Raw genomic sequence first — 72,089 nt, forward strand, 5'->3', positions numbered from 1 at the left:
TAGTGACTCACGTTAGCTGTAGATCTAAAGAAAACTAAAAAAATTAACAGAGAAATTCCCACAAACGGCGCCAAACTATTTTACCAAAAAGTATTCACCTGGATGATCATTGGTTCCTTCATTTAGCATTGGGTGTTGTCTTTTGGGTAATGCACATTGGATTCAATAGAATGAAGACCTGCATTAATGATTTGGACAGTAGGAAAAGAGCTATAATTAACAGCAAGGGCAAGACTAATTTTAAAGTCAGAAATGGACTGAAATGATGCAACACAACCAGGACAGGTTATAATGGGTGAGGAGTTAGACCCGATATTACCCGTTGCTGAAGTAATAACCCGATCCAATAAGGTTATTAATTCAGAGAAGGTGATAGAACTTGAAAAGTATTATTGGCAACTAGCTTTGACTACTTTTGTGTGCTTGACAGTTGATAGATCACTGCTTTACTATCTTGCATATTACACGTATTGTGGTAAGTAAAGTTCTTTGTAGAATATAACAGTTGCTTGTAGTAGTAAAAATAGAGTGCTTCTTCCTGTGTAATTAATTGGGCTATTTTTGTCGCTTTGCAGAAGGCCGCTCTATAGTTTCAGTTCAGTATCAATACTACCTAAGGTTTTGAGATTTGGCATTGATTGTTATGACGATTCATGCATTGTTATCGCATAGTGTTTATGTAATGGTAGAATGCCTGTCAATGTGTCACGGCAGTAAATGACTTGAAAGAAGTTTTTCTCAGTACATGATTCAGAGGTTCCATGTTTTAATTCCAGCGGAGAAAAGTCAATCGGACTATGAATGTTCAGGTTTGGGGTTGATGGAGTAACGAAGCTTGATATTTTTAATTGTGGTAGAGTTCTCAATTTTGATGTCGTGTCGTCGCCTTGTAAAATGTGTTAAGGTTCGCCAGTGTTATTGGTTTCTTCAACTCGCCTTCATGACGGGGTGTTAGGAATTGGTATAGGGGAAGAAATCGTTAGAGATCGCGGTGTACAGTAATTCAGGATCAAAGCAGTGTTTCTAGTATTGATGTCTTGAGAAGGATGATCGTCATAAAGGCTTAAAGCTGGTAACTATCTATTGGTTCAAGTGCTACAAAGACGGATTTTGAGTTAAGGCAACAACTGGGCAGCGAAGTATGAGGAAGGACATGTGGAAGGTGCCTTGCGGTGGTTAGGTGTAACGACCCGGCCGGTCGTTTTGAGAGTAATAATCCTGATCCCCTATTAACTGCTTTACCCATATTTATTTCTGCTATTGTGACTTGACGGTATGATTGGTTTTGAGTTTCGGAGTGTTTTGGGACACTTAGTCCCTAAATGAGAGCTTAAGCCTTAGGATTTGGACCATAGTCGGAACTGTGTGAAGACGACTTCGGAATGGAATTCCGTCTATTCCGTTAGCTCCGTTAGGTAATTTTGGGTTTAGGGGCGTGTCCAGATTGTGTTTTGGAGGTCCGTAGCTCATTTAGGCTTGAAATGGCGAAAATCGAATTTTTGGAGTTTTGGGCCAGTAGTGGAATTTTTGATATCAGGGTCGGAATCCAATTCCGGAAGTTGAAATAGGTCTGTAATATCGAATATGACTTGCATACAAAATTTGGGATCAATCGGACGTGGTTTGATAGGTTTCGGCATAAGTTGTAGAATTTTGAAGTTTCAAGTTCTTTAAGTTTGAATTGCAAGGTGATTCGTGATTTTAACATTTTTTTATGTGATTTGAGAGCTCAACAAAGTTCGTATGGTATTTTAGGACTTGTTGGTATGTTTGGTTGAGGTCCCGGGGGCCTCGGGTGAGTTTCGGATGCATAATAGACCACTTTTGGACTTTAGAAGATAGCAGATTTCTGGTGTTCTGTTGCAGGCATTTTCTTCATCGTGTTCACGAGGGAGTCCTTGTGTTCCCGTGAGGTATCTGGGAAGGGCAGCTGAATTACTTTTGCATCCGTGATGTCGCTCTCGTGTTCGCGAAGGTGTGGAACCTCAAAGCTACGCGTTCGCGACATGGTCCTCGCGTTCGCGAAGAAGAATTGGAGGCAGGCGAGATTTCGTGCTTCGCGTTCACGATGGAGACCCCACGTTCGCGAAGGGTCAAGCTGAGTGGTCTTCACGTTTGCGACATGTGCATCGCACTCGCGATGGAGGATTTTTGGGCCGAAGTAAATTGTATTTCGCGAATGCGAGGTTGTGGCCGTGTTCGCGAAGTAGGATGCGTCTGGGCAGTATTAAAGTTTCCAAAAATGGAGGTTATGCCATTTTTATCAAAAACTTGAGTTGGGAGCTCGGATTTTGGAAGAGAGATTGAGAGATTTTCAGAAATATCGATTTGATAATGATTCTTAACTCCTTTATGGTTATATTCCACTAATCTATGCTTGAATTCAACGTTTAATTTCGGATTTGGGGGTGAAAATTTGAGAAAAGTTCTTAGGCCAAATTTTGGGGTTTTGATCGAGATTTTGGTATCGAATTTGAACAATTTTGGTACGAGTAAACTCGGGAGTGAATGGGTGTTCGTATTTTGCAACGTTTACTCGATTTTGAGACGTGGGTCCCACAGGCGATTTTTGAGTTAATTTCAGAATTTTTGTTAAAATGTTGATTTCATTAATTAGATGAGTCTATTATGGTTGTATTTATGATATGTAATTTCTTTTGGCTAGATTTGGACCATTCGGAGCCGAATATTCATGGGAAAGGCATTATGACCGATTGATTGAGCTTGGTTCGAGGTAAGTGGCTTGCCTAACCTTGTGTTGGGGACTTTTCCCTTAGGATATCTTGATATTATTTGGTATGTGGGCACCGTGTACGTGAGGTGATTCCAAAAAACATCATGTTTATCCTTTTTAAATCATAAATTATTTCTCTTATTAAATTGCACTAATATATTTAATTGTTTAGTTTAGACTAGAAAGGCATGCTTACGTGTTTTAACTGCTTATTTGACATTCTGTGCGCCATGCTTAGTTAAATCCCTATTTTCCTAAATTTGTGGTTAGTGTAAACTGTATAATTCGAGGACATACCTGTCATGTTATCTTGCATTGCATATTTAAATTGGGACTACAGACGTATTCTGGGAGATCCCGCAGCACTGCATATTTACTTTAGTACTACAGACATATTTCGGGAGATCCCCCAGCACTGCATATTTACTTTGGGATGACGGACGTATTACGGGAGATCCCCCAGCACTGCATATTTACTTTGGGACTACAGACGTATTTCGGGAGATCCCCGTTGTACTGCATATTCATTTGAAACTACGGGACGGTATCTCGGGAGATTCCCCATTGTGTTTACTTTGTTCTGAGTCGAGGGCTCCCTTAACTGTTAAATTTTTGAGAATTTCTTTAACTGTGTTATCGTAAATTTTATTTATATCTTTTACTGTTTAATTTATTATATTTACTCCGGTAGGGCCTTGACCTGACCTCGTCACTACTCAACCGAGGTTAGACTTGGAACTTACTGGGTACCATTGTGGTGTACTCGTGCCCTTTCCTGCACATGTTTTCATATCCAGATCTAGGTACGAACTATCAGCCTTGGGGTTAGTGTGTGCTGCTGATTCTAGAAGACTTCAAGGTACTTCTGCTTGCGTCCGCATGTCTTTGGAGTCCCCTTCTACTCCCTTGCCTAGAGACTTTCTTTATTATCTTCAGACTTTTATATAGAGCTACATAGATTATAGCAGCTTATGACTTAGTGATATTCCGGGTCTTGGGAAATTATTTTGTATATGCCGAGTAGTACTACTTTTGGCTATTCACAATATGCTGTTTATTTTAAAGATGTTGTGTTTTCTTGACATTTTTCGTAATATTAGGCTTACCTAGTCGTAAAGACTAGGTGCCATCATGACACCTTACGGAGGGTTAATTTGGGTCGTGACAAGTTGGTATCAGAACACTAGGTTCATAAGAGTCGCGAGTCACAAGCTGGTTTATTAGAGTCTCGCGGATCGGTGCGGAGACATTCGTACTTATCTTCGGGAGGCTACATAACTGTTAAGAACAATCATATTCTTTTGATTTCCTTGTCGAGCGAGTTATTGACATCAAAATTCTAAAACTCTATTTTATTCTTTCTCACGGCTGGTGAGGACCCGTACTGGGAGGACCCATGATCAGGCACCCGAGCCCCCTGCTAGAGCCGCCAGAGGCCGGGGTCGGGGTATAGGACGACCACGCGGTGCAGCCCGAGCACCTGCGAGAGCTGCATCAAAGGAGCCCCCAGCAGCTCCAGCTGGAGGGCCAGCACCAGAGATCCCTATTGCTACTCTAGCCCTCCAGGAGACTTTAGCTCAGTTCTTGAGCATGTTCAGCACTCTGGCTCAGGCTGGACTATTTTTGATAGCTCCCGCTACATATAAGGCCGAGGGACAGGCACAGACTCCCGCAGCCCGCACTCCTGAGTAGAGGGTCCAGGTTGATCAGGCCCCAAAGTATATTCCTATGCCCTCAGTGGGTCCGGTTCAGCATGAGACTAGGGTAGCTGCTTCTGAGGCAGAGCAGCTCAGACTTGAGAGGTACAAGAAGTACCACCCACCTACTTTCTGCGGACTAGCTTCAGATGATGCTCTGGGTTTTCTTGAGGAGTGTCATCGTATTCTCCGCACTATGGGCATGGTGGAGACGAGTGGGGTTTCTTTCATCGGTTTCCATCTCAAGGGAGCGGCATATCAGTGGTGGCGTGCCTATGAGGTGAGTAATCCAGACGAGGTAGCCTCACTCACTTGGACTCAGTTTTCAGAGATGTTTTTGCGTGAGTATGTTCCTTAGAGCCTCAGAGATGCTTGGCGAGCAGAGTTTAAGCAGCTGCGTCAGGGTGCTATGACTGTGTCGGAATATGCAGTCCGTTTCAGTGAGTTAGCTCACCATGCACCGGCTCTGGTTGCTACAGTCAGATAGAGGGTTCGTCGCTTCATAGAGGGACTCCACCCCAGTATTCGGACCAGTATGGCCAGAGAGTTGGAGATGGGCATCACTTATCAGCAGGCAGTGAGCATTGCCAGGAGAGTGGAGGGCATGTTCACCTGGGATAGGGAGGATAGATAGGCCAAGATATCTCGAGAGACTGGTCATTATTCAGGAGCTTGTGCGCCAACAGCACGCTATGGTAGGGGTTTTGTGAGTCTCCTTGTTGATTCACCTCTTCCAGCAGCCAACGGTGTTCCAGCTCCTCCTAAACCTCAGGAACCCTTTTATGCACCGCCAGTATCCAGTATGCCTCCTACTTGAGGTGCTATTACCGGCCAGTCCAGCAGGCCAGGTCCGAGTCAATCTTAGCTACCGCGTCCTCCGAGAGGTTCTTTTGAGTGTGGTGACACTCGTCACATGGTTAGAGATTTCCCCAGAGCCAGGAGGGGTGCACCTCCATAGACTTATCAGCCTCCATGTGCTCCACGGGGTCCTCCGGCCATTCTTCCAGCACTAGCTGCCACCCCACCTCTTCAGCCAGCTCGAGGTGGAGGTCGGGGAGGTCGAGGTCTCCCTAGAGGAGAATCCAGGCCAGGTACTATGCCCTTCCAGCTCGTTCAGAGGCCGTTGCTTCATATTCAGTCATCACAGGTATCGTCCATGTCTGTCATAGGGATGCATCAGTATTATTTGACCCAGGCTCTACGTATTCATATGTGTCTTCTTATTTTGCTCCACATTTGGGGATATCTCGTGATTCTTTGAGTTCCCTTGTTTATGTATCTACTCCCGTGGGAGATTCTCTCGTTGTGGACCATGTATATCAGTCGTGTTTGATTGCTCTTAGTGGTTTTGAGACCAGAGCTGATTTGTTATTACTCAGTATGATAGATTTTGATGTTATCTTGGGCATGGACTGGTTGTCGCCTCATTATGCTATTCTTGATTTTCATGCTAAGACCATGATGTTGGCTATGCCAGGCTTGCCGAGATTAGAATGGAGAGGTACCTTAGAGTATACTCCCGGCAGGGTCATTTCATTTCTTAAGGCTCAGCGAATGGTTGAGAAGGGGTGTGATGCGTATTTGGCCTATCTGAGAGATGTCAGTATTGATGCCCCTACAGTCGAGTCAGTTCCAGTAGTGAGGGACTTTCTAGATGTTTCCAGCTGATCTTCCGAGCATGCCGCCTGACAGAGATACTAATTTTGGCATTGATTTGTTGCCAGGCACTCAGCCCATTTCTATTCCTCCCTACCATATGGCTCCTCCTGAGTTGAAGGAGTTGAAGGAGCAGTTGAAGGAGTTGCTTGATAAGGGTTTCATCAGGCCCAGTGTATCACCTTGGGGTGCTCCGGTCTTATTTGTGAAGAAGAAGGATGGCTCTATGCGTATGTGTATTGATTATTGGCAGTTGAACAAGGTTACAGTGAAGAACAGGTATCCTTTACCTCGCATCGATGATTTATTTGATCGGTTACAGGGTGCCAGGGTGTTTACCAAGATTGACTTGAGTTCTGGCTATCACCAGTGGAAGATTCTGGAACCGGATATCCCGAAGACTGCTTTCAGGACCAGATATGGTCACTATGAGTTTCTTATCATGTCATTTGGGCTGACCAATGCCCCAGCAGCCTTTATGCATTTGATGCACAGTGTATTCCAGCCTTATCTTGATTCCTTCATCATTGTGTTTATTGATGACATCCTGGTATATTCCCAGTCTCGAGAAGATCATGAGCATCACCTGAGGACCATGCTTCAGACTTTGAGGGAGAAGAGGTTGTATACAAAATTTTCTAAGTGTTCATTCTGGCTTGATTCAGTGGCATTCTTGGGCCACATAGTGTCTTGTGATGGGATCAAGGTAGATCCGAAGAAGGTGGAGGCAGTGCAGAGTCGGCCTAGACTGTCATCAGCTATGGAGATTCGCAGTTTCCTTGATTTTGTGGGGTATTACCGTCACTTTGTGGAGGGATTTGCATCCATTGCAGCACCTATGACCAGGCTGACCCAGAACGGTGCTCCGTTCAGGTGGACCGAGGAGTGTGAGCAAAGCTTTAAGAAGCTCAAGATAGCTTTGACTACAGCCCCAGTATTAGTGTTGCCTACAGGTTCAGGGTCCTACACTGTCTATTGTGATGCCTCGAGGATTGGCCTTGGAGCGGTATTGATGCTGGACGGTAGGGTGATTTCCTACACGTCTAGACTATTGAAGGTTCATGAGAAGAATTATCCGGTCCATGATCTCGAGTTAGCAGCTATTGTTCATGCCCTGAAGATCTGGCGTCATTATTTGTACGGTGTTCCCTGTGAGATTTACACTGATCACCGGAGTTTGCAGCACTTGTTCAGGCAGAAGGACCTTAATTTGCATCAGCGGAGGTGGTTGGAGCTACTTAAAGACTATGATATCACTATATTATACCACCCGGGGAAAGCCAATGTAGTGGCTGATGCCTTGAGTCGTCGGGCAGAGAGTTTGGGGAGTTTGGCATATCTTCCGGTAGCTGAGAGGCCCTTAGCCTTGGATGTTCAGGCCTTAGCCAGTGAGTTCATGAGATTGGATATTTCAGAGCCTAGCCGGGTAATAGCTTGTGTGGTTGCTCGGTCTTCTCTTTATGACTGTATCAGGGAGCGCCAGTATTATGACCCTCATCTTCTAGTTCTTCAGGACAGGGTTCGGCGAGGTGATGCCAGAGATGTGACTATTGGTGATGACGGTGTGATGAGTTTGTAGGGCCAGATCTGTGTGCCCAATGTAGATGGGCTTCAGGAGTTGATTCTCGAGGAGGCCCATAGCTCGCGGTACTCCATTCATCCCAGTGCCGCGAAGATGTACCAGGATTTGAGACAGCACTACTGGTGGAGGAGGATGAAGAAGGATATAGTTGGGTTTGTGGCCAAGTGTCTCAATTGTCAGTAGGTCAAATATGAACACTAGAGGCCGGGTGAATTACTTCAGAGGTTAGAGATCCCAAAGTGGAATGGGTAGCGGATCACCATGGACTTTATAGTTGGACTTTCACGGACTTTGAGAAGGTTCGATGCTATTTGGTTAACCGTGGATCAGCTGACCAAGATCTCGAGTTAGCTCAACTGTCAGTAGGTCAAATATGAGCACTAGAGGCCGGGTGAATTACTTCAGAGTTTAGAGATCCCAGAATGGAATGGGTAGCGGATCACCATAGACTTTGTAGTTGGACTTCCACGGACTTTGAGAAGGTTCGATGCTATTTGGGTAATCGTGGATCAACTGACCAAGATCTCGACAGGGTTGACGGTAGGGTGATTGCCAACGCGTCTAGACTGTTGAAGGTTCATGAGAAGAATTATCCGGTCCATGATCTCGAGTTAGCAGCTATTGTTCGTGCCCTAAAGATCTGGCGTCATTATTTGTACGGTGTTCCATGTGAGATTTACATTGATCATCGGAGTTTGCAGCACTTGTTCAGGCAGAAGGACCTTAATTTGCGTCAGCGGAGGTGGTTGGAGCTACTTAAAGACTATGATATCACTATATTATATCACCCGGGGAAAGCCAATGTAGTGGCTGACGCCTTGAGTCGCCGGGCAGAGAGATTGGGGAGTTTGGCATATCTTCCGGCAGCTGAAAGGCCCCTAGCCTTGGATGTTCAGGCCTTAGCCAGTGAGTTCGTGAGATTGGATATTTCAGAGCCTAGCCGGGTAATAGCTTGTGTGGTTGCTCGGCCTTCTCTTTATGACTGTATCAGGGAGCGCCAGTATTATGACCCTCATCTTCTAGTTCTTCAGGACAGGGTTCGGCGAGGTGATGCCAGAGATATGACTATTAGTGATGACGGTGTGATGAGTTTGTAGGGCCGGATCTGTGTGCCCAATGTAGATGGGCTTCAGGAGTTGATTCTCGAGGAGGCCCATAGCTCGCGGTACTCCATTCATCCCGGTGCCGCGAAGATGTACCAGGATTAGAGACAGCACTACTGGTGGAGGAAGATGAAGAAGGATATAGTTGGGTTTGTGGCCAAGTGTCTCAACTGTCAGTAGGTCAAATATGAGCACTAGAGGCCGGGTGAATTACTTCAGAGGTTAGAGATCCCAGAGTGGAATGGGTAGCGGATCACGATGGACTTTGTAGTTGGACTTCCACGGACTTTGAGAAGGTTCAATGCTATTTGGGTTATCGCGGATCAGCTGACCAAGTCAACTCATTTTATTCCAGTGTTGACCATTTATTCTTCTGAGAGGTTGGTTGAGATTTATATCATAGAGATTGTCCTCCCTCATGGTATTCCAGTATCCATCATTTCAGACAGAGGTACATAGTTCATATCACGGTTTTGGAGAGTCGTATAGCGGGAGTTGGGTACTAGGGTGGAGTTAAGCACAGCCTTTCACCCTCAGACGGACAGGCAGTCCGAGCGCGCGATTCAGATTCTTGAGAATATGCTCTGTGCCTGTGTGATGGAGTTTGGAGGGTCATGGGACCAATACTTGCCACTTGCAGAGTTTTCCTACAATAACAGTTACCAGTCCAGCATTCAGATGGCACCGTATGAGGCTTTGTATGGTAGGCGGTGTCGGTCCCCAGTGGGATGGTTTGAATCGGGCGATGCCTGATTGTTGGGTACAGACTTGGTCCAGGATGCCCTGGATAAGGTAAAGGTGATTCAGGAGAGACTTCGCACAGCCCAGTCCAGGCAGAAGAGTTATGCGGACCGAAAGGTTCGTGATTTGGCATTTATGGTTGGTGAGCGAGTCTTGCTTCCGGTATCGCCTATGAAGGGCGTCATGAGGTTCAGGAAGAAGGGCAAGCTGAGCTCGAGGTTCATTGGTCCTTTTGAGATACTGCGGCGAGTTGGGGAGGTTGCTTTTGAGCTTGCCTTGCCTCCCAGCCTAGCAGGAGTTCACCCGATATTCCACGTGTCTATGCTCCGGAAGTATCACGGTGATCCGACTCATGTATTGGATTTCAACTCAGTCCAGTTGGATAAGGATCTATCTTATGTTGAGGAGCCAGTAGTCATTTTGGACAGACAGGTCAGAAAGCTCAGGTCAAAGAATATTGCTTCAGTAAAGGTCCAGTGGAGAGGTCAGCCGGTCGAGGAGGCGACTTGGGAGACCGAGCAGGATAAGCACAGTCAGTACCCTCATTTTTTCACACTTTCAGGTATGTCTTTATACTCGTTCGAGGACGACCGATTGTTTTAAGAGGGGCAGGTTGTAACGACCCGGCCGGTCATTTTGAGAGTAATAGCCCCGATCCCCTATTAACTGCTTTGCTCATATCTATTTTTGCTATTGTGACTTGCATGTATGATTGGTTTTGAGTTTCGGAGTGTTTTGGGACACTTAGTCCCTAAATGAGAGCTTAAGCCTTAGGATTTGAACCGTAGCCGGAACTATGTAAAGACAACTCCGAAATGAAATTACGTCGGTTCCGTTAGCTCCGTTAGGTAATTTTGGGTTTAGGGGCGTGTTAGGATTGTGTTTTGGAGGTCCGTAACTCATTTAGGCTTGAAATGGCGAAAATTAAATTTTTGGAGTTTTGGGCCGGTAGTGGAATTTTTTATATCGGGGTCGGAATCTGATTCTGAAAGTTGGAATAGGTCCGTAATATTGAATATGACTTACGTGCAAAATTTGGGGTCAATCGGACGTGGTTTGATAGGTTTCGGCATTGGTTATAGAATTTTGAAGTTTCAAGTTCTTTAAGTTTGAATTGGAAGGTGAATCGTGATTTTAACATTTTTTTTATGTGATTTGAGAGCTCGACTAAGTTCGTATGGTTTTTTAGGACTTGTTGGTATGTTTGGTTGAGGTCCCAGGGGCCTCGGGTGAGTTTAGGATGCCTAACGGACCACTTTTGGACTTTGGAAGATAGCAAATTTCTGGTTTTCTGTTGCAGGCATTTTCTTCATCGCGTTCGCGAGGAAGTCCTCGCGTTCGCGTAAGGTATCTGGGAAGGGCAGCTGAATTACTTTTTGCATCCGCGATGTTGCTCTCGCGTTCGCGACATGGTTCTCGCGTTCGCGAAGAAGAACTGGAGGCAGGCGAGATTTTGTGCTTCCCGTTCACGATGGAGAACCCGCGTTCGCGAAGGTCAAGCTGAGTGGACTTCTCGTTCGCGATGGAAGATTTTTGGGCCGAAGTAAATTGTACTTCACGAACGCGAGGGTGTGGCCGCGTTCGCGAAGAAGGACGCATCTGGGCAGTATTAAAGTTCCAAAAAAGGGTTTATGCCATTTTTATCAAAAACTTGAGTTGGGAGCTCGGATTTTGGACGAGGGATTGAGGGACTTTCAGAGATATCAAATTGGGTAATGATTCATAACTCCTTTATGGTTATATTCCACTAATCTATGCTTGAATCCATCATTTAATTTCGAATTTTGGGTGAAAATTTGAGAAAAGTTCTTAGGCCGAATTTTGGGGTTTTGATCGAGATTTTGGTATCGGATTTGAACAATTTTGGTACGAGTAAACTCGAGAGTGAATGTGTGTTCGTATTTTGCGACTTTTACTCAATTTTGAGACGTGAGCCCCACGGGCAATTTTTGAGTTAAATTCGGAATTTTTGTTAAAATGTTGATTTCATTAATTAGATGAGTCTATTATGGTTGTATTTATGATATGTAATTGCTTTTGGTTAGATTTGGGCAATTCGGAGCCGAATATTCGTGGGAAAGGCATTGTGACCGATTGATTGAGATTGGTTCGAGGTAAGTGGCTTGCTTAACCTTGTGTTGGGGACTTTTTCCTTAGGATATCTTGATATTATTTGGTATGTGGGCACCGTGTATGTGAGGTGACGAGTACATACACGGGCTGTTATTGCAAAAAAAATCATGTTTATCCTTTTTAAATCATAAATTATTTCTCTTATTAAATCACACTAATATGTTTAATTGTTTAGATTAGACTAGAAAGGCATGCTTACGTGTTTTAACTTCCTATTTGGCATTCTGTGCGCCATGCTTAGTTTAATTCCTATTTTCCTTATCTATGATTAGTGTAAATTGTATAATTCGAGGCCATACCTGTCATTTTATCGTGCATTGCATATTTAAATTGGGACTACGGACGTATTCCGAGAGATCCCCCAGCACTGCATATTTACTTTGGGACTACAGACGTATTCTGGGAGATCCCCCAGTACTGCATATTTACTTTGGGACTACGGACGTATTCCAGGAGATCCCCATTGTACTGCATATTTATTTGGAACTACGGGACGGTATCCCGGGAGATTCCCCATTGTGTTTACTTTGTTCTGAGCCGAGGGCTCCCTTAACTGTTAAATTTTTGAGAATTTCTTTAAATGTGTTATCGTAAATTTTACTTATATCTTTTACTGTTTAATTTATTATATTTACTCCGGTAGGGCCTTGACCTGACCTCGTCACTTCTCGACCGAGGTTAGACTTGGAACTTACTGGGTACCATTGTGGTGTATTCGTGCCCTTTCCTGCACATGTTTTCATGTGCAGATCCAGGTACGAACTATCAGCCTTGGGGTTAGTGTGTGCTGCTGATTCTAGAAGACTTCAAGGTACTTTTGCTTGCGTCCGCAGATCTTCGGAGTCCCCTTCTACTCCCTCGCCTAGAGACTTTCTTTATTATCTTCAGACTTTTATATAGAGCTACATAGATTATAGCAGCTTGTGACTTAATGATATTCCAGGTCTTGGGAAATTATTATGTATATGCCGAGATGTAATACTTTTGGCTATTCACAATATGCTGTTTATTTTTAAGATGTTTTGTTTTCTTGACATTTTTCGTAATATTAGGCTTACCTAGTCGTAAAGACTAGGTACCATCACGACACCTTACGGAGGGTTAATTTGGGTCGTGACATTAGGTTTCGAAAAGGCCAAGTGTAAGAAAATAGGAGCAGAGTAGTTGCTTAAAGGAGATGGTTGACCAAAGTTGGAGAGTGGCAAGGTAGCACATTGGTTACGTGGTAGGATGATTGCACGTCTTGAGGAATGTTTGGAGTGATTTGGGATGTAAAATGGACAGTGACTAGGTTTACGAACTTAAATTGTAATATTAGCTGCTATATTGAGGAAGATAGGATACAAAAGGAGGGAGTTGCTTGATATGAAGAAGGATACAACATGATTTTCGATTGGAATGTATTGTCGCACCTCTAGTTGACGTCAATGAGGAGTGAACGGACTTGTGCAGCTGGTGAATGAGCTCGGACTCAGGATGATCTACTGATTTCATAGTAATTGCACCCAGTGCAGCGACGTTGGAATATGTCAGCATGTAATTTCCACAGGTGGGTTATCTCCTGTAAGCAGGTTAGCGGTCGTGTGGTGTTGACGAAGCTTCTGCGAAGAATTCTACTGGCTACCCGGTGAGGGATTTAATATGTAAATGTGGCTAGTGGTTCGGAGTGTTTATTAAAGGTTAATAGAAGGATTTCGAGAAAATTTGGCGAGATGCGTGTGCAGGATCATGTCAACGATGAAGAAAGAATCTCGGTGGATTCCAAAAATTTTGTAATTGTAGCTTCAAGCTAAGTGGGATAGCCCACCGTCTATGATTGGATTGCATAGTGTCAACTTGTGCGGTTTCTGGTTATCGGTGTATTGGTGGGTCATTAAAACTAAGGAAAGAAAACATCAGTGGTAATTTGAGCAAAGTATTTGGGGAATGTGTGCCATATTTGGCCTTATCAATTCATATTCGGGTTTTTGGAAGACTCAGAGTTTATGCTTCGTGTAGATGTAATGCACAGGAAAGTGAAACAGTCGGATGTTTCCTTGATATAGTGTCTGTGTGCTAGCAGGGCCTCGGAAATGATCATGTTTGGGAACAAGTCAGAGCAAGTGAGTCTCAATAACAGTCCTAGTGGATTCAAAAATTTAAAGTATGGTGTCTAAGGCTCTCGAGTCTATAGTATGGTTGAGTATCGAGCTTTTATAGCAGATTATGAAACGGGGCTTGGAGTACTCTGTGTTATCTTCAGGTTGTGGTGTATTATTAGAGAAACAGAAGAAAATAACTTCGGATTCATAAAAGAAGTATCAGAATAGGTGTACCAGTTGAAGATGTAAAAAGTGTGCACAAGAAGGGATATGAGATAATTAGTGGGTTTTGAAATAGCGTGGTCTCGTGAAATAAGGTCACTTGGGGTGAGTGCGGATTTGAGTTTGTGATGTAATGAATGGAGCTATTATTATTTCTAAGGCAAGTTGAGAGAAAATTGAGAAAAGACGGATCGGCTAACAATGGTTGAATCGACACGATGGTGGCAATGATCAGTTCCTTCAGCGCATTGAATTATGCATGTAATTTGTGGCGGTACGTACGAGGCTTGACGGCCGCCGTAATTGATTTTATTTGGAGAAATTCAAGTATTATGGCATGTTATGTGTAGAGGGATCCCAGAAGAGTTATGGTGGTTTAGACCACTACCTGAGGCCGGTATTTTCTACGGATATGGGAATTAGTCACGTGGATTGAGTAATCCTTTCCAGAGTTCGTTTTCCTTATGTATCGCAATCGAGTCCGTAGCTTATTAGCTAATTGTGGCATCATATGAGGCTTTTTGATCGTGTCCGAGGTGGTTTATTGCCTGAGTAGCTTATACTTGGTGAGACGAGATTATTGGATTCGGGATCAGTGTGATCGGATTATATGGAGTGTAATAAAGAGCAAATACCATTATTTGGTTATAATGAGGCAATGGTTCTTGTCAGAAGGAGAAACTCAATAATTGTTGACTCGGCAGTTGGTTATGAATTTCTACACATTTCTTCCATCGTGGAAGCATTTCAAGAGTTAGAACAGGACTTATATGTATCATGAGGTGTATTGTGAACATCAAATTCGTGGAATTTTGGCTATTGTTATCGGAGGATGTTATTATAGTCATGTGAATGATGCGGTGCATGGTCTAAATTCAACAAAGGTATGAAATCCTGTATTGGTGCATCGTGTAGTGATTGATACGACATTCATAGGTTGGAAACATGCATTGTGGAGAATTTTGGATGTTAGAATTGGGCTCTAAGGCGTATTTGCCTAAATAAAGGGGAAATTTGTTAGATTGGCTCGAGTTAATATGCTCCACTGGGTGTGGTAGCATGGGTAGGTGCACGAGGTGTTAAACAGTAATTTCGGATAACTCCAGAACACTTCTTAGCATGTTCGAGGACGAACGTATATTTAAGTGGGAGAGAATGTAACGACCCAACCGGTCGTTTTGACTTTTAGAACCTCGTTCTCTTAAATAAAACTTCGTGTATGTGCTTTAATGATTTATGACTTGTGAGGATGGTTGGTTCGGGATTTGGAAGTGTTTGGGTTGAAATCGGAACACTTGGTTCCTTAAGTTGGCTTTAAAATGCCAAGTTTGACTTTGGTCAACATTTTGAGCAAACGGACTCGGATCAGTGTTTTGACAGTTTCGGTAGGTCTGTATCGTAATTTGGGACTTGGGCATATGCCCGGAATCAAATTCCGAGGTCCCTAGCCCAAGATATGAAATTTCGATGAAACAATTAAAAACATTTAAGTTCAAATAGTGACCGGATGTCGAATTATGTACAAATGACCCCAGAATAGAATTTTGATGATTCCAACAGATCCGTATGGTGATTTTGGACTTAGGAGCGTGATCGGAATTATTTTTGGAAGTTCATAGTGAAATTAGGCTTGAAATGGCTAAAACAAGAATTTAAGTTTAGAAGTTTGATCGGGGAGTTGACTTTTTGATAGCGGAGTCGGAATACAGTTCCAAATATTTTCATAGCTCTGTTATATCATTTATGACTTGTGTGCAAAATTTGAGGTCAATCGGAGTTGATTTGATAGGTTTCGACATCGAATGTAGAAGTTGGAAATTTTAAGTTTCATTAAGCCTGAATTGGAGCATAATTCATGGTTTTAGAATCGTTTTATGTGATTTGAGGTTTCAAATAAGTTCGTATGATGTTATAGGACTTGTTGGTATATTTGGTTGAGGTACCGAGGTCCTCGGGTGGATTTCGGGTGGTTAACGGATCGAATTTGGAATTTGAAGAAGAGTTAAGGCAGCTGATATCTGGTGTTTCTTGGCAGCAGTTGCAGGTCTCGCAAATGCTAGAGATTGTTCGCAAATGCGAAACTCGCATTTGCGAGAAGGGCTTCGCAATTGCGAAGAAGCTCGACCTAGGCAGTGTTCGCATTTGTGACACATTTGATGCATTTGCGATCCCAGCAGAGTTCGCATTTGCGACTCTTTGGTCGCATTTGTGACCCCAGCAGCTGAAGGCCAAGCTTCGCATTTGCGAACCTGGTGTCGCAAATGCGACATGAGAGGCATGTGCCCAGCTCATTTAATGCGCGACTTAGGCCATTTATCTCACTTTTCTTTCTTCTCTTGGGCGATTCTTGGAGCTTTTGGAAGAGGGTTTTCACCTAGCACTTTGAGGTAAGTAATTCCTACATAACATGAGTTACATACATAGATTATTGGTAGATTATAACATGTAAATTAGTGAAAACCATGGATTTAGGTGAAAACCTAGGTGTTTGACAAAAATGAGATTTAACCATGAAATTTGTTATGGAACTTAGTAAAAATCATATATTTATGTTCCTAAGATTATGGGTAACGTTTTCATCTGAATATTTTTGGAATCCGGGCACGTGGGCCCGGGGTGAATTTTAGGAATTTTACCATTTTGGAAAGGGTAATTTATTTAATAGATGAATTTCGAATTATTGAACATATATTAATTATTTTATATAACTTTTGGATAGTTTCGGCTTTTTCGGCATTGAATCGAGAATTTTACGAGACGCGATAATCGGAAAGTGGACTTTGAGACGAGGTAAGTCTCTTGTCTAATCTTGTGAGGGGGAAATTACCCCATAGGGATTAAATTAACTAATTATTGCTAATTGCGGGGGCTACGTATGCACGAGGTGACGAGAGTCCGTACGTAGCTACTATAAATGCTAAAGTCCGGGTAGTTTAGGACTCAAGCATGAATTACTTGTGTAAATTGTATTCCTTGATTAATTAATATTAATTGATATATATGAATATATTGTGAATTGTTAGATAAACAAATTAAAGGATGAAAATCTCATATGCTTGATTTTCTGTTTAAATTAATTAATTGTTAAAAGAAATTGTTCTCCTCCCGAATTTATCTTATAATAAATGTACTCTCCTTCCGGAGGTACATAAGAAAATGTCCTCCTTTCTTGTGGAGCGGGCCGAATGCCTCGGCAGGATAGATGTATCTATGGATCGTGCCGCACGTCCCTCGGCAGCATACACGACACTCTAGATCGGGTCGTACGTCCTCGGCAGAAATTGTGCTTAATAATAATAATCACACGATACTTTAATAGTTATTTCAGCTTGCGAAACTAATTGATAAATTGGAGAATCCTTGAAATTTAATGAATTATTATTCCTGCTTGTTAAGGAATTAATTGTTATTCCTGTAAATGAGATTAATTGATAAATTGAAAATTATTTGAATTTAAGGAATTTAATTAATATATTGAGAATTGTTGTATTTGAAGGAATTTGATTATTTTCGCTGCTTAAATAAATTTTTGTAAATTTTGTAAATCATGCTGATTTAAATATCCTAGTTATATTTCAATTATTATTATTAAACCATAGTGAGTGTCAAAGTCGGCCATCTCGTCTCTACCACTTCGAGATTAGGCTTGATACTTACTGGGTACACGTTGTTTACGTACTCATACTACACTTGCTGCACTTTTTGTGCAGGACCTGAGGCAAGTACTAGTGGGGGACCTATCGTCTTACACCCACGTTATCCAGGGGCATAGTGGTGAGCTGCACTTTCTGAGTCGTTCTGCAGCTACTAGTGTCTCTCCTTGTATTTTACATTCTATCTATTTTTATTTCAGACAGTATTTGAGGTTTTGTATAATCTACTAGATGCTCGTACACTTGTGACACCGGGTCTTGAGACACACAATGGTAGAATTTGGGTTTTATTATTTTTTTTGGTTTTAAATTTTGTCAATATATGCTTACGTTATTAAGTTGGCTTGCCTAGCTGTAGTGTTGGGCGCCATCACGACTTATAGGTAAAATTGGGCCGTGACAACATGGTATCAGAGCACTAAGTTCACGTAGGTCTCAAAAGTTATGAGCAGGCCTAATAGAGTCTTGTAGATCGGTACAGAGACGTCTGTACTTATCTTCGAGAGGCTATAGGGTGTTAGGAAACTACCTTTCTTCATATTCCATCGTGCAATTAATGTAGTAATAAATATCATTCTCTTATTCTCTCACAGATGGTGAGAACGCGCTCTAATGAGGTTCCAGACCAGGTGAAGAGCTACTCCCCCAGTTGCTTGAGGCAGAGGCAGAGGCAGAGGGAGGGCTCCAGCCCGTGGTAGAGGGCGAGGACGTCCCAGGACTGTTCCATTTATGCCCCTAGTGGGTCCAGCACAGAATCCCATTATTGAGGAACAGGATGAGGTGCCTATGGCAGAGCCAGCTCTGGTGGATTTCACATCTGCATCGGGATTTCAGGATGTCTTGGGTTGTATGCTGTGATTCATGGACAATATAACTTAGGCCAGTTTATTTCCGGCAGACCCAGCCACATCTCAGGCGGGCAGGGGAGCACAGACCCCTACCGCACAGGCTCATGGATAGGCAGCTGCTGTATATCAGACCCAGGGTGCGCTACCCGTGGGTGGAACCCAGCCAGTGGTAGCAGCTACACCTGAGCCTAGACTACATCCTCCTGTCTTTGGGGGTGAGCTACATGAGGATCCACAGGACTTCATTGATCGTTGCAGGGACAGACTACACAATATGAGGATATTGGAGTCTCATGGAGTAGACTTTGATACTTTTCAGCTGGAGGGCAGAGCCCATAGATGACGGTAGTCTTATGTTCTTGGCAGACCAGTAGATTCTCCTCCCATGACTTGGGACAGGTTCACCTGTATCTTCCTGGACAGGTATATTCCACCCTCCCAGAGGGAAGAGTTGCGATTTCAGTTTGAACAGTTCCAGCAGGGTCAGATATCAGTGACCGATTATGAGGCGAGGTTCTCTGAATTATCTCGCCATGCACTTATGATACTCTCTACTGAGGCGAAGAAAGTGCGGAGGTTTGTAGCTGGTTTACATATTGGTATTCAGGCCATTATGGCTCGAGAGGTTGAGATGGGTACTTCTTATGAGCAAGTTATGGAGATAGCCCGCAGGATTGAGGGTGTACGTCAGCGGAGCCAAGAGCATAATATGAAAGATAAACGGTTCAGGTACTCTAGAGAGTTTCGAGGTGCTCCGTCTGGGGGAAGAGGTCAGTTCGTGAGAGGGCACTCTAGCAGGCCCCCATATCCAGCACCACCACCTCCTCGAGGTGCTCCAGTGTGACCTTATCTCAGTGCTATACCAGAGAGTTCTTACCGCCCACTAGCTATTCAGGGTCCTCCCAGTGGGTATTCAGTTCCCCGGGGCCAGACACTTAGTCAGCAGCCCATCACACCGAAGAGTTGTTACGAGTGCGGGGATCCTAGTCACATGCGGAGGTTTTGCCTTAGGCTTCAGGGTAGACCAGTACAGCAGGGTCAGCAGCCTATGCTTACCGGACCAGTTTCTCCAACAGTAGTCCGACCACCAAGAGGTGGAGGATAGGTGGGAAGGGGTCGTCCTAGAGGTGGAGGTCAGCCAGGCGGAGGCCAGCCAGTTGGCGCTCCAAGTCGGTTCTATGCTTTTCCGGCTAGACCAGATGCAGAGGCCTCAGATGCTGTGATTATAGGTATTATTTCTATTTGCGGTAAGTATGCCTCAGTATTATTTGATCCAGGATCCACGTATTCATATGTGTCATCTTTATTTGCTCCATTCCTGAGTGTTTCTCGTGAGTCCTTGAGTACTCCTATTTATGTGTCCACTCATGTAGGCAATTCTGTTATTATGAACCGGATCTACCGGTCTTGTATTATTATATTCTATGGTTATGAAACTAGAGCAGATCTCTTATTGCTCGAGATGACCGATTTTGAAATTATTTTGTGTATGGACTGGTTATCTCCATATCATGCTATTCTAGATTGTCATGCCAAAACTGTTACCTTGGCTATTCCATCTTTGCCTAGGCTGGAGTGGAAGGGTTCGTCGGTTAGTTCATTTAATCGGGTTATTTCTTTTATAAAAGCTCAACACATGGTTGAGAAGGCTTGTTTGGCTTATCTAGCCTATGTTCAGGATACTACCGTAGAGACTCCGGCTATTGATTCAGTGCCTATAGTTCGGGAGTTCTCCAATTTATTTCCTTTAGATCTTCCAGGTATGCCACCTGATTGTGATATTGATTTCTGTATTGACTTGGCTCCAGATACTCAACCTATATCTATCCCATCGTATCGCATGGCTCCGAAAGAATTGAAAGAACAACTTGAAGAGTTATTAGCCAAAGGATTCGTCAGACCGAGTGCATCGCCTTGGGGTGCACCGGTATTATTTGTGAAAAAGAAGGATGGATCAATACGGATATGTATTGATTATCTCCAATTGAACAAAGTCACTATTAAGAAAAAGTACCTGTTGCCGCATATTGATGATCTATTTAACGAGTTGCAGGGTGCTAGGGTGTTCTCTAAGATCGACTTGAGGTTGGGGTATCATCAGTTGAAGATTCGAGATTCGGATGTTCCGAAAACTGCTTTTCGTACTAGATATTGTCATTATGAGTTTCTGGTAATGTCTTCCAATTTAACTAATACCCCGGCAACGTTTATGGATCCGATGAACAGGGTATTCAGGCCATATATTGATTCATTTGTCATCATCTTCATTGATGACATTTTGATCTACTCGCACAGTAAAAAGGAGCACGAGCAGCATATGAGAGTAGTGCTTCAGACATTGCGGGAACAAAAACTATATACTAAGTTCTCCAAATGTGAGTTCTGGCTAGAATCTGTAGCATTTTTGGGGCATATTGTATCGGGTGATGGTATTAAGCTTGATCCCAAAATGATTGAGGCAGTTCAGAATTGGCATTGTCCCACTTCGGCGACTGGGATCAGGAGTTTTCTGGGTAGCAGGTTATTATCATCGAGTCGTGGAAGGTTTTTCATCTATTGCAGCTCCTTTGACCAAATTAACCCAGAAGGGTTCTCCGTTCCGATGGTCCAATGATTGTGAGGTGAGGTTTCAGAAGCTCAAGACAATATTGACCACAACACCAGTGTTAGTGTTGCCTTTTGGTTCGGGGATGTATACAGTATATTGTGACGCTTCACGCGTTGGCTTGGGTTATGTATTAATGTAGGAAGGGTGAGTTATTGCATATGCTTCACGTCAGTTGAAGCCCCACGATAATAATTATCCGGTACATGATTTGGAGTTAGCTGCGATTGTTCACGCCCTTAAGATTTGGAGGCATTATCTTTATGGGGTGTCTTGTGAAGTTTATACCGATCATCGCAATTTGCAGCATTTGTTCAGGAAGAGGGACCTAAATTTGAGGCAGTGCAGATGGCTGGAATTACTAAAAGATTATGATATTACTATCTTATATCATCTAGGTAAAGCAAATGTAGTTGCAGATGCCTTGAGTAGAAAGGCGGAGAGTATGTGTAGTTTGGCTTTCATTTCAGTAGAAGAGAAGCCATTAGCTTTGGATATCCAGTCCTTGGCCAATAGACTTGTGCGGCTAGATATTTCAGAGCCTAGCCGAGTTCTTGCATGTGTCGTAGCTCAGTCTTCACTATTTGAGCAGATTAAGGCTCGCCATTATGACGACCCACACTTAATGGTTCTTCGAGAAACGGTACTACGAGGTGGTGTCAAGGAAGTTACTATTGGTGTGGATGGTATTTTGCAACTCCAGAATCGTCTGTGTGTTCCTAAGGTGGATGAACTGAGGAAAATGATCCTAGAGGAGGCACACAGTTCTCGGTACTCTATTCATCCAGGTGCTACGAATATGTATCGTGACTTGAGGCAGCATTATTGGTGGAGACGAATGAAAAAGGACATAGTTGAGTATGTAGCTAAGTGTCTAAATTTCCAGCAAGTTAAATATGAGCACTAGAGGCCAGGCGGCCTACTTCAGCAGATGACTATACCAGAATGGAAATGGGAACGCATCACTATGGACTTTGTAGTTGGGTTGCCGCGGACCTTGCAGAAGTTTGATGTAGTTTGGGTCATTGTTGACAGGTTGACCAAGTCGGCACATTTTATTCCTGTTGTGACTACGTATACTTCAGAGAGGTTGGCCCAGATTTATATTCAGGAAATAGTTCGGTTGCACGACGTGACAATTTCTATCATATCAGATAGAGGCCCTCAGTTTACTTCACATTTCTGGAGAGTAGTACAGAGTGAGTTGGGGACCCGTGTAGAGCTCAGCATATCCTTTCATCCGCTGACCGACGGGCAGTCAGAGCGGACAATTCAGATTTTGGAGGATATGCTCAGGGCATGTGTGATTGACTTTGGAGGTCAGTGGGATCGTTTCCTTCCTTTGGCTGAGTTTGCTTATAATAACAGTTACCAATCCAGTATCGAGATGGCTCTATTTGAGGCTTTATATGGTTGGCGATGTCGTTCACCTATCGGATGGTTTGAGCCAGGTGAGGCTAAGTTATATGGTACTGATTTGGTAAGGGATGCCTTGGAAAAGGTAAAGTTGATTTAGGAGCGACTCCATACAGCACAGTCCAGACATAAGAGTTACACGGATTAGAAAGCGTGTGATATATCATTTATGGTAGGTGAAAAAGTTCTCTTGAAGGTTTTGCCGATGAAGGGAATTATGAGATTCGGGAAGAAGGGCAAGTTGAGCCCAAGGTTTATAGGCCCATTTGAGGTGTTGAGACGAGTTGGGGAGGTTGCTTATGAGCTTGCATTGCCTCCTAGTCTATTGGGATTTCATCCGGTTTTCCATGTATCTATGCTCTGAAAGTATCATGCTGACCTATCACATGTGTTGGACTTCAGCACAGTTCAACTAGATAAGAGTTTGGGTTATGAAGAAGAGCCATTTGCCATTGTTGATAAACAAGTTCGCCAGTTGAGGTCCAAGAGCATTTCCGCAGTAAAGGTCCAGTGAAAGGGCTAACCAGTAGAGGAAGCGACTTGGGAGGCCGAGAAGGAAATGCGGAGCAAATATCCACACTTATTTAGCAATCCAGGTATTATTCTAAACCCGTTCGAGGACAAATGTTTGTTTAAGAGGTGGAGAATGTAATGACTCAACCGGTCATTTTGACTTTTAGAACCCCGTTCCCTAAAATAAAACTTCCCGTATGTGATTTTAATGATTTATGACTTGCGGGGATAGTTGGTTCGGGATTTGGAAGTGTTTGGGTTGAAATCGGAATAGTTGGTTATTTAAGATGGCTTTAAAAGGGCAAGTTTGACTTCGGTCAACATTTTGAGAAAATGACCCCGGAATAGAATTTTTATGATTCCAACAGCTCTGTATGGTGATTTTGGACTTAGGAGCGTGTTCGGAATTTTATTTGGAAGTCCGTAGCTAAATTAGGCTTGAAATGGCTAAAATAAGAATTTAAGGTTGAAAATTTGACCGGGGAGTTGACTTTTTGATATCGGGGTCAGAATCCAGTTCCTAAATTTGTCATAGCTCTGTTATACCATTTATGACTTGTGCACAAAATTTGGTGTCATTCCAAGTTGATTTAATAGGAATCGGACGAGCATAAGTCTTTTTAGAAGTTTTTGAATTCATAAGTCAATTCATGCGTTTTGGCGACCGATTATTGGTTTTTGATGTTATTTCTGGATTTTGATCGCTCGAGCGAGTTTGTATGAGGTTATTAGACTTGTTTGGATAGTTAGTGTGGAGCCCCGAGGGCTCGGGTGAGTTTCGAACGTTCGGAAGGAATGAAAATACATTAGTTTTCTGGTATTTCTTGGCAACAATTGCAGGTCTCGCAAATGCGAACCTCGCATTTGCGAGAAGGGATTCACAATTTCGAAGAAGCCCGACCTAGGCAGTGTTCGCATTTGCGACACATTTGATGCATTTGTGATCCCAACAGAGTTCTCATTTGCGACTCTTTGGTCGCATTTGCAACCCCAGTAGCTGAAGGCCAAGCTTCGCATTTGCGAGAATTGTGTCGCATTTGCGACCCTCGCATTTGCCAACCTGGTGTCGCAAATGCGACATCAGAGGCCTATGCCCAGCTCATTTAATGCGCGACTTAGGCCATTTATCTCACTTTTCTTTCATCTCTTGGGCGATTCTTGGAGCTTTTGGAAGAGGGTTTTTACCTAGCACTTTGAGGTAAGTTAATTCTACACCCTTTGAGTTAAATACATAGATTATGGGTAGATTATAACTAGTAAATCTTAGAAATCAAGGATTTAGATGAAAAACCTACATTTTTATAAAAATGAGATTTTAACTACGAAAATAGTTATGAAATTGGATAGAAATTATATATTTGAGTTTCTTGAGATTATGGGTAACGTTTCCATCCGAAAATTTCCGGAATCCAGGCACGTAGGCCCGGGGTGAATTTTAGGAATTTTATCATTTTGGATAGTGTAATTTATTTAATAGATAAATTTCGAATTATTGAACATATATTAATTATTTTATATAACTTTTGGATAGTTTTGGATTTTCGGCATCGAATCGAGAATTTTACGCGACGCGATAATCGGAAAGTGGAATTTGAGACGAGGTAAGTCTCTTGTCTAATCTTGTGAGGAGGAAATTACCCCATAGGAATGAAATTAAATAATTATTGCTAATTGTGGGGGCTACGTACGCACGAGGTGACGAGAGTCCGTGCGTAGCTACTATAAATGCTAAAGTCCGGGTAGTTTAGGACTCAAAGCATGAATTACTTGTGTAAATTATATTCCTCGATTAATTAATATTAATTGATATACATGAATATATTGTGAATTGTTAGATAAAGATATTAAAGGATGGAAATCTCATATGCTTGATTTTCTGTTTAAATTAATTAATTGTTAAAAGAAATTATTCTCCTCCCGAATTTATCTTATAATAAATATACTCTCCTTCCGGAGGTACATAAGAAAATGTCCTCCTTTCTTGTGGAGCGGGCCGAATGCCTTGGCAGGATAGATGTATCTATGGATCATGCCGCACGTCCCTCGACAGTATACACGACACTCTGGATCGGGTCGTACGTCCTCGGCAGAAATTGTACTTAATAATAATAATCACACGATACTTTAATAGTTATTTCAGCTTGCGAAGCTAATTGATAAATTGGAGAATCCTTGAAATTTAATGAATTATTATTCCTGCTTGTTAAGGAATTAATTGTTATTCCTGTAAATGAGATTAATTGATAAATTGAAAATTATTTGAATTTAAGAAATTTAATTAATATATTGAGAATTGTTGCATTTGAAGGAATTTGATTATTTCCGCTGCTTAAATAAATTATTGTAAATTTTGTAAATCATGCTGATTTAAATATTCTAGCTATATTTCAATTATTATTATTGAACCATAGTGAGTGTCAAAGTCGGCCATCTCGTCTCTACCACTTCGAGATTAGGCTTGATATTTACTGGGTACACGTTGTTTACGTACTCATACTACACTTGCTGCACTTTTTGTGCAGGATCTGAGGCAAGTACTAGTGGGGGACCTATCATTTTACACCCACGTTATCCAGGGGCATAGTGGTGAGCTGTACTTTCTGAGCCGTTCTGCAGCTACTGGTGTCTCTCCTTGTATTTTACATTCTGTTTATTTTTATTTCAGACAGTATTTGAGGTTTTGTATAATCTACTAGATGCTCATACACTTGTGACACTAGGTCTTGGCACACACAATGGTAGAATTTGGGTTTTATTATTTTTTTTGGTTTTAAATTTTGTCAATATATGCTTACGTTATTAAGTTGGCTTGCCTCGCTGTAGTGTTGGGTGCCATCACGACCTATAGGTGAAATTGGGTCGTGACAATAGTACATTTTTATTAATTGTATGACATGTTAGTTTTCTTTGAATGTGAAACAACATGATTAGTCTAATCCATTTTTTTATCAGGCCTTTTCCAGATAACGAGCAAACCCTCATAGTTTGGAGCCCAACTCTAAATAATATTTCTATTTTGCTTAATATGACAAATGCTTTAATTTGATTGAACTTATTTTTTATAATATGACAAAGTATTATTATTGTTATCAAGATATTACATTTTAAAAAATATGCTAAGATTAATTTGGCAGGTTGGATGCTTCTGAATCATTTGTCCATTTGGAAATACTTATTCAAGAATGATTATACCATGACTAGAAATCCACAATAGTAGATCTTCTTGTTGGATGTGTAAAAACAATTTCACACGAAGAGTAGAAAATAAGTTATAAGGTGTTTAATAATGTTAAGAGTATTTTTAGGTCAACTTAGCCCAACAATTGGTATCAGAGAAAATAATTCTGTGAGACGAGTATGAAGATCGCAGAGTGTTGGTGTAGGGATCGTCTTAGTGTCTTTGTCCATCTATGATTCAGTTTGATACCTTTACTCGTAGCTTCAAAGACGCATATGTTAGGTGAAGCTAACCTTTGAACTTTGGTGGCCATAAATACTTGATTGATATGGGTGTCACAAAGTTAATCTCCAAAGTAGACTATGATTATACGTAAGACCATGTAAAGTCTTGTAATAACTAGTTTATACTCATGTGAAGGCAGCAACACGTCTAATTACTTCATATTTTTGCCCTCAATGTATGAATAATCTCATTTTAAAACTTTTTATGAAATGAATAATCTCTTAATTTATATTTGAAACCATCCACATTCACTCATAATCCTCATACTACTGGAACTTTATAGCAAAAAAGATATAAATTAGCGAGTGATCCTTAGAAAATTACATTTAATTTAAAATAATGGTATTCTAAATTATAGTGATTACAGATGATGACATATCCTAAGGTAGGGCGGCATCTTGAAGGTCTTTGGTGTGGCATGTAGGGCTGCTAATTCTTCATTGTACAGCTCTTCTATGAACCTGCATGCGTCCCTCTTTGGTAATAGCTTAGAGGCGCCCGGTATCTTGTCTACTCGTTCCTGTGTTCTTTCATTTGATCTCTGAGTGCTTTATTTTCATTCTCCATTTCCTCCATCCTCTTTAGAACAGTGGCGAGGGTGCTATCACCTGCACTATTAGTAACATTATGAGTTATACCTGGTGTTCGAGAGTCTAGTCGGCCTCTCTGTTCGCCTGCTCGTTGTACTGTGAAGGTTCTTGCGATATCTGCAGTTGTGCATGGGACGGGCTTGTTGAGCACGCTTACTAGCATATCGGTCAGCCATGCTTCGAGGAGCGTTTTCACGGTCGGTGGCACCCTTTGTTCTGTGAACCTGGAGGCCCATTTTCCATTAGGTTTTGTTATACTACAATAGGGAAGAGGTGACATTCGCTCCTAGGAAACGCAGTGGATGTCACATCCTCGCTAGCTGTTTCACAGTTCTCGTTGATAACATTCATGAGGTTGCAAGGAAAATCACAGGTTGCTTTAGTTCTCTCTCTTTGGTTACCTGCTATGTACGTTTCTGTTCGTGCAAAGAAAGAAGATAATAGTGGGGTTTATGAAGTTAGTGACTCACGTTAGCTGTAGATCTAAAGAACACTAAACAAATTAACTAAGAAATCCCCACAAACGGCGCCAAACTATTTTACCAAAAATTATTCACCTGGATGATCATTGGTTTTTTCATTTAGAATTTGGTGTTGCCTTTTGGGTAATGCACATTGGACTCAACAGAATTGTAATGACCCGGCCGATCGTTTTCAGTATTACAACCCTGTTTTCTCATTTACTGCTCAAATTGGGCTTTACAATTATTATGTGACTTGCCGGGGCAATTGGTTCGGGTCCGGTGAGGTTTTGGAATGAATTGGAACACTTAGTTCCAAGGTTTAAAGCTTAAGTTAAAATAGTGACTGGATGTCGACTTATGCATAAACGGCCTCGGAATTTAATTTTGATGATTCCAATAGCTCCGTATGGTAATTTTGGACTAACGAGCGTGTCCGGAAAATTATTTGAATATCTGTAGTGATATTAGGCTTGAAATGCCGAAAGTTGAATTTTTGGAAAGTTTGACCGAGGGGTTGACTTTTTGATATCGAGGTCGGAATCCGATTCTGGAAATTGGAATAGCTTCGTTATGTCATTTATGACTTGTGTGCAAAATTTGAAGTCATTTCAGATTGATTTGACGTATTTCGGCACAAGATATAGAATTTGAAATTTCAAAATTTATAAGGCTTGAATTGAGGTGCGATTCATAGTTTTAGCGTTGTTTGATGTGATTCGAGGCTTCGACTAAGTTCGTATGATATTTTAGGACTTGTTGGTATATTTGGTTGAGGTCCAGAGGGGCTCGGGTGAGTTTCGGGGTGGTTTCGAACCATTTCTAGGCCATTTTAAGTTGTTGGTTTCTACCTTCAAAGGTGTGCATCGCGATCGCGGACATTTGGTCGCATTCGCGAAGAGCAAATAGCAGTTTGGAACCTTGTGAATCGCGATCGCGGAAGCTCTTTCGCGATCGCGTAGAACAAAAATCTCTGCTGCACTTACCCGACTTTGGAAGCTTATATCTCGCAATCTATAAGGAATCTGGAGATGATCCAAAAATAAAAGTTGTAGACCTTGATATCTAGTTTTTATAAATGAAAACCATTTGTCATTTGGAGTTGTGTACAAAACGTTATGGTGTATACACTATAGGCTGTCTTGGAAGAGTTTGGAAATCTCTGTTACACAGGGCTGACTTTGGAAGCTTATATCTAGAAATATGTAAGGAATTAGGAGATGAGAAACAAATAAAAGTTTTATCCCTTGGTGTCTAGTTTTCAGAAAGTTAAACTATTTTCAATTTGGAGTTTTGTACAAAATGTTATGACCAATATACTAGAGGTTGTCTTGAAGAGTTGGGGGAGTTTGTTCTTCGCGATCGCGAATGGTTTTCCGCGATCGCGAAGAGAAATTTTGGGGCTGAAAATTTTGTGCTTTGCGATCGCGAAGAGTAAATGCCTGGGCAAAAGATATATTTCTAGGTTTCGGCCATTTTAACACATTTGGAGCTATGGAGCTCGAATTGAAGCGATATTTGAGGCGATTTTTATCATATGAATTGGGGTAAGTGATTCTAACTCGGTTTTGGTTAAATTACACGAATCTATTATTGTTTTTATCAACAAATTAGTGTTTTGGGTTGAAAATAGTAGAAATACTCATAGATTTTAATTGAGGATTTGAAGGCCAAGTTGTGGTCGAATTTGAGTAATTTTGATATGGTTGGACTCGTAGTTGAATGGGGTTCGGATTTTGTGAGTTTTATCAGATTCTGAGATGTGGGCCCCACGGATGATTTTTGGGGCGTAATTTCGGAGTTTTGAAAAATATTAGTATTTTGATATGGAATTAATTCCTATAATTTTTGTGAGCTGAATCAAATTAATTGTGACTAGATTCGAGCCGTTTGGAAGTTGATACGCGCAGAATGGAATTTCTGGAGCATTGCTTAGATTGCTCGACATTGGATTTGGCTTGTTCGGGGTAAGTAACTCTTCTAATCTTGGAGTTGAGGGTATGAACCCTGAATATATGTATTTCGTAAATTGTTGGGAGGTGACGCACATGCTAGGTGACGGGCGTGTGGGCGTGCACTATAGAAATTGTGACATAATTGTTCCTGTAGAATTTTGTAATTAAATGATCTTGGCATTTTCCATGCGATTTTATAAGTTAAAGAAATTGAGCTGAAAAGTATATTAAAAATCATGTTGAGGCTATGTGCCAGTATTATTGGGACCCACAGAGGTCATATTGTTGTGAAATATTTATTTTAAATTAAAAATTCATACTCAGTCATATTCATTTCATTGCATATCATATCTCAGTTTCTGTTTTTATTTATTGATACACCATATCATCATTTTGGGCTATTCTCATGACATTGTGAGCCCAGGAGAGAGAGACTGGAGAGATTGATGACTGAGGGAGGCCGAGGGCCTGATTGTGAGGATATTTTTGGGATCGGTTGCACGCCGCAGTAGGCCATGTTGGCTTTATATATATTATTACTATTATATGGATCGGGGCTGCCCGCCTGCAGCAGGACTTATTGGCTTAAATATTGCACGTGAGTTGGCCGTGCAGATCCTTATATTATTATTGCACGTGAGTTGGCCGTGCAGCACGTGAGTTGGCCGTGCAGATCCTTATTATTATTGCACGTGAGTTGGCCATGCAGCACGTGAGTTGGCCGTGCGGATCCAGATATTTATATTATTATTGCACGTGAGTTGGCCGTGCAGCACGTGAGTTGGCCGTGCGGATCCTTATATTATTATTGCACGTGAGTTGGCCGTGCAGCACGTGAGTTGGCCGTGCGGATCCAGATATTTATATTATGGCACATGAGTTTTTCGTACAGCATGTGAGATTTCCGTGCTTATAGCGCTTGGACTGTAGGAGCTCCCCATGAGATTGTACACCCCTAGTGAGCACAGTCGACTGTAAACAGGGATCGGGCTGCACGCCGCAGCATGTATTGTATAGCACTAAGTGATTGAGTGTGCTGAGCACAGTGAGATAGAATGAGATTGAGTACTCTGAGAGTGTGAGTACATGAGTGCAATCTCTGAGTTACATTGCATTGACATGCACATATGATATATATGCATAGAGATGTATTTTTCCTCATGCTGTACGGTATCACATTATTCATGATTTCTCTCACATGTTGACAGATTGGCATAGTGATGCATTTGTTTACACTGGTTATCTGGGAAAGAAAATGAGATATTTTATTTATTATTGAAAGGATTTTGGAAAAATTACTGTTTTCAAACTTATTCATATTTTTGGTAAGTTTGGTATACGATTCGGGTTTTCATTGATGTACTTGAAAGGCAGAACTGTTTTCAGAAGTCATGATTTAGCTAAGCATTTATTCTTGAGTTACTTCTCGTATTACTTGTTTATTATTGTTATGAACTATTGTTGGTCATGGAAGTTGGACTCCGACCTTGGTAGAAGCTCGTCACTACTTTTAACCTAAGGCTAGGTTTGTTACTTACTCAGTACATGGGGTCGGTTGTACTAATACTACACTTCTGCACATTGCGTGCAGATGATGACAACAGACTATGTATTTATTTCATTTCCGCTCAGTATACTCTATTCTTAGAAGCTCATGATTTGTACTGCCAGTTCTTGGGGATTGTATAAGATCAGGATCTTTATTCACTTAAATTGCCTTATTAATTATTATTGAAATTGGTTAGATGGAAATTGGCTTACCTAACGGGATGGGTTAGGTTCCATCACGACTAGTTGGATTTTGGGTTGTGACAAGGTGGTATCACAGCCCTAGGTTCATAGGTTCTACAAGTCATGAGCAAGTGTCTAGTAGAGTATTGCAGATCGGTATGATGACGTCCATACTTATCTTCGAGAGGCTACAAGGCATTTAGGATATATACTTCCCATCTTTCTTTCCTTATCGTGCGGGATCGATTCAGCTTGGGACATAACTCTTTGAATTCCTTCCACGTATTCGTATGCGCACATGAGCGCTCTATGAACGAGGTTCGAGGTGAGTATTCTGTGTTTTGATGATGGGCCAGTCTGGAGGACTTGAGGCCATGGTTAGACCGCAGTTTAAGCTTGGTAGCTTCAGTTATAACTTGTACATTTGGACTTATATGTCCGGTAATGTTCCTATGAGTGGAATTTGTGGCTCAATGAGCAGTGGAATGTCCTTGTGATGAGTACGATGTAACTGCGGGATGTGTTAAGACGATTTGAATGTGACGAGAAGCGTTTTTGTAAAATATAAAGGAAAGGCCACTGGGTGCTTGATTTGCATTTTGATGTGACGTACTGTCTCGAATGTGAATGTTTTGAAAGATCTTTCACGTGTTTAAATTTTGGGACAAATTAAACTCTTAGGTCTAGTTAACGACTTGGACTCGGAAAGATTTAGTGATTGCGTAGAAATTGTGGCTGCGATAACAAGATGCCAATTTGAGGCTAGGGAGGTGGGTTATCTCCTGGAGAGTAATCTACATAGGTATGTTCCTTGTAATATGAGTGGAGGGTTTCTTTTCTGCCAGTGGGGCATATGTGTGGAGATTTGAATTCAAATTTGGCTGAGAAAGTCGACCTGAGTATCAAGAGAATGATTGCGATCTTAGCGGATGATTTGGGGTATTTTTATGGTTGGCATTGCATGAGCTTGAGAAAAATTTTGTGGCACTGACTACGGTATTATGACAGTAATAGGGTATGGGTATTGTGAATTATGAAGTGTTTTAATCTATGGCTTTGAGCCAAGTTGGGGAGCCTTCTATAGACAAATCAATTCATGGGTATGTGTCAAATTTTGTTTGGGTCTAAAGTATACTTGGGAATTAGTGATGACTTGCAGAGGTGGAGTTCGAAAATGACTCGAATAAGGAAAATTCCTGGTTACGGATTATATTGCACGGATGAGTATATGAAACAAATTGTAGGATGAGTGAGTTGCTATTGGTGAATGATGTAGTGTGCATGAAGTATGAATTTGATAGGCGGTATTAAAGTAGAGTTACTTCTTTGAGAGTTGTTGTGCTAATGAGGCACGTGTCTTTTGTCCCATTTGGGAAGTGTAATGTGGATTTGAACAAAGGGGGTAATTCTCGAGAAAGATTTAATGGATTCAAAATTTATATGTAACAATTGAGAATTGTTGGCGGATTTGTTTGTGGCTAAAATCTGAGATTTAAGTTGGATGGTGTCGAGACTTGTGGCATTTTTGTATATCATTATGGATTTTATATTTTGGTATCAGAAAGGTGAATGAAATGGCCTTAGACTCAAATAAGGTATTCTCGGAGTGGTATTTATATGGGTAATTATGATGTGATGAGACTATACAGATGTTTTGGTGGTAATATTCTTGGGTTTGGTGACCTAAGTGGTTTGGTCGAGTTATAGGAATTTAGTTCTAATAGCTTGGTTATGTGCAGATGGATTTTAAAGTGTTCTTGATAGTTTCTTCCATGGTTTGAACCGGATATTTTCTACTGGTGTAAGAAACGTGTTGTGTATTGTGATTTCCTCTTGGAAGGAAGCAAGATAAAGGTTTCTAACTAACCGGATATGTAAATTGCTGGTGACCAGAGTTGATAATGAGATTCTTTTGCTTTTCACATGATGGCAAGATAGATGTTATGTGTTGTGCGGAAGTTAGATTTACATGTACAAGGTGGCAGTTCAGTCTTGAAGGAAGGTAATGAAGTTTGGGCAGAATGGTCATGAATTCTTAGACAACATGGGCGGTTCCAAATGACTAGATGAATATGATTAATACTTGGTGTATGAGAAGGGTGCGTATTTCAGAAGGCGCATTGTATTTTGACTTACGGATGTTTAATTAGTATTGCGGTACTCACAGGGTTGATAGACTGTTGATATTCAAATTTTATCAAGTGGTACGGAAGAACTTTCAAAGTATTTCTCATGGGATGATCGTGTATGAGAGAGGTGTTAGGCATTCGGGCGGTGGAGATGGAATCAAATATGGTGATTCGCATGTTCAATGGATTTGGAGATTGGGAGTTCCCAGGAGTAGATTGTTTCATGGTTGTGGACTGTTAAGTTGTGGCCGGAGCTAGCCAGATGATGAAATGTGTTAAGATTCAGTTATTATGAATTTTCGGAGGGATTTTTATCTATTTGTGGGTAACCCGAGTTGATTTGGGGGTCCATAGGTAGGCCTGATTAAGATGTGTATTCTACACTGAGCCGGAATGGTTGGCTCCATACTGCTATTATTGAGGGATGTGTCATTCGGTTGATGTTGAACTTATTCGTGTTCTCAAATGATCTGCGAGTTACTCCTTTATGCTACAAGGAGCTGTGATTAATTGGTTATGTGCACAGATGGTGTGGTTCTATTTGAGCTTTATAGCAGAATTTGAGTGTGATGAGTATTTGGGTATTGCATCATCGATAGCGTAATAGTTATGTTCTTCCAGTTTTTGTGTGGTATTTTTTTTGTCATTTACCTCTCTGTGGTAATTGATTTTGAGTGGGGTGGCTCGAGGTACATATTATGGACCAGCGTTTGGATGGGGTCACGCATTGCAGTGGAGTTATTTTAAGGTATGAACCTTGTATTAGAATCGGGTGATGGTTCTATGGTGTATGATGAATTTTCAGCGTTTCGTTGTGGTGGTACTTGTTAATCTGGCGGGGCAGTTCTCTCATTTGAGTCATTTTCCATGACTGGGTACATTTAAATTATTGTGTATTGGTGCACGGATGGCACGGGATGTGGCTCTGAGTTATATTGGTGCGACATGTCTTTGGAACAGTTGTGTTTAGTAATATAAGATCATCGGACCTAGAATGGGTAGTATCAGGTTTGATTTCGGTATAGAAAGTGATTATGGTTCTGGTTGGGGCGAGTGAGCTCCGTGACTTGTTGATCTGGTAAGTGGTCATAAAATTTCGCATGTTTTTTTTATTATCAACAGTGTACGAAGGTTTTGGGATGAGGTTTGGTTTGATATGGGTCTAATACTAGTATTTGGTTGGTTTTGGAGTAGTCACTGTGGTCAGAAATAGTGCTATGAGCATACGAGTTGTGTAATATGTTAGGTGATTATGTCGATGGTTATGGTTATGGTTATGGCTTGATACAACTTATTCAAACTCATACAGGGTTTAAATGTAAGATTCGTGTCTTGAAAGAAATTCTAAAGGTTGGAAATTAAATTCCAAGGTTTATGGGCTAAAGTTAAATCAATAATTTCAGTTGTATTGTGTTGTCAAGCTCATATGGAATAGGGTGACATGGGTTCAACCCCGCGTACGTGTGTGGTAAGATGGAACAATGATTTGATGGTTTGGAAATAACTCTTCGCACATTCGAGGACTAACGTATGTTTAAGTGGGGGAGAATGTAACGACCCGACCTGTCGTTTTGAGTATTACAACCCCGTTTCCCCAGTTACTGCTCAAATTGGGCTTTACAATTATTGTGTGACTTGCCGGGGCAATTGGTTCGGGTCCGGTGAGGTTTTGGAATGAATTGGAACACTTAGTTCCAAGGTTTAAAGCTTAAGTTAAAATAGTGACCGGATGTCGACTTATGCATAAACGGCCTAGGAATTTAATTATGATGATTCCAATAGCTCTGTATGGTGATTTTGGACTTACGAGCGTGTCTGAAAAATTATTTGAAGGTCCGTAGTGGAATTAGGCTTGAAATGCCGAAAGTTTAATTTTTGGGAAGTTTGACTAGGGGTTGACATTTTGATATCGAGGTCGGAATCCAATTCTGGAGATTGGAATAGCTTCGTTATGTCATTTATGACTTGTGTGCAAAATTTGAAGTCATTCCGGATTGATTTAATGTATTTCGGCACAAGATATAGAATTTGAAAGTTCAAAGTTTATTAGGCTTGAATTGAGGTGCGATTCGTAGTTTTAGCGTTGTTTGATGTGATTCAAGGCTTTGACTAAGTTCGTATGATGTTTTAGGACTTGTTGGTATATTTGGTTGAGGTACCGAGGGGCTCGGGTGAGTTTCGGGGTGGTTTCGGACCATTTCTAGGCCATTTTAAGTTGCTGGTTTATGCCTTCATAGGTGTGCATCGCGATCGCGAACATTTGGTCACGTTCGCGAAGAGCAAACAGCAGTTTGGAACCTTGTGAATCGCGATCACAGAAGCTCTTTCGCGATCGCGTAGAACAAAATTTCTGCTGCACTGACCCGACTTTGGAAGCTTATATCTCGCAATCTATAAGGAATTTGGATATGATCCAAAAATGAAATTGTAGCCCTTGATGTCTAGTTTTTAGAAATGCAAATCATTTGTCATTTGGAATTGTGTACAAAACGTTATGGTGGATACACTATAAGGTGTTTGGGAAGAGTTTGGAAATCTCTGTTGCACAGGGATGACTTTAGAAGCTTATATCTAGAAATATATAAGAAATTGGGAGATGAGAAACAAATGAAAGTTGTAGCCCTTGGTGTCTAGTTTGTAGAAAGTTAAACCATTTGCAATGTGGAGGTTTGTATAAAATGTTACGACCAATATACTAGAGGCTGTCTTGAAGAGTTGAGGGAGTTTGTTCTTCGCGATCGTGAAGAGCAATTTTGGGGCTGAAAAATTTTGTGCTTCATGATCGCGAAGAGTAAATGCTTGGACAGAAGATATATTTTGCGGTTTCGGCCATATTAACACATTTGGAGCTATGGAGCTCGGATTGAAGTGATATTTGAGGCGATTTTCACCATATGGATTGGGGTAAGTGATTCTAACTCGGTTTCGGTTAAATTACACGAATCTATTATTGTTTTTATCAACAAATTAGTGTTTTGGGTTGAAAATAGTAGAAATATTCATAGACTTTAATTGAGGATTTGAAGGCCGAGTTGTGGTCGGATTTGAGTAATTTTAGTATGATTGGACTCGTGGTTGAATGGGGGTTCGAATTTTGTGAGTTTTATCGGATTCCGAGACGTGGGCCCCACGGGTGATTTTTGGGGCGTAATTTCGGATTTTTGGAAAGTATTAGTATTTTGATATGGAATTAATTTCTATAATTTTTTTGAGCTGAATCAAATTAATTGTGACTAGATTCGAGCCGTTTGGAAGTTGATATGCGCAGAATGGAATTTCTGGAACATTGCTTAGCTTGCTCGACATTGGATTTGGCTTGTTCGAGGTAAGTAACTCTTCTAATCTTGGAGTTGAGGGTATGCACCCTGAATATATGTATTTCGTAAATTGTTGGAAGGTGACGCACATGCTAGATGACGGACGTGTGGGCGTGCACTATAGAAATTGTGACATAATTATTTCTGTAGAATTTTGTAGTTAAATGATCTTGGCATTTTCCATGCGATTTTATGAGTTAAAGAAATTGAGCTGAAAAGTATATCAAAAATCATGTTGAGGCTATGTGCCAGTATTATTGGGACCCACAGAGGTCATATTATTGTGAAATATTTATTTTAAATTAAAATTCATACTCAGTCATATTTATTTCATTGCATATCATATCTCAGTTTCTATTTTTATTTATTGATACACCATATCATCATTTTGGGCTATTCTCATGACATTGTGAGCCCATGAGAGAGAGACTGGAGAGATTGATGACTGAGGGAGGCCGAGGGCCTGATTGTGATGATATTTTTGGGATCGGGCTGCACGCCGCAGCAGGCCATATTGGCTTTATATATATTATTACTATTATATGGATCGGAGATGCCTGCCTGCAGCACGCCTTATTGGCTTCTTATTGCACGTGAGTTGGCCATGCAGCACGTAAGTTGGTCGTGCAGATCCTTATATTATTATTGCATGTGAGTTGGCCGTGTAGCACGTGAGTTAGCCGTGCGGATCCAGATATTTATATTATTATTGTACGTGAGCTGGCCGTGCAGCACGTGTGTTGGCCGTGCGGATCCTTATATTATTATTGCACGTGAGTTGGCCGTGCGGATCCTTATATTATTATTGCACGTGAGTTGGCCGTGCGGATCCAGATATTTATATTATGGCACGTGAGTTTTTTGTGCAGCACGTGAGTTGTCCGTGCTTATAGCGTTTGGGCTGTAGGAGCCCCTCATGAGTCTGTACACCCCCAGTGAGCGCAGTCAACTATAAACAGGCATCGGGCTGCACGCCGCAGTATGTATTGTATAGCGCTAAGTGATTGAGTGTGCCGAGACAATGAGATTGAGTACTCTGAGAGTGTGAGTACATGAGTGAAATCTCTTAGTTACATTGCATTGGCATGCACACATGACATATATGCATAGAGATGTGTTTTTCCTCATGTTGTACGGTATCACATTATTCATGATTTCTCTCACATGTTGACAGATGGGCATAGTGTTGCATTTATTTACACTGGTTATCTGGGAATAAAAATGAGATATTTTATTTATTATTGAACGGATTTTGGAAAAATTATATTTTTAGTAAGTTCGGTATACGATTCGGGTTTTCATTGATGTACTTGAAAGGCATAATTGTTTTCAGAAGTCATGATTTAGCTGAGCATTTATTCTTGAGTTACTTCTGGTATTACTTGTTTAATATTGTTATGAACTATTGTTGGTCATGGAAGATGGACTCCGACCTTGGTAGAAGCTCGTCACTACTTTTAACCTAAGGCTAGGTTTGTTACTTACTCAGTATATAGGGTCGGTTGTACTAATACTACACTTCTGCATATTGCGTGCAGATGATGACTGTTGTTGTTTCTATGCTCGATGGTTGCAGGATTTGAAGATGTACCTGCATTCCTGTTGTAGCTGCCTCTTGTTCAGGGTAGCCTTAAATTTATAAAAGCTCTGTTTATGTACTATTCAAATAGACTATGTATTTATTTCATTTCTGCTTTGTATACTCTATTCTTAGAAGCTCATAATTTGTACTACCAGTTCTTGGGGATTGTATAAGATCAGGATCTTTATTCACTTAAATTGCCTTATTAATTATTATTGAAATTGGTTAGTTGGAAATTGGCTTACCTAACGGGAAGGGTTAGGTGCCATCGCGACTAGTTGGATTTTGGGTCGTGACAAGAATGAAGCCCTGCGTTAATGATTTGGACAGTAGGAAAAGAGCTATAATTAATAGCAAGGGCAAGACTAATTTTGAAGTCAGAAATGGACTGAAATTATGCAACACAACCTGGACAGGTTATAATGGGTGAGAAGTGTCACGACTCAATTTTCCCTCCGTTGGGTATCGTGATGGCACCTAGTCTTAGGGACTAGGTAAGCCTGCATTTATTAAATAACAACAATAGTTAAATAACATCTAACAATCTTTGAAATGGAAAACTCCAAAATAAAATTACAATTCCCCAAAACTGGTAGTACAAGTCATAAGCTCTACAGAGTGTATACTAGAAAGCTTCTAAATACAACTGTCCAGAACTAAGAATAAACAGTGCAAAATGAAAACTTGAAGGTGACTCTGAAGCCTGCGAACGCAACATCAGGTTTACCTTGAGTCTCCACAGCAACGACCCGCACAGCTACTAACGAAACATACCTGGATCTGCACACACAAAAATGTGCAGAAGTGTTGAATGAGCACACCACAGCGGTGCCCAGTAATTATCAAGTCTAACCTTAGTGGAGTAGTGAAGAGGTACAGTCAAGACACTCACTAGTCAAATAACATGTGTCATACTAAACTAATCGAGAACAAATAGCAGTGATATAAACAGCAAGGCAGCAAGAACACCACAATTATTGGTCCGACAAATAAGAAAGAACACAATTACAACCAATTAAACAAGTCTTTCACATAAGAACCCTTCAAATAAAATACCTTCCAAATATATATTTCCTTCGAATATGTATCCTTCGAATATAAAACTCTTTCAAATAAATATCTTTAAAATAAAATTCTTTAATTTAAAAGTCACCCTGTGACACCTCGTTTCATAATCATCAAATACGGGTCTCAACCCACCTTTATATTTCTACGGCACCTCGTGCCCATGTTTCTATCACAACTGCACGGACTACTCATGTGCCAATAATATCAATGTATATATGATCCACATGATCAATTTATTCCCAATAAGGTAAGTTTAAAATTTAAATCAAGTAGGAAATTAACGAAAGAATGAATTTATTTTAGAAATTATTTGAGTGGAGAAAATAACATTTCAATAAAAATGAAACACCTGATAGTTGCTGATTTGGATGTGAAACTTATAAGAATTAAAGCATACAACAATTTCTTTTATTCAAAACAACTTAACCTTAAAAATTAGTAAAAGCTGGAAACACAAATCCTCAGAGTCTCGTACACGGGTCAAAGCCAATACATTACAACAAGGAATACAAACACACAATAAAATCAAATAATACATCGCGGAAGAACACAAGGATTTACATATCATGGAAAATAAAATAACCAAAGGAAAGTGCAATCATAGAAAATATCAACAAAAAGAGCACTCCCGAGGTACCGCCTCGTAGTCCCAAAAGTAAATATGCAACATCAACAATGCCCCCAGACCATCACAAATCAATCCCCGACATATCCCACTTTATCTCGCCATATGTGCAATAGTAAAGTGAATGCCCACCTTGTCTCGCCACACGTGCACAATAATGTTCCCACCTTGTCTCGCCACATGCGCAACCCCCCTCCTCCCCCTCCCCCCACACACACATACATACATATATATATATATATATATATATATGTGTGTGTGTGTGTGTGTGTGTGTGTGTACCTTGTCACGCCGCATGTGCAAATATCAATAGTAATAATAGCACGGCAGAAACCTCGTGCAAACACCCGAACATAACTCCTACAATATAATGTGCTAATATCACATCGCATAAACTGTACCTCAAGTGCTCAAATATTACAACATAGCATAGATTTCACATCAAATTCTCAAATATTACAATTATCACAGATTGCACATCAAGTGCTCAAATATCACAACTTGCCACAAATATCAACAATACCTTATTTTCCACAATAAGGAGCCCATGTCTCGACCATAATCTGCACAAAAATCTTAACAAAATATCCGGAAATGAACAACTCAACAAAATAATATTTCACAAAAAAATCAAGGTGGCAATCACACCAAATCATCATGTAAAAATAATTTCAACAAACAAGGATCCAAGCATGACAAATAGAGAATTTAATAGGTGCCAATAATTTCCCATTTAATACATAAGGGAGTCTAAAGATTTTTAACCAATGTAATTTGCACATATAATCCAAGTACGTACTCATCACCTCGCGTACATAGTTTTCAATTACACAAATTGCACATAAGACTCAATGCCTAAGGGGTAATTCCTCCACTCGAGATTAGGCAAGATACTTACCTTTTTTGAAGTTATGCCGATATTCTAAAATCGCCTTCTTGCTTGAATTGACCTCCGGACCGCTCAAATCTATCCAAATTAATTGTATAACTTCATTAAAATTCATCGGAAACAATTCCGGATAATAAAACGTCGACTTAGAAATTTATTCCAAAAAGTCAACAAAAGTCAACGCGGGACCCACCTCTCGGAACCTGACATAATTTTCATAAAATCCGACCACCCATTCCGATACGAGTTCAACCATATCAATTTTATCGAATTCCAATAACAACTCGACTTCCAAATCTTAAATTTTCGTTTTTAGAAGATTTTATAAAAATCTTAATTTCTTTAATTTAAATCCGAACTAAATGATGAATATAATCATAGATTCATGAAATATAATCATTTTAGGATATAGAACACTTACCCCAACCAAGCTTGTCAAAAATTCCTCCAGAATCGCCCAAATCCGAGCTCCAAAAATTCCAAAACGAAATGCCAAAAATAACCAAATTCAATCCTTATGTTTCTGCCCAGTTTCGCACATGTGGGCCATTTTATCGCACCTGCAAGCTCGCTTTTGCGAGAAAATTCTCGCTTCAGCGAATGTCCACTGACCACTACCCTCTCGCACCTGCGAAAAAGTTCCGCTTTTGCGTCCTCGCTGGTGCGGGAAAAATGTTCGCACCTGCGACCACTGCCCATGCCTGCTCCTTTCACTTCTGCGACCTAAACCTCGCATCTGTGATTGCACAGGTGCGGAAGGCTGTCCGCATCTGTGACCTTTGCCCAGTCCTTCCCCGGCCGCATCTGCGATGAAATCCTCGCTTCTGCGAGGTCGCACCTGCGCCCAAATTTTCGCAGGTGCGAATCCAACAGGTGCTGCCATTTTCCAGCAGCTTCTTCCAAGTCCGAATTGCTCCGTTAACCTTCCGAAATCCACCTGAGGCCCTCGGGAAATCCACCCGGTCAACTTTTTCCATTTAAGCTTCTAAATAAGAATTGTTCTTTTAATTAAATTTCGAAAATCAAACTCGACCACACCCACGGGTCATAATAGATATTACGAAACTTCTCGAAACCTTAAGCCACTGAACGGGGCATAAATTCTTAAAACGACAAGTCGGGTCGTTACATTCTCCACCGCTTAAACAAACGTTCATCCTCGAACGTTCTAAGAATTATTTTGAGGTTATCAAATTGATGATTTTACTTTTACACATATACTTACGGTTGATCCCACATTACCGTATTTGAAATAAGCCCGACATCATCATCTTATTTGAGATTATTTCTTTTATCCATATTTGTAAACTTTTAAGATCCATTTCTTATACTCCAAACATTTCAAAAGGTCTCCTTTTCACAGCAACGCATAGTATTAGTCTCAAGTGATTATAGCAACTCGTGCCTACGCACACATCAATTTTTCTTGATAGTGTTGAAGTACTTCAAAATTTTCTGGGGTGTTTCATTCTCCCCCGCTTAGGATCATTCGTCCTCAAACACATAACATAATTTGTCTCTTCTTTTGCAATTCTCAATCCTTCAAATTTTACTAACTCCCAAAATTTTCAGAAATTTCGGCAGAGTCTCCCCTGTAATTGGGCATATCCACCTGCCAGAGTAACACCAAAACAACTCCAAATAACACATCCACAACCCAATAAAATACCTTAAGGTATATATGAATAACACCAATCTCAGCATTACAAGCACTGCATTATCATTATGATATCAGGACATGAAGCACATCATATGCATGCTCATCACCATATCTCTTGTCTTAAAAGTTGTTCATAATTAATCCCAGCATCATCAATTAACCACCACCTCATTTCGAATTTTTACAATACTGACAACAGAATGTGAGGCATGAAGACCTCATGATTACTTACTCGGATTAATGAGTCACATTTAACGCCACCTGGGCACTCATCTCATAGGCTAAAACTCAATGTTTTTAGCACGAAAATAGCTGAATATGAGCAGAAAATATACAAGAATTATCAAAATAAGCCTAACAGGCATGACTCCCTATTAATATTATTACACAAATTAAATTTCACAAGGGAGAATTTTAAACTCATAAACATTTCACTACAAGGATCTCGTCCTTATATAACTTCCATCGCGGCTTGCAGCCCGGTTTAAATATTTCATATCATGTAAAAAAATGCGAGGATATCATCCTCAACTCCGAATCACAAGTATGTCGTACATTGTGCTAACTGAAATTTTCCATTTCCTTTCTTTCTTCTTTTCAATATATTTCATAAATAATTTTCACAACATATAATGAACCCTCATACCGGTAGGGCGTATAATTCATAAAAATTGGAATCAATTATTCCGAAACACATTTAACCCATTGTAATGAATAATACAAAATTACTTTTGGACTTATAGCCCTCAATGGTGAACAAAATAAAATGACAGACACGGGTTCACATCTTTAAATCTCCCAACAGGGATAAACATATAAGTGGGTCACAATTTTACGAAGCTCATCCATAAGTGGAGCATAATAGGAGTACTTATCTCAATATTCAAAACCGAATCAAATTGAGGGAAAATATCCTTTTATAACAAAAATCAGGATCGTACCTGTAACGTCACCATCTGGTGTATTGGCCTCAGCCAAATCATAGCAATTATATCAACGGGTCGGGTCTCCACCTCTTAGGTACCCACTACCCGTATGTCCTCCACCTCTAGCTGACTATGCAAGTGGAGTATCAACTGGAATAAATCTTGTGGCTGGAGTGTTCAGATGGAATCCACCCCTCCCAAGTCTGGGACAATCTCTCATGATATGCCTAGTATCACCATACTCATAACAACCCCTCTAACGTCGCGGCTGCTCGTACTGCGTCTGTGCCGGATAACTAGAATAACTACTGTAAGAATCTCGTGTGGGTGGTGCATTGCAAGAACTTACTGGAGCACCCCGAGTAATCTGATGTGCAGACTGAGCTGGCCGACTGTTCGAGCCTCCGCTATAATGGGTCCTAGTTGAAGAGTAAAATTCACTGAACCCTCCAGATCTTCGAGACCTTTTGGCCTCCTTAGACTCCCTTTCCTCGCCTAAAACACCCTCAATCTCCCTTGCAATATCCACTACTTGTTAAAATGGAGTATCAGTTTGCAACTCTCTAGCTGTGTATATTTTAATATCATAATCTGTCACGACCCAATTTTCCCTTCCGTTGGGTATCGTGATGGCACCTAGTCTTAAGGACTAGGTAAGCCTAACATTTACTAAGTAATAACAATAACAAAGGAAATCTAACAGTCTCGATATAGAAATCTTTACAAAATTTACAATTTCCCAAAACCGGTAGTACAAGTCATAAGCTCTACAGAGTTTGCTATCAGTTCTAAATACAACTGTTCGGAAGTAAGTAAAAACAGTGTAAATACAAAACAGGAAGGTGACTTCGAAGCCTTCGAATATAGCGGCAGGATTAACTTGAGTCTCCTCAGCAAGGATCCTCACAGCTACTAACGATCGATACCTGGATCTGCACAAAAATGTGCAGAAGAGTAGCATGAGCACACCACAGCGGTGCCCAGTAAGTATCAAGACTAACCTCAGTGAAATAGTGACGAGGACTAGTCAAGACACCCACTGGTCTAATAAACTGAACAAGTATAAGTATAGGGATGACAGAACATGACATCTATCTGAGGGCCCCACGATATGGCTAACGACATAACAACTACAATAAGGAAGGAAAGATAGCAAGTAACAGCGGAACACCAGAATAAGACACAGAAGAATGAACGAAAGCACAACCCAAATCCGAAAATCACAATACAGTAAAGGCAAGTAGTAACTCAGCAACTGCAATAGTTTTCACATCAGGACTCAGCCAACAAACCCCAATAAATTAGTCAAATCCTTCAAGTGTAAACTTTCACCCGTAAGTTTTCTAAATTGAGGTCTTTAGAATATAATCCTTTCCAATAAGAAATTTATTTTATTTATTTTTTTTGAAATATTCTTCCTTCAAATAAATATCTTTCAAATATAGTTCTTTCAAGATAAAAACCTTTCAAATATAAACTTTTCTAGTAATATCTTTCGAGTATAAGTCACCATGTGACACTTAAGCATGGAAGATTAGCAGCTCCGAACATAGATATAACCACAGGGGAATCTACCGGGATACCATCCCATAGTCCTGAATTAAATATGCAAGATGGGGGGATCTCCCGGAATACGTCCGTAGTCCCAATTTAAATATGCTGTGCTGGGGGATCTCCCAGAATACGTCCGTAGTCCCAAAGTAAATATGCAAGATAGGGGGATCTCCCGAAATACGTCCGTAGTCCCAATTTAAATATGAAGTGTTGAGGGATCTCCCGAAATACGTCCGTAGTACCAAAGTAAATATGCAAGACAGGGGGATCTCCCGGAATACGTCCGTAGTCCCAATTTAAATATGCAGTGCTGGGGGATCTCCCGGAATACGTCCGTAGTCCCAGAGTAAATATGCAAGACAGGAGGATCTCCCGGAATACGTCAGTAGTCCCAATTTAAATATACAGTGCTGGGGGATCTCCCGAAATACGTCCATAGTCCCAATTTAAATTTGTAGTGCAAACAACAGAGATAACAACTATAACACGACAGAAACCTCGTACATCACCACAATAAGTGCAAAAGCAACAATGACAAAGATGCAAGGTACGGCGAGCAAATCAACTCAAGTACTTAAATCACAAGAACGGTAGAACTCATTCACAAGGAATAACCACAGTGAAGAATGCTAGGCACAAAGAGAACAACTTAACAAGGGAAAACAAAATAAAATATAGCAACGATTCCACAATATTCAAGTCAACGATAAGAAGCCAACACGAGTCAAATAGTTCCAAATAATAGCAAGTCAACTAAGATATAGGTTATCTAAACTCCTTTTAAGGTTGAGCAATTACGAGGAATATTCAACAATTCAAGTAAGGATAAGCAACGGAAGATAATCATAACTCCAATTAAGACTAAACAATTATAAGATGAGAAAATAATGATTTCAATTAAAGATAAGGAGTTATGAAAAAATATAGCACGACGATAGAAGAGGTAAAATCTTTGGTTACGTCGAATAAGGGTCAAATAGGCAGTAAGAGTGAATCCTAAAGCAATTATCTCTAATCAAAGCATGTAAAGGTGAAACTAGCAAATAGGAAGTTAAGCGTATCAAGAACAACATCATACACGGTGAATATAAGAACATAAGAACCCTAAAATACCAACTTTTCACAAATAAGTCTGAGCACGCACTCGCCACCTCACGTACACAGACTACAATCAGCATAGATGACTTAAATCCTAAGGGAAAAATCACCCACACAAGGTTAGGCAAGATACTTGCCTCAAACTGCGCTCAATCAGTCAAGTAGTATGCCCTTTTCCTCAATTTTCTGATTACGATCGGCTCGAATCTATTCATAATTAATTAGATTCAATCAATACAAATTGTAAGAATAAATTCCATATGAAAATATAAATTTTCTACAAAAATCCGAAATTTAACCCAAAAATCGCCCGTGGGGTCCACGTCTCGGAACCCGACAAAAGATACAAAATATGAACGCCCATTCCGATACAAGTTCAACCATACCAATTTTATTCAATTCTGATAACAACCCGACCTCCAAATCTTAAATTGAATCAAGAGGGTTTTCACAATTTTTCCAACTTAATTCACCGATTAAATGTTAAAAACAACCATGGATTCGGGTAATTTAACCAATATTGAGTCAAGAATACTTACCCCGTTGTTTCCTATGAAAATATCCCAAAAATTGCCTCATCCCGAGCTCCAATCCGTCAAAAATGGTAAATGGGACGAAGTCCCATTTTCTGAACTTCAACTCACTGCCCAGACTTTTCTTCTTCGCGTTCGCGTGACCAGTGTCGCGTTCGCGAAGGCCTAACCATGCACAGCATCACGTTCGCGTTCGAGCTCTCACGTTCGCGGTAGCCAACTGCGCTCCTTCTTCGCGTTCGTAGTCCATGCGTCGCGTTCGCGAAGGGTTAATGGCTCAAGGTCACGACTCCCCTTCCTTCTTCGCGTTCGCGACCACTGCGTCGCATTCGCGTAAGCTTGACCAGACCTTGCCTCGCGTTCGCGTCCACTCCTTCGCATTCGCGAAGGTCAAATCCAGCACCCCCAAAATTTCTTCTTCGCGAACGCGGGACTTTCTTCGCGTTCGCGAAGAAGGAAATCTGACACCAGAATCAGCAGTTCCAAAACAGCTCCAAATGATCCGAAACCACCCCGAAACACACCCGAGGCCCCCGGGACCTCAACCAATCATACCAACCAGTCCCATAACACATTCCAAACTTGCTCGAGGTCTCAAATCGCATCGAACAACATCAAAACGACGAATCACACTTCAAATCAAAAATTCATGAACTTTGAACTTTGAAATTCTAAAACTTGTGCCAAAACACATCAAATCAATCCGGAATGACTTCAAATTTTGCACACAAGTCATAAATGACATAACGGACCTATTCAAATTTTCAGAATCAGATTCCGACCTCGATATCAAAAAGTCAACCCCCCGGTCAAACTTCCCAAAAATTCAATTTTCGGCATTTCAAGCTTAATTCCACTACGGACCTCCAAATAATTTTCCGGACACGCTTCTAAGTACAAAATCACCATACGATGCTATTGACATCATCAAAATTTTATTCCGGAGTCGTTTGCTCAGAAGTCAACTCTCCGGTCAACTCTTTCCATTTAAGCTTCAAATTAAGGATTGTTCTTTTAATTTAATTCTGAATCTTTAGTAAATCAAACTCGACCACACCCGGGAGTCATAATACATATTGCGAATCTATTCAAGACCTTAAGTCACTAAACGGGACGTAAATTCTTAAAACGACAAGTCGGGTCGTTACATAATCGAGCCCCTCAATGAATCTGCGGACCTGTTCTTTGATTGTAGGAACTAAGATAGGTGCATGACGGGCTAACTCACTGAACCTGATAGCATATTCTGACACTGTCATAGTGCCCTGACGCAACCGTTCAAACTATGTGCGCCACGCATCTCGGAGAGTCTGGGGAACAAACTCTTTCAAGAACATTTCCGAAAATTGAGCCCAAGTTGGTGGCGTCGCATTGGTTGCTCTACCTTCTTCATAGATTTGCCACCACTGATACGCTGCGCCTGGCAGTTGAAATGTAGTAAAGGCAACTCCGCTCACTTCCACAATATCCATGGTACGGAGAATACGGTGACAATTTTTTAGAAATTCTTGGGCATCCTATGTAGCTGCGCCACTGAAAGTAGGTGGACTATACCTCTTAAACCTTTCAAGTCTTTTTTGTTCTTCTTCTGAAGCCTCTCACCTGACCTCAGGCCGAACCGGAATAACAAGTTGTACCGGTACTATACCCGAAACCTGACCAATGTGAACCTGCTGCTCTGGAGTTACTCTAGCTGCGACACGTGCTCCTCGTCGGCCTCTGCCTTTGCCCCTAGCGACATCCGCTCCGGGGGTAACGTTATCAGTAACTGCAGCTTGTGTCCTCACCATTTGTGAGAGAATGAAATGATAAAAGTTCAAACTTCGAGATCAATGAACTCGCACTATGGAATGAAAGAAGTGAGATTATCCTAATAGTTTCGTAGCCTCTCGAAGATAAGTACAGACGTCTCCGTACCGATCCGCAAGACTCTACTAAACTTGCTTATGACTCGTAGCACCTATGAACCTAGAGCTCTGATACCAACTTGTCACGACCCAATTTTCCCTCTGTTGGGTATCCTGATGGCACCTAGTCTTAGGGACTAGGTAAGCCTACATTTATTAAATAACAACAATAATTAAATAACATCTAACAATCTTTGAAATGGAAACCTCCAAAATAAAATTACAATTTCCCAAAACCGGTAGTACAAGTCATAAGCTCTACATAGTGTTTGCTAGAAAGCTTCTAAATACAACTATCCAGAACTAAGAATAAACAGTGCAAAATAAAAACTTGAAGGTGACTCTGAAACCTGCGAACACAACAACAGGTTTACCTTGAGTCTCCACAGCAACGACCCGCACAGCTACTAACGAAACATACCTGGATCTGCACAAAACAATGTGCAGAAGTCTAGAATGAGCACACCACAGCGGTGCCCAGTAAGTATCAAGACTAACCTCAGTGGAGTAGTAACGAGGTACAGTCAAGACACTCACTAGTCAAATAACATGTGTCATACTAAAATAATCGAGAACAAATAGCAGTGATATAAACAGTAAGGCAGCAAGAATACTACAATTATTGCTCCGACAAATAAGAAAGAACACAATTACAACCAATTAAACAAGTCTTTCATATAAGAACCCTTCAAATAAAATACCTTCCAAATATATATTTCCTTCGAATATGTATCCTTCGAATATAAAACTCTTTCAAATAAATATCTTTAAAATAAAATTCTTCAATTTAAAAATCACCATGTGACACCTCATTTCATAATCATCAAATACGGGTCTCAACCCACCTTTATATTTTCACGACACCTCGTGCCCATGTTTCTATCACAACTGCACGGACTACTCACGTGCCAATAATATCAATGTATATAAGATCCACATGATCAATTTATTCCCAATAAGGTAAGTTTAAAATTTAAATTAAGTAGGAAATCAACAAAAGAATAAATTTATTTTAGAAATTATTTGGGTAGAGAAAATAACATTTCAATAAAAATAAAACACATGATAGTTGCTGATTTGGATGTGAAACTTATAAGAATTAAAGCATACAATAATTTTTTTTATTCAAAACAACTTAACCTTAAAAATTAGTAAAAGCTGGAAACACAAATCCTACCTTGTCTCGCCACATACGCAATCCCCCCCCCCCACACACACACACACACACACACACATATATATATATATATATATATATCGCCTTGTCACACCGCATGTGTAAATATCAATAGTAACAATAGCACGGCAGAAACCTCGTGCAAACACCCGAACATAACTCCCACAATATAATGTGCTAATATCACATCTTATAAACTGCACCTCAAGTTCTCAAATATTACAACATAACATATATTGCAAATTAAATGCTCAAATATTACAATTATCACATATTGCACATCAAGTGCTCAAATATCACAACTTGTCATAAATATCAACAATACCTTATTTTCCATAATAAGGTGTCCATGGCTCGACCATAATGTGCACAAAAATCTTAACAAAATATCCGAAAATGAATAACTTAACAAAATAATATTTCACAAAAAAATCAAGGTGGCAATCACACCGAATCATCATGTAAAAATAATTTCAACAAACAAGGATCCAGGCATGACAAATAGAGAATTTAATAGGTGCCAATAATTTTCCATTTAATACATAAGGGAGTTTAAAGATTTTTAACTAATGTAATTTGCAGATATAACGCATACATGATTTTCAATTACACAAATTTTACATAAGACTCAAAGCCTAAGGGGTAATTCCCCCACTCGAGGTTAGGTAAGATACTTACCTTTTTGAAGTTATACCGATATTCCAAAATCGCTTTCTTGCTTGAATTGACCTCCGTACCGCTCAAATCTATCCAAATTAATTGTATAACTTCGTTAAAATTCATTGGAAGTAATTCCGGATAATAAAACGTCGACTTAGAAATTTATTCCAAAAAGCCAACAAAAGTCAATGCGGGACCCGCCTCTCGGAACCCGACATAATTTTTATGAAATCCGAACACCCATTCCGATACGAGTTCAACCATACCAATTTTATCGAATTCCAATAACAACTCGACTTCCAAATCCTAATTTTTCGTTTTTGGAAGATTTTATAAAAATCTTGATTTCTTACATTTAAATCCGAACTAAATGATGAATATAATCATAGATTCATAAAATATAATCACTTTAGGATATAAAACACTTACCCTAACCAAGCTTGTGAAAAATCCCACCAGAATCGCCCAAATCCGAGCTCCAAAAATGCCAAAACGAAATGCCAAAAGTGACCAAATTCAATCCTTATGTTTCTGCCCAGTTTCGCACATGCGGACCATTTTATCGCACCTGCGAGCTCGCTTCTGTGAATGTCCACTGACCACTACCCTCTCGCACCTGCGGAAAAGTTCCGCTTCTGCGTCCTCACAGGTGCGGGAAAAATGTTCGCACCTGCGACCACTACCCATGCCTGCTCCTTTCGTTTCTGCGACCTAAACCTCGCATCTGCAATTGCGCAGGTGCGGAAGGTTGTCCGCATCTGCGACCTTTGCCCAGTCCTACCCTGGCCGCGTCTACGATAAAATCCTCGCTTCTGCGAGGTTGCACCTGCGCCCAAATTTCCGCAGGTGCGAATCCAACAGGTGCTGCCATTTTCCAGCAGCTTCTTCCAAGTCCGATTTGCTCCGTTAACCTTTCGAAATCCACCCGAGACTCCCGTGACCTCAACCAATTATACCAACATGTCCAAAAATACAATACGAACTTAGTCGAGGCTTCAAACTACATCAAACAATAACAGAAATTATGAATCGCGCATCGAATCAAATTTTGAGTTTTCAAATCTTCCAACTTCGATATTTTGCTCCGAAACGTATCAAATCAATCCGGAATGACTTCAATTTTTGTACACAAGTCATAATTGAAGTAAGGGAGCTATTCTCATTTCCAGAATCGAAATCCAACCTCGTTAACAAAAAATCACCATTCGGTCGGACTTTTCCAAAAATCTTATATTTTCCAACTTTCGCCAAAATATGTCGAATATTCCTACGGACTTTCAAATCCAAATCCGAACATACGCCTAAATTTGAAATTATCATACGAAGCTATTTCCATCATCGAATTTTTATTCCGGGGTTGTTTGCTCAAAAGTCAACTCTCCGTCAACTCTTTCCATTTAAGTTTCTAAATAAGAATTGTTCTTTTAATTAAATTCCGAAAATCAAACTCGACCACACCCACGGGTCATAATACATATTACGAAACTTCTCGAAACCTTAAGCCACTGAACAGGGCGTAAATTCTTAAAATGATAAGTCGGATCGTTACAAAGAGTTAAACCCGATATTATCCGTTCCTGAAGTAATAACCCGATCCAATAAGGTTATTGATTCAGAGAAGGTGGTAGAACTTGAAAAGTATTATTGGCAACTAGCTTTGACTACTTTTGTGTACTTGGCAGTTTATAGATCATTGCTTTACTATCTTGCATATTACACGTATTGTCAGAGGCGGATCCAGGATCTAAATTTTATGGGTTCAACTTTTAAGGTTTTTAGCATTGAACCCATTATATTTTTAAAGTTATGGATTCATATCCACTATTTTTGTAATTTTAATAAATTTTTACATATAAATATTTATACAACGTCGAAAGTTATGGGTTCAGTTGAACCCGTTAGTTGTTCACTACATTCGCCTCTGCATATTGTGGTAAGTAAATATCTTTGTAGAATATAACAGTTGCTTGTAGTAGTAAAAATAGAGTGCTTGTAGTATCGGTCTCTTCCGAGTTTCGAATGTCTTGCATTGGTTGACTTCTTTCAGGTAATTTCTGATTTGACATCCAATCTCGTATTCTCCAAAGTGTCAGACGCCATTTTTCATCTCTTGCAACACTATTCCTCCTTACTAATTAAGGTATTTTTTGGAGTAAAACGTGTGTGTCTTTGATTTAATTGTTGCCTCATTCTATGCTAGCTATATATTAATCTAAATTTTTATTATTTATTTTTGTTTTGATGCTACTATTGGAGTAAAGCTTCTTTGCTTTTTTATTAGTTGTTGTCTTCTTTCTATGCTACCTATTATTTAAAAGTACTTTTTTTTATTTCTTTATTTCAATACTACCACGGGAGTAAAACCTCTTTGCTTTTTTATTTTATTGTTGCCTTTATTCAAAAAATTAATGTCGCCTTACTTTTTCGTTCGTACATAACTTCACACATTAATATTTTTTTATATATTGGTATGAGTCAATTCAAGTTAATAAGATGTTATTATGTGTTATGTAATACACCTTGAATCTTGTTACAAAAATCTTTATTTACTAGTATAAAAAGTTAAGTAGTTTAATTTAAAATTTTAAAACATTTCAAATGTTAAAAGTAGGAAGTGTTTCTTAAAAAAAATTGCATTTGTGTTTCAAACAAACTTTAATATTATTTAAGTGAAAATAAATTTATAAAATTATGTAATTACAACTTTTTGGAGTCTCAAAATTTTTGGGGTCTAAAGCAAAACATATATATATTATCTTCCCTTGTGCCGCCTTTGGTTTTGGTCTACCTTTGAATATTTGATAGTTCACGGATCCCTACTATATTATCTTTCCTAGTACACATACATTTGTAAGTGAAATTCTTTTTATACTATGATGAATTTAGATGTGTTAATGGATGAAGGTTTTGTATTAAATTAAAGTTTTCTTTATAGTTGATTATTTTTTCTATTTGTGTACGAATGCTAAAAAAAGGTGTAAAGATATTATGATTTTACAATATCGTCTATCAACTATTTGAAAAATATTAATAAAAGGAGGCTATCCGAAATCACTTTTGAACATGAAAAAGTAGCACTTCACTTTATGCGACTGTCTCGTAGCTTTAAGGCGTAGTTACCATATATATTATAGTACATTTTTATTAATTGTACGACATGTTAGTTTTCTTTGAGTGTGAAAACGCCATGATTAGTCTAATCCCTTTTTTTTATCAGGCCTTTTCCAGATAACGAGCAAACCCTCATAGTTTGGAGCCCAACTCTAAATAATATTTCTATTTTACTTAATATGAAAAATTCTTTAATTTGATTGAACTTATTTTTTATAATATGACAAAGTATTATTATTGTTATCAAGATATTACATTTTAAAAAATATGCTAAGATTAATTTGGCAGGTTGGATGCTTCTGAATCATTTGTCTATTTGAAAATACTTATTCGAGAATCATTATGCCATGACTAGAAATCCACAATAGTAGATCTTCTTGTTGGATATGTAAAAACAATTTCACATGAAGAGTAGAAAAGAAGTTATAAGGTGTTTAATAATGTTAAGAGTATTTTTGGGTCAGCTTAACCCAACAATTGGTATCAGAGAAAATAATTTTGCGAGACGAGTATGAAAATCGTAGAGTGTTGGTGTAGGGCTCGTCTTAGTGTCTTTGTCCATCTATGATTCAGTTTGATACCTTTACTCGTAGCTTCAAAGACGCATAAGTTAGGTGAAGCTAACCTTTGAACTTTGGTGGCCATAAATACTTGAATGATATGGGTGTCACAAAGTTAATCTCCAAATTAGACTATGATTATGCGTAAGACCACGTAAAGTCTTGTAATAACTCGTTAATACTCGTGTGAAGGCAGCAACACGTCTAATTACTTCATATTTTTTCCCTCAATGTATGAATAATCTCATTTTAAAACTTTTTATGAAATGAATAATCTCTTAATTTATATTTGAAACCATCCACATTCGCTCATAATCCTCATACTACTGGAACTTTATAGAAAAAAAAAGATATAAATTAGCAAGTGATCCTTAGACAATTACATTTAATTTAAAATAACGGTGTTCTATATTATAGTGATTACAGATGATGACATATCCTAAGATAGGGCGGCATCTTGAAGGTCTTTGGTGTGGCATGCGGGGCTGCTAATTCTTCGTTGTACGGCTCCTCTATGAACCTGCATGCGTCCCTCTTTGGCAATAGCTTAGAGGCGCCCGGTATCTTGTCGACTAGTTTCTGTGTTCTTTCATTTGATCTCTGAGTGCTTTATTTTTTTCTCCATTTCCTCCATCCTCTTCAGAACAACGGCGAGGACATTATCACCTGCACTATTAGTAATATTATGAGTTATACCTGGTGTTCGAGAGTCTGATCGGCCTCTCTATTCGCCTGCTCGTTGTACTGTGCAGGTTCTTGCGATTTCTGCAGTTGTGCATGGGACGGGCTTATTGAGCGCGCTTACTAGCGTATCGGTCAGCCATGCTTCGAGGAGCTTTTTCACGGTCGGTGGCACCCTTTGTTCTGTGGACGTGGAGGCCTATTTTCCATTGGGTTTTGTTATACTACAATGGGGAAGAGGTGACCTTTCGCTCCTAGGAGAGGCAGTGGATGTCACGTCCTCGCCTGTTGTTTCACAGTTCTCGTTGATAACATTCATGAGGTTGCAAGGGAAATCACAGGTTGCTTTAGTTCTCTCTCCTTGGTTACTTGCCATGTACGTTTCTGTTCGTGCAAAGAAAGAAGATAATATTGGGGTTTGTGAAGTTAGTGACTCACGTTAGCTGTAGATCTAAAGAAAACTAAAAAACATTAACTAAGAAATTCCCACAAACAGCGCCAAACTACTTTACTAAAAATATTGATTTTGGCTCAACCAATTAGATTTGTTCAAAGAAGAGTTAATCTTAGTTAAAAATAATATTCAAAGGGGAAGTTGTGTGTGTCAAGACCAAATAAGTAATAAATATGCAGAAATAGCGATATTCAATGATCTAAAAAGATGGAATATGACATTAAATAGTAATAAATGACAATAAAGATCATTTAGGTAAATAAAACTATGAGTAACCCCAAAAGGGGACAAAATCAGTGGATGTTCTTCCTGACAATGATCGATGAATGAGTGATAAGCCTTTGAACATTTGTGTTGTTCTTGGATCTTGTGGAAATGCTAGACAAAAATGTTGGCGAAAAGGTTATTTTGTATATATGCGATAAGACCAAATTCTCTCTTACAAAGTCAATGTGTTCTTTACAAATAAATATCATGTGTCCCGTATCATTGTGTCTCTTTCTATTTATAGGGAACATGTTACTAGAAATAGTAATAGTACAAATGTAGAGAATATTCACTAAAATATCCTCTTTAATAGCCTATCTTGAAACGAGTCGTTATAACTCTGTCAAGGGTTCGACCTCGACCTCGATCCTCGATGACTCCTCGACCTCATTCCTTGCTGACTCTTCGACCATGGCCTTCGTTGTTCCTTAAACCATTTCGACACATGGTGGCTATGGAATGTCTCGTTAATGCTATCATGACATAAGTTTTCTAGAGATAGATTTTGACTCATACAATAGTGTCGGTAAATATAAACTTGGAAGGGTCATAAATGGGTTGGTACAAAATAGATCAAAAAAACCTTACATTATCACAAATGATAATAGCGTTTCGGAGAAAGTTCTAGTCATTTGGTCGACGCTAATACCCCTTTAGATAAGCATGCACGCCCATATAGCTTTTGGACTTACGCGATAACATTTTCCACTCAACTAAAACACCATTTGATAATTAAGGAACACAAAAATTAAAAAGATAAAGAATAAGAACAAAGAAGCGAGGGGAGTAAAGCCAATGCCAGTGGGCTCTTTATATAACAGATACATCGTACATGCTTGAACATACTTAATGTAGAATATTACCAATTCAATTAAAAACATCACTAGTTTAAAAAAACACTATAATTAAAAAGATAAAGAATAAGAATAAAAAAGCGAGGGGAGTTAAGCTATTGCCAAGAGGCTCTTTATGTAAGTCCCAACAACAGTCATCTCTCGCGGAAGGGAGAATCCCTTCACGGTATTATGATCTAAATCATAAAAATATACACCTTTACCCCTCGAGCAAAATAATAGTTCACCGTCCTGGATGTAGACAGGCTTTATCCACCAATTCATGTTCATGGTTATTTGCGGGACATGCACCACATAAGGCAAACTACAAGCAAACAGATTAACCTTAAACCTTTTGTTCCACGCCCACATTTCATAGTCCTCCAAGATCCATATATCTACTTCAAGCTTAGAGAAAAGCAAGTGACAGAAAGACAAACAATTTTCCTTCACTAAGAGTCTCATCGTATCATGCACTTGCTTTGAGTTGCACACACTTCCAGGATGAGGCATAGCAGAGAGTTCTTCCTTATCCGTTCGAAAAACCATGATTCCATTTGCACAAGGAGGAACATCCTTCTTTTCTAAATCAGTGCACATGATCCAATGCAATGCTCCATTAACAACTGCTGGAGATCCACCACAAGGATAAAAGTTGAAAGTGGATAGTGAACGGATTTTCCTCCACGTCTGTGTCTTGAATATGTATACTAAGTACTGACACCAACTGTCTCGTACTTGCACATAAAGAAGTTTGAATTCTCGACAAAAATAAAGAGCACATAAGTAGCCCGGTTGATGTGTATGTTGTACAATTACTCCCTCTTGTGTTATCGGGTTCAAAACATAATAAGTGGTAGGAGGCCAGTACACATGATTAGCAAACAAAATAACTCCTTGACAAGAGCATACAATATAAGGCGGGTGTTCTCCTAGGTTCTTATTAATCATAAGCTCACGTCGGAGATAATGTGTCTCGAGCCGCACCTCCCTGTACTCCTTATTAAGGTTGTCAATAAGCATATAAAATTGTTTGTTGCGCGTGCTAGTATCACAAAAAATCTTGTAGAAGAGGCATGGGTCTAGCTCTACTGAGATATAAGGTGGTAAAATACTGTGATGAGATCAAAGCTCTCAAATCCCTACAATCCCTTCGAAATCTAGCAAGGGAATTAATCGGAAGTCTACTCAAGATATCAATGACGAGACAATGAGGCAAACGTCCAAAAATTTCAGCAAGTTCCTCGTCACCTCTACATATCTTATTAAATAGTGAACCCAATAGTTCTGTGAAGTATTGAAGTGTCATGACCTAGGTACCTACAAAGAAGAAAAACAACCGATTGTAATATATCATGAAAGATGGGTACTATTATAATTATTCAAGAAACTCAAAATCATAAAAACGTGGACATGATTCAAATTTTAGGTAAATTTATCACGTGAAAGGGCAAAGATTAAGTAAACAAAAAGATAAACCACACCAAAATAAAGGAACTTACAAAAGTTTCGTCGGACGGAATTGCAGAGAGGGGTTGGAAGGCAAATTGATCGAGGGAAGTAGTCGTGGGACAAAATAAAGCTTAGGTTTTTTTTTTTTTTGTCCTAGATTGTTCAGTTTTGTCAGGACTAGAATTGTATAGAAAAAGCTTATAAGACACACTTTCTTGATTTACCCCAAAATTTGAAATCATACCAACTTCAAATTTTACATATGTAACGTACCAATCCATCTGCAAGGTTGAAAACACTGGGCGTTTGGACATAAGAAGTGTAAAATTCCGGAAAAAAATAAAAATAAAATTCAAATGAAAATAGTATTTGAAAATTAGAGTTGTGTTTGGACATAAATATAATTTTGGGTTGTTTTTGAATTTCTTTGAGTGATCTGAGTGAATTTTAAAATACAACTTTTTAGAGTTTTTAAATTTTTAAAAAATTCCAAAATTCATTTTCAAGTGAAAATTAAAATAATTTATGGTCAAACACCGATTTCGAAAAAAAAGTAAAAAAATTTCGAGAAAAGTGAAAAATATTTCATGGCCAAACGGGCTCTAATGTCTGAAACATAGGAGTATTCCTAAGATTATGCATATTGAAAAAGGAAAACTTATTAATTACAATCACTTCTATCCCTATAAATCTTCTCTTCAATAATCAATAGGCAAGTTTTCCATTTTTTCCCGTAATTGAGTTCTCTATTCCAAGAGCAGATTACTAAAATATATTCGTATTCCAATATATCTAACCGTATTTCAGTCTAACTAATGATATATCTACCTATATCCCAATCAGAAATTAATTACATTCTAAATATAGACTAATATTCCAATCGAACTAACAATAAATTTACAAATATTCCAATAAAAATTAAGTGTATTATGGTATATTACTGTTTACCCGAAAAATGGATATAGTTGAATTTATATGCAGTTCCGAAGATATGTGGTACAACTTAATACAGAATGCTAGGATAAATAAAAGGATGAATATAGGTTCGAGAAAACGTAATCCAGGCGAATCAATTATGAACAATGAATTTAGGATTTAACAAAATAGAGTCAATCTAAGAAACTAGAAAGATCACTCTTGCTTCTAGAGGAAATAATACAGTTTTAGATAGTCTAAGTCTCAAAAAAGATGCCCTCTAAGAATGAAAACAAGTCCTTTTATAGTGAAAGGGTTTGGCAACAAGTATAATAAAATAAACATTCAGTGGGAGACCCATGATAAATTAATTTTTCCATAATTTCTGCCAAGATTCCCTCTAGTAGGATTGCAACGGCTTTTGTCTACGAGCTCGATCTTGCTTAGAATCCTCGATTTTGGTTCCAGCTTGATTTCGGCTCGAACTCGTGATCCTGGTTCGAGCCCGATCCTGGTTTGAGCCCTCGGATGGATTCCAGGTCGATGTAGGTTGGTTTTTGGATTATCAACACGATAGATCTACCCGCGCCATGGTTCGATTCTTGTTTGAGTTTGATTATGATATCGATCGCAACACGGACCGGCCTCCCCAGGCTCTATGTTAGTTTGCTCCCCCTCCCTCGGGATCTTACTTCGATATACCACCCTTCGAACCGTACCGGATATGCCAAGGCTGAAATCCATTTCGACCGTATACAAATAGTCCCCTCGTTTCTCAGAAAGAAATATGGCGAGAAACGATATGATTTTCAACGGCTCGATCGGATTATATCTTGTCGATTCCATCAAGTTCAACCATAACGCACATGATAGCTGTCCTGTCAGTTTAGTCTTTCAAGGCATTTAATGCATGTCAGGCGGTGGTCGGCCACTGCTGATAACGAACCGCCGTCGCTTTGAACCTATAAATAACTCTCACCTTTATCTTTTACCATTTTTGCATCTTCTATATTCTAAAATTTCTCAATTTCTTCTTTATACTCTCCAGCCTACCAAAAAACAGTTGTGATTTCTTTCCGAAAAGACCCCTCAATTCTACCAAATCTCTATCACTTTTTTCTACTCCTTATTTTTGAATTCAAAAATGGCGAAAACATCGCAAACCGTTCCTCAGAAAGAGAAAGCTTCATCTTCACATTGTGTCGCCGATGAGATACCGGCGGAACCACGGCCAGAGGAGTGTGTCCCCGAGGCGTGCTTCCTTACTTCAGATTTTAAAGTTGATAAAGGTTCATCGGTCCCTGGCTGGTGTGAGCCGGTATCGAGGTACATGTGTTCGATTACTGAGAAACACCTCGATCTGTTAAAGAAGGACTGCAATTGGGGGAAAAAAGAAGTGATAATACCTACCCCTGATGAAGACATCACTTCTCACGTGAAAGGGTTTTTGAACGTATATACTTACCCTTTCACTTTGGGTCGCCTCGATTCCGTCGTTATCGACTTCTGTCGACAGTATGAGGTAACCTTAGGCCAGGTCCATCCTTCTTTGTGGCGGATCGTTATTCTGATCCAATATTTCGTGAGCAAAATCGAGGGTATGTCGTTTACCCTCGATCATCTTATCCGGTTGTACCGTCCCTGACTTTTTCGGGGAGGGTTAATAAAACTCCAGCATCGGGCTACCAAGGCTTTGTTCTCGAGTATTGATGAGGACAGGGACCGGGGTTGGATGAGCAGGTTCGTTCGAGTAAGGACTTTGGACCTGATCCCGACTGAAAAGATGCCCTTTCCCGAGGAGTGGAATTTGAAACGTAAGTGTGATTTTGCTATTGCTTCTATTTTGTTCTTTCATTTGTTCTCTTATCGATACTCCTCTTTTCGTGATGTAGCGGTTCCTTGGATGCCTGGAGCGGTTCCTGACCTCAAAATTAGGTACGGGATCTTGTTTCGACTTCCACGTACGCCGAACGCTCGTGGCGTGATTTGTCTAAGGGTCGGTGGGAGACCAAAAATCACGGTAAGCTCATTTCTCGGACTCTGACGAGGCATTTCTCGATATTTTTTATAAGGTTTCCCATATGCAGGTTTGGGTAAGGATGCGGTCTTGAGACCTCTGTCTAATGAGGAGGATGTCTCGATCTTCGTTCCAAAGCCGGTGAAGGAAAATAAAAGAAAGAGAGATTCGTTGCCCGAATATCCAAAACCGAAGAAGAGGACGGCTCGTAAGCCGAACAAGAATGTTATTCCTTTGACCGTAGAATCTGTTTTGCGCCTAAGGGATGAGGAAGAAGAGGAAGAGGATAATGAGTCCACGCTGGCAGTCCGGACGAAGAGAGCCACCGATGTTTCAACGCCGGCTGGATCGATGATGCCCTATGAGGCTCCGTCTCGAACTGAAAATATACCGAAGAGAGGCTCTGGTAGAGTCCCCGAACTATCGGATGTCGAAGACGCCTCTCATCCGAATCAACCGGCAGGGGTTACAATCAAAGAGCCTTTCGAACCCCTCCAAGCCCAGGGGAATGCTCCGAGCGAGTCACTTGGGGAAGCAGCGATCGAGGACTCGCCTACCTTTCCCGCTTTTCCGTAGGGGTGATTCGGGAAGCTCAAGCTCTGGGGGCCCTCGATCTAGGTAGGAACCACGATGAAGAGGATCCGTTTCATGACCTGTTTACTGGTATCGAGGATGTTGCCGGTGCCGGTGATGAATCAGATCTTTTTTATGGTTTGCGGCAGGCTTTGAGCCAGGTGAGTCTTTTAAAAATCTTTTTGTTGGTATTGCCTTTATGTTCGTCTTTCATTAACTTCGCTTCTTGTTCCTTCGTAGGTTGCGGCGCTCCATCGAGAACAATGTTCTCGTTCCCGGAATGAGCTGCATCGATACGCGGCCGACCTAAAATGCGCTACTGATGAGAGGAACTCTCTCAAACTTTCCTTAGGGCAGAGAGAGGAGGAAATAAAAGATCTCCAAGCCGAGCTGGCCAAGGCTTATCGAGACCAGAATGATTTGTCTGAGCAGGTAATGATGCTTTTGAAAACCTATGGGTTCGATACCAGAACGGTAGCTAACACTTCAGTCTCACAGCTACAGCAAAAAATCGAGATGATAGGGAAGCTGCGTGAGGAGATCGATGTGATAAGGATGGAATCCTTGCGGTGGAAAGAAGGTATGGACCGCTTTGCTGCAGAAAAAGAGACTGCTCGAGCCCAGTTATCATCGTCTGAAACCCAACTTTAGAAAATGAAGGAAAAAGGCCTGGTTCAAGCAAGAAAAATTGAGGAGCTCGAGGCTCGGTTGGCCTCAGTACTCGCCAAGGCCGAATCCGATGCTGAAACGGCAAAGACTTATGCGGATGTGCTCGTGGCCATCTATCGGGCTGATGCTTAAGCTGCCCAAGTTCAGGCAAGAGAGGTAGCCGAATCCGCCAATGGTCGGGCGCATTGGGTCGCCGAACTTGCTAAGTACCGATCCAGGAGAGGAACTCTCGAGGAGATTCATGCTCGCGGCTTCGATCTCACAGAAGAGATAAAAAGGGCAAAAGAACTCGAAGCTGATGCTGAAGATTTGGTTTCCGATGATGATGACGACGACGATGGGAGCAAAAGCGGATCCGAGGACGGGGGGGAACCTGATAAAGAAGAGACCGCTCCCATTTAAAAAAAAAAAATTGCTGTAGCCACCTATGTAGATAAATTTTGTGTATAGACATATCTCTATGTATTAAACCACTTAATCAAACTTGAACCTCGTGATCTCTGCAACCGAGCGAGCGTTTATTCAAACTTGGGGCAATGTGTCCCTTTAGGCTTTTGACGGTCGAGCGAGTGTTTGCTTGTGCTCGAATTGATGTAGCCCATAGGCTATTTGGTCGAATGAGTGTTTGCTCGAACTCGAAATAAAAAATAAAAAATAGACCGTAGGCTTGATCGAGTGAATGATTCGAACTCGAATTAATGCAGCCCATAGGCTATTTGGTCGAGTGAGTGTTTGCTCGAACTCGAAATGAAAAATAGCCCGTAGGCTCGATCGAGTGAATGATTCGAACTCGAATTGATGCAGTCCGTAAGCTATTTGGTCGAGTGAGTGTTTGCTCGAACTCGAAATGAAAAATAGACCATATTCCTGGTCGAGCGAATGATTCGAACTCGAATTAATGCAGCCCATAGGCTATTTGGTCGAGTGAGTGTTTGCTCGAACTCGAAATGAAAAATAGCCCGTAGGCCCGGTTGAGTGAATGATTCGAACTCGAATTGATACAGCACGTAGGCTATTTAATCGAGTGAGTGTTTGCTCGAACTCGAAATGAAAAATAGCCCGTAGGCCTGGTCGAGTGAATGATTCGAACTCGAATTGATGCAACCCGTAGGATATTTGGTTGAGTGAGTGTTTGCTCGAACTCGAAATGAAAAAATAGCCCGTAGGCCTGGTCGAGTGAATGATTCGAACTCGAATTGATGCAGCCCATAGGCTATTTGGTCGAGTGACTGTTTGCTCGAACTCGAAATGAAAAAATAGCCCGTAGGCTTAATGGTCGCATTATATCTTAATTCTTCGCATGTTATTACACGCCCGGGTTCGGGCCAATTTATGCGAGCATGGCTCGCTTCGACCATTTGGCTCTTTACAGTTTTCCTATTGGGACCCTGTTGCTGTGAAGTAACTCTCTTACGGGGCCTCGGATATCATTATAAATGCTGCACGACCAGTGGTTTCCTCATTAAAAATCTTGCCGAAAAACCCATTCGGGATAAAACCGGTATAAGAAAAAAAGAGTGCAATGCGTGCTTTCTGATGAGAGATCCGTCCCTTGTTCGAACTTCTGCAAGGGTCAGTTTTAAGATACAAACGAATATGGAAAGGTTGTACCTTAACAGTAGTATCGTTTTAGATGTGATACATTCCAGTTGCTTGATAATTGTTTGCCGTTTATAATGCCGATCCTGTACGACCCCTTTCTGATGTCCTCGAGTACCTGATATGGTCCTTCCCAAGTCGGTCCTAGCTTCCCTTCATTCGGATTCCGGGTATTGATGGTAATTTTTCTCAACACTAAGTCCCCAGGCTTGAAATGGCGGAGCTTGGTTCTTCGATTACAATACCTTTCGATTCGCTGCTTTTGGGCGGCCATCGGGACGAGGGCAGTTTCTCGCCTTTCGTCCGATAGTTCGAGGCTTGTGTTCATAGCCTCGTTATTTGATTCTTCCGTCGAGAATCGAAATTTGGCACTGGGTTCACCAATCTCGACTGGTATCAATACTTCGGATCCATATACTAAGGAGAACGGGGTCGCCCCCGTACTGGATTTTGATGTTGTCCGATATGCCCAAAGGACTTCGGGTAGGATTTCTCTCCATCTCCCTTTAGCATCGTTCAATCTCTTCTTTAAGTTTTGAATGACAGTTTTATTCGTTGATTCGGCTTGCCCGTTCCCACTGGGGTGGTAAGGCGTCGACAGTATCCTTCTTATCTTGTGGTCTTCGAGGAATCCTGTTACTTTGCCGCCAGTGAATTGCTTTCCATTATCACATACTATTTCAGCGGGTATCCCGAACCGACATATGATACGATCCCAAATAAATTCTATAACTTCTTTCTCTCTTATTTTCTCGAACGCCTGTGCTTCAACCTATTTAGAAAAATAGTCAGTCATAAACAAAATGAATTTGGCTTTACCTGGGGTCGATGGCAGAGGGCCGACGATATCTATTCCCCATTTCATGAAAGGCCATGGGGACAGGACCGAGTGGGGTTGTTCTCCGGGCTGGTGGATCATTGGTGCGAACCTTTGACATTTATCACATTTACGAACGAATTCCTTCATATCTTTGCCCATATCGATCCAATAATACCCTGCTCTGATTATTTTTTGGGCTAATGTGTCAGCTCCAGAGTGATTCCCGCAAGTACCCTCATGCACTTCCCGTAGGACATAATCGACATCCCCCGGACCCAAGCATACCGCTAATGGTCCGTCGAACGTTCTTCGGTACAGTGTTCCATCTGAAGCCAGAGTGAATCGAGCAGCCTCGGTCCATAGAGTTCTGGAACCTTTAGGGTCCAATGGGAGTTTTTCGTTTTTCAAATATTCGATATACTTGTTTCTCCAATCCCAAGTTAAGCTTGTAGAATTTATTTTGGCGTGTCCTTCTTCGATTACCGATCTCGAAAGTTGAACTACATTCCCCGAGCCCGTATTATCTACCTCGACCGATGACCCCAAATTTGCCAGTGTTTCGGACTCATTATTCTGTTCCCGTGGCACATGTCGTAAAGTCCATCGTTTGAAATGGCGCAAAGTGATAAGCAGTCTATCTAAATACCTCTGCATTCTACCTTCTCGAACTTCGAAAGTTTTGTTTACTTGACTTACCACCAGCAAGGAGTCGCAGCTGGCTTCAATGATTTCTGCTCCCAAATTTCTAGCTAGCTCGAGACCTGCAATCATGGCTTTGTACTCGGCCTCGTTGTTAGTCAACCTGATAGTTTTAATAGATTGTCTAATAATGCCACCCGTGGGTGGTTTCAAAACTATGCCCAGCCCGGACCCCTTTACATTTGAATCCCCATCCGTAAAAAAGATCCATACCCTCGATGATGTACCTAATTTCAACAGTTCTTTTTCGGCTTCGGGTACGAGGGCTGGTGTGAAATGGGCCACGAAGTCTGCTAGGACTTGAGACTTGATGGTCGTGCGGGGTCGATATTCTATATCGTACCCACTGAGTTCGACGGCCCATTTGGCCAGTCGGCCTGATAACTAGGGTTTGTGCAAAATATTACGAAGTGGGTAAGTAGACAATACGCATATGGGGTGACATTGGAAGTATGGCCTTAACTTCCTTGAGGCGCTTATTAGTGCAAGCGCCAACCTTTCTAGGAGCGAATATCTAGTTTCCGCCTCTCCTAAGGTTCGACTTGTATAATAAACTGGGAATTGCGTACCTTGCTCTTCTCGAACTAGGACACCGCTTACGGCGACTTCCGATACTTCCAAGTACAAACAAAGTTTCTCATCGGTTTTTGGAGTGTGAAGCAGTGGTGCGCTTGATAGATATCGTTTTAGTCCTTCTAATGCTTGTTGGCACTCCGAGGTCCAAGAAAAATCGTTCTTCTTTTTGAGTAGAGAAAAATATTTATGACTTCGATCGGACGATCTCGATATGAATTGGCTTAGGGCGGCGATCCGACCCATTAGTCTTTGCACGGCCTTCACGCTGTCTACGACGGTGATGTCTTCGACGGCCTTGATTTTATCGGGGTTAATCTCTATTCCCCGATGTGATACCATGAAGCCGAGGAACTTGCCCGAACCGACCCCGAAGGCACATTTTTCGGGGTTGAGCTTCATTTTGTATTTCCTCAGAATCTCGAACGTTTCCTGCAAATAAATTAAATGGTCCTCTGCGCGCAGGGATTTGACTAACATGTCATTAATATAAACCTCCATTGATTTTCCTATTTGTTCTTCGAACATTTTATTCACTAGGCGTTGGTAAGTGGCCCCCGCATTTTTTAGCCCGAAGGGCATCACATTATAACAATACGTTCCATATTTGGTGACAAATGAGGTTTTTTCCTGGTCCTCCGGGTTCATCTGTATTTGATTATACCCGGAATAGGCATCGAGAAAAGTGAGGATCTCGTGGCCGGCCGTGGCATCGATCATGCGATCGATGTTGGGCAACGGAAAAGAATCTTTGGGGTATGCTTTGTTCAAATCCTTATAGTCCACGCACATTCTAAGTTTGCCCCCTTTTTTAGGGACTACAACTACGTTGGCTAACCATTCAGGATATTTTACCTCCCGAATGGACCCTATTTTGAGAAGTTTGGTTACCTCGTCCTTTATGAAGGCGTTCTTTCTATCGGACTGGGGTCTTCTTTTTTGCTTCACCGGTCTGAACCTATGGTCCAAACTTAGCTGATGCGTCGTTATATCTGGGGGGATCCCTGTTATATCTAAATGGGACCAGGCGAAATAATCGATGTTATTGATAAGAAATTGAACGAGTTTCTTCCTGAGTTCGGGGCTCAACCCCGTTCCCAAGTATACCTTTTGCTCGGGCCGGCGCTTGATTAATATGACTTGCTCTAGCTCTTCGATCGATGATTTTGTGGCATCGGAGTCATTGGGAATTAGAAAGATCGAGGGACCCTTTGGTCCCCATCCTCTTCGACTTTCTGGTTGTCTGGCTGGGTTGAAGTCGCTGTCTGGATTGTTATTTGGTGTCCAGTTCTCCTTCCGGGCCTGATCCTTTTATCGGTGAAAGTGAGGACATTGGTTTGGCTTCGTCGACGGCGAACATTTCTTTTGCGGCTGGTTGCTCTCCGTATACCATTTTGACATCTCCCGACGCCGGAAATTTGAGGACCTGGTATAGGGTCGAAGGCACGGCTCTCATGTTGTGGATCCATGGCCTTCCGAAAAGGGCGTTATACCTCATATCGCCTTCGATCACGTGAAACTTTGTTTCTTGGACAGTTCCGGCCACGTTTATTGGTAAGGCTATCTCCCCTTTGGTGGTTTCGCATGCCATATTGAACCCGTTTAGGATCAGAGTTGCAGGTACGATCCGATCCTACAAGCCGAGCTGCTCTACTACCTTCAATCGGATGATATTGGCCGAGCTACCTGGATCGATCAACACACGCTTAATTTTAGTTTTATTTACGAGTACGGATATTACCAGTGCATCGTTGTGAGGTTGGATGACCCCCTCTGCATCTTCATCACCGAAGGACAAAGTCCCCATGGGTGCATAATCTTTAGTCCGAGATCGCTTTTCCCTCACCATCGATGTTTTAGTGCGCTTAAGCATCGGTCCCCGGGGGGTATCGGTGCCGCCGATGATCATGTGGATAACGTGCTGTGGTTCTTCTTGCTCGTTCTGCTTGCTGAAACCCCTACTTCTAAAATGGCTCTTTTCCCTATCACTCAGAAACTCCCGAAGATGCCCTTTGTTAAATAGACGAGCTATTTCCTCTCTTAGTTGCTTGCAATCTTCCGTTCTGTGGCCATGGGTACCATGATATTCGCACGTTTGATTGGGATTTCTCTAGGCAGGATTGGTTTGCATTGATCGAGGCCATTTAGTGTCTTCGATGCGTCTGATGGCCGACACGAGAGCGGATGCGCCAACGCTGAAGTTATATTCTGATAATCGAGGTGCTTCTATAGGCTCGGCATATTTGTCGAAGCCGCTCTTACTCATAAGCCCCCGAGAATTTTGTCCCCAATCAATTCTTTGACTGTTCTGAACTGCGCTGCGTGTTGAACCATTGTTTACTCGATCGGTGACGTATGGTCGATATCGGTCTCTGTTTGACCTTTGCTCTCTGTCGATCTGCTTTTGATTAATTACTGTCCTGTTCTGATGAACAGGTCCGTACGGGGTCCCCGACTGATCATCCTCGACCCTAATTTTCGATTGATATCGGTTGTGCACATCTGCCCAAGTTACCGCCGGATACTCGATCAAATTTTGCTTCAACCGATGTGATGCTGTCGAACTTAGCTCGTTCAACCCTTGGGTGAAAGCTTGTACGGCCCAGCCGTCGGTGACCGGGGGTAATTCCATGCGTTCCATTTTTAATCGGGATACGAATTCCCTCAGCATCTCTCCCTGCCTTTGCTTTACTTTGAAGAGGTATGATTTTCTCGTTGCAACCTTTATGGCTCCAGCATGCGCTTTTACGAACAAATCTGCTAACATGACAAAAGAATCGATGGAATTTGGTGGTAAATTATGGTACCAAATCATAGCTCCTTTCGAGAGGGTCTCCCCGAACTTTTTCAATAGCACGGATTCGATCTCATCATCTTCTAAATCATTGCTTTTTATGGCACACATGTAAGAGGTGACATATTCGTTAGGATCGGTCGTACCGTTATATTTGGGAATTTCGGGCATACGGAACTTTTTGGGGATTGGCTTCGGTGCCGCACTCGATGGAAAAGGCTTTTGTATGAATTTTTTTGAATCAAGCCCTTTTACCATTGGTGGAGCCCCCGGGATTTGATCGATCCTGGCGTTATACGTTTCCACCCTCATGTCGTTGGCTTCGACTCGTTTTGTGAGTTCCTCGAGCAATTTAGTAATTCCGGGAGTAGTCCCCGATTCCTGCTCGTTAGATTTTACTATGGCAGGCTCTGTTCTGGGGGTGACCTCTCGAAGTAACCCCTGCCGGACCTCTCGAAGTGAATTGGAAACCGGCCTGCTTTGTGCTTGAGTTTGGCTCTGTAGCCGAGCTATCGCTAATTGCTGGGCTTGCAACATCTCAAAGATCATGCGTAAGCTGGCCCCGATCTCCTCTGGATTTTGGGTGTCTTGGGCTACGGATCGAGCACCGCCCTGAATGCTTCTTTCCGGTTCGGAACGCTGGTTTGCTTCCAAAGCAATTTGTGAATTGACATCTAGTGGTATTTTGGCTCGAATCTCAGGTAGTGCCAAGTTGTTGGTTTCATCTTGAAGGCCAGCTTCGTAATCGGTCGGTGAAGCCATTCGGTTGGTGGCTATTCGTAGTCGAACCTGAATTGAAGGTATTTTCGGAAATAAAAGACCACTGTTATCCTCGGCCCCACGGTGGGCGCCAAACTGTTTACCCGAAAAATAAATATAGTTGAATTTATACGCAGTTCCGAAGATATGTGGTACAACTTAATACAGAATGCTAGGATAAATAAAAGGATGAATATATGTTCGAGAAAACGTAATTCAGGCGAATCAATTATGAACAGTGAATTTAGGATTTAACAAAATAGAGACAATCTAAGAAACTAGAAAGATCACTCTTGCTTCTAGAGGAAATAATACAGTTTTAGATAGTCTAAGTCTAAAAAAAGATGCCCTCTAAGAATGAAAACAAGCCTTTTTATAGTGAAAGGGTTTGGCTACAAGTATAATAAAATAAACATTCAGTGGAAGACCCATGATAAATCAGCTTTTTCATAATTTCTGCCAAGATTCCCTCTAGTGAGATTGCAACGGCTTTTGTCTGCGAGCTCGATCTTGCTTAGAATCCTCGATTTTGGTTCGAGCTTGATTTCGGCTCGAACTCGTGATCCTGGTTCGAGCCCGATCCTGGTTTGAGCCCTCGGATGGATTCCAGGTCGATGTAGGTTGGTTTTTGGATTATCAGCACGATAGATCTACCCACGCCATGGTTCGATTCTTGTTCGAGTTTGATTATGGTATCGATCTCAACACGGACCGGCCTCCCCGGGCTCTAGGTTAGTTCGTCCCCCCCTTCGGGATCTTACTTCGATACACCACCCTTCGAACCGTACCGGACATGCCAAGGCTGAAATCCATTTCGACCGTATACAACTACCAGTATTATAATCAAACTAACAATATATCTACATCCAATCAGAAATTAAGTGTATACGTATATTCTAGTATTCCATTAAAACTAATAGTATACATACAAATATTCCAATAACACTAACAGTATTCATACTAATATTTTGGTTAAAAAAACTAACAGTATGTTTATTAGTATTTCATGTGAAACTACAATATTCAATTTAATGTATTTAAGTCAAAAATACAGTTTTCAATTTGCAATTACAATATTTATTTCAGAAATACAATATTCCATGCGAAACTACACTATCAATTCAAAAATAATATTCAAACCAAAACTATTTATCATATTCAAATAAAACTACAATATTCAATTCAAAATCACAGTATTTAAATAATATGCGATAATATTTCAACAACACTTGCCAATAATAAGACGAAAGCTTTATTTTTAAGCGATCATTCCGACAAAAGTTGAGAGCTATGACTTTATAGTGGTCATTTAAGGCACTACGAGAATAATGTGATAATCGATAAGAAATGATGTGATAATCGATAAGAAATGATGAAAGACTCATGAAATGCCAAATGCAAAATATTTCACCTCGTCCATTAGTAACACCGTAAGTAACCTACTTATTTTAAGTAGAGTACTGATATCAGGATTAAAACACAATAATTGCGAAGAAATTCAAATTAAATTGGGTAATGAAGAGGGGGAGAAACTGAAAAAAGAAAGAAAGCGGAGAGAGAAAAGGTATAAGATTACAGTCCCTTAAATTGTGGAATAGTGAATAATTATATACATAGTAAAATAAAATCTTAAAGTAGGTATATAGGGCAAAATAAATATTTTAATTATATATAGTGTTAACTGATATTTTCAGTAGGCATACCGCATAGATTATTTAATTCGATATACAATTGATTTCGGTTTCCCGTGGACGATGGGGCAAGTGCGTAAAAATAGCACGGGCTAGCCACTTTTCGAATTGGTAATTGAAAAATAGTAACGTTTGTAAAGTCATTGAAAAATAGCCACTATTTTGTTGTAACACAGAAAATTTCAGCATAATATACTGGAGATTTGTGCACCTGTGTATGAACTTCCAGCATATTATGCTGGAACTCCAGCACACGGAAAATTCTCGTATAATATACCGGAGATTGGAGCACTTATGTATAAACTTCCAACATATTATGTTGGACTGGTATATTATGCTGGAACTCCAGTATATTATGCAGGAAGTTCACATGTAAAAAATTCGAACTCCAGTATATTATGCTGGAATATTTTTTGGATTTTGAACAGTGTTTTCGTTCAAATTAATCTTTATATAAAAAATGAGTAAATTTCGATTACTTTTGAAACTGTGACTATTTTTCAATTACCATTTGTAAATCTTGCTATTTTTGAATTTCACCCCTATATGGTCATAGTGTACTTAAAATTACAAGTTTAGCCACTTCTAAACTAATTTTAAGCATATACGATCGAAGTTAGGCGGCAAACTTCAAAGACATTTTTGCTTGAAGTTTGGCTTGCCAAGAGCGTAGTTTCAACAATTGCGTATGCGCAAGCCAAACTTCATACATTTATGTCTTAGCTTTCTTTTACGGGAGGTTCAACCAGAAAGCTCAACAATTTTCAATTTTTAAAACTTCCAACTTAAATTCAATACCCAGCAAAGTTCGAACAAATCAATCACCAACAACTTCAAGTGTCAATCACTAACTTACAAAGACTTAGCTTTAGCTGTAGAGTTGTTAACAATTAATTTTGCCATTAGTTATTCTTCGAACAAAGTCTAATACTATTTTAAAAACAGAGAAACATCCATCAAGGAGGAGGTGTTGTTGAGGGAGTTGTGTGAAGATTTATGATTGTAGTAACTACACTAAGGAGGAGGAATGGAGAATCAACAAAAAGGCTTTTGCTAACAACACTGGCTATCAGTTGGCAAACTAAATATTGGCTACTAGTGCAATTAATTCCATAAAAATCAGCATCAACTTTATATAGTGTTTGGTTAGATTTTAAGGAGATTCAATCTTTGCATAGAAATCAACATTAATTAATTAATACTCCAACATTTGGTTGCTCTATTTTGCTTTCATCATAAATAATATATGCGTAAGTAAAACATGAATATCGACGTATTTTTTTATGCATGGTATAATGTGGTATAAGAATGTA

Source organism: Nicotiana tomentosiformis, chromosome 4 (assembly GCF_000390325.3).
Source record: "Nicotiana tomentosiformis chromosome 4, ASM39032v3, whole genome shotgun sequence".
NCBI classification, from domain to species: Eukaryota; Viridiplantae; Streptophyta; class Magnoliopsida; order Solanales; family Solanaceae; genus Nicotiana; species Nicotiana tomentosiformis.